Source organism: Chiroxiphia lanceolata, chromosome 19 (assembly GCF_009829145.1).
Source record: "Chiroxiphia lanceolata isolate bChiLan1 chromosome 19, bChiLan1.pri, whole genome shotgun sequence".
Classification (NCBI taxonomy): Eukaryota; Metazoa; Chordata; class Aves; order Passeriformes; family Pipridae; genus Chiroxiphia; species Chiroxiphia lanceolata.
In genome coordinates this window covers 10464511-10525975 of record NC_045655.1, presented here as the reverse complement: position 1 = coordinate 10525975, position 61465 = coordinate 10464511, and the positions used below count along the sequence as shown (strand labels likewise).

The following is a 61465-nucleotide window of genomic DNA, read 5'->3' as shown; positions in this document are numbered from 1 at the left end:
GAGGAGAAGCCAGGCAAATAACAGCACAGCTCCTAAGCTGAAAATCCTTCTTTTTAACTCAAATCAAATGTCCCTTCCGAAATAAGAGCTTTGATCCCTGGACTAAGATCTTCTAGAGCACGGCTGGAAGCAAGAGCAGTTTCATCCTGGCTGCAGTGTGTGGGATCCATGTCTTTGTTCCCTGGCTCACCTGTGGCAGGTCAGTCAGGCTGGCCAGGGCGGAAATATGCAGAAATCAAAATGATTTTTAATAGCTTGTCCTCCCTACAGTGAACGTGGCCTAAGATACAGAAAAATAAGGATGAAGGGTCTGGCTGGGAGCCTTGCAGGAACAAAAACAGCCTTGTAAGCACAGCCTGAAGTTTGCCAAGCCCTGATGGACAGTGCAGGGGTGTTAGGTTCCAAGGCAGGTGTCCACTGCAGAACATGCTCCTGCTGCCCCCGGAGAGCTGAGTTCCCAAGTGCCAACAGCTGAAATCCAGCAGGGAGCCCTGTCATGTGCTGCAAAACTAAGAGCCAAGGTGACTGCTGAGTGCAAAGGGGGCAGAGCACACAAAGCTTCAGAAACTGGCATAAACACCTCGATTTGCACCCAGGACTGCGACAGCAGCCTCTGCAACAGCCAGAACTGGGTGCTGGGGATGCCTGTGGGACTGTGAATCAGCAGGCAGGTCTGCCTGGAGCTGCTGAGGGATAGACTGATCCAAGTGGATCGGCCACTCTCCTCTGAGGAGCCTCTTACAACGGCCAGAACGGGCTGTAAATATGATTCCTTACTTTCCACAGCAATGCCAAGCTCTTCTCCTCACTTGTTTCCTAAGTTTACAACACTGACATGAGCTGTATTTAAACCCTCAGTGGAGGTGCTTTGCTCTCTCAGGGTGTAGAGGTTTTAAGAACACGCTCCTCATGCACTGACCCGTCCCAGCAACTGCCTCTCCTGGCACTGACAGTGTTTGCGAGTTCCCCACGCTCCGAATGAGGAAGTGCCACATTGTTGCAGCAATAAACACAATGACCAAGTGCAGCCGGTTCAGAAGTGCCCGGTTTGTGTGTTCAGGATGCACAAGCTTTACGCGAGAGGGAGGGGGAAGAAGAGACAAGTGTTTCTGTGCATTGAGCAATCGGGCACGTTGGGCAATCGTGCTGCTTGTGAGCTGTTCTTGGGTGGCTCTGTTCGTTTTGAAGTGGAAGGAAATTCCTCTAGCAGTCTTATGAATGATGAGTCTGGGGAAAAAAAAAATCTATAAGAGGCAATGAGTGCAATTATCTTGTTCATTCAGTAAAGCAAAGATTCACCGGATTGGAGAGACAGGCACAAATCCTGCACTGCTCATGTCCCTGGATCGGAGAGAAATATCCCTTGTTACTCTGTTTGTGTGCTTCCTATGAACAGCTAAAACAGCAACAATTTGACTCACCCTGAAGGAGAATGCGCCCATCTATATGGAAATGAAATAAGGCAGAGCTGCAATCCACTCTTGGGAAGAGATGCTCTTCTGAGAGCTCACACTGTGAGCTGGGCACTGAGTCCAGCAGTTCTCTGTACAATATCCATAAGATATTTATGGATTGCAGCCTGACTTTGTAGATTCTTACTCAGCCTTTACTCATGCAAACTGAGTGATAAAGACTACAGAGCTACTGGACCCAGAGATCTCAGATCCACTGGTATGAGTAAGGGTTATTCACAACCATTCACTGAGGAGGGGTAGAGCACAAACAGAACCACCGTTTCACAGCTCTCCAAAGTCGGAGCAGCTCTGCCCAAAAAGCTCTTCTTACAATGAAATATCGATTCTAATCTATTATACAGGCAGTGAAAACCAGAACAGAACCATCTGCATGGACTTCAGCAAGAGAAGTCCTCCCAGACCCCCAAACGGGGAAGTTGAAGTTACCAGAAAAGTTTCTAAAAAACCCTTTCCTGTTGCAACAAGGCAGGACAAAGAGGGTGAGAGGCAGCTGAAAACTTAACCCTCAAGGCTGAGCAAGGGTTTGTTTTCCTTCCCTCCATGACTGGTTTTCTAATTTGACTTAGCCCTGCCTCAGAAATCTCTCAGTGCCTTCTGACTGAAATATTAGGAGGGCAACGTGAAACGGCCGTGGGCTGAGGAGTTTTCAAGACAAGACCCTTTATGTGCAGAAGAAACAGCACCAAGGGATGGGAAGGGCTCTGGGGAGGCAGAACATCCTTATTTCATACCAGGAGGGGTAAGAAAAGGAACCAGTGGCAGAGAAGGATGCTTTCCATAGGCAGATCCCAGGCTGTGCCAGTGAAAGCAGAGGCTTTTCACCCCCTTTTTCTGATGTGGTTCTCACCACCTCAGCTTGCAGAGAGCTGCAGATGCCCCAAGGAAGCAAATGGAGAGCTGTGTTGCAGGCACAGCCCCTGCCAGCTGGGAGCAGAGGCTTTAGCCCCCGTCTCACTCCACGGGAGATGTTATTAAATTGCTTTTTCTGTCTTGGCGCTGAAATGACCTAATTATCAGATTGCATTTAGTCTTCATCTCTCCAAGTGGCCAAATCTGCTTTGGTTCTCAAGGATTTTATTGCCAGCTGAAAATAGCTTGATTGTATTGTGCCTGCAAAGAAAACATGGTCTGGTGGAATCAAAGCAGTCCATTTCCACAAGATGAGAAGAAATGCCATAAATAACACGTTGGGCTTTTTTTTTTTTTTTTTTTCTGGTCTCACCATTTCCATGCATGTAAACTGGCATAAGTTTGCCTTTCTTCTCTCACCATTAGGTCAACTGGAAAAAATTCATCAGGAAAAGGTGGTTTCCCCATTCACAGCAAACCCCTGGGGTTTAGACATTAACTGGGTCTTTATAGGTCTGATGCTGGGATCTCCAAGGAAAAATGAACCACGCTGGTAAGAGAAGGAAGGGGTAAATCCAATGAAAATTCCACAGAGAGACGGTTACATGTTTGATAAGGCTTGAGAGAGCAAATAAATACATTTTGTACTTTGCAAGCAAATGGGATATACAGATGTGCAGCCAGCGAGACAGTTATATTGGAGAAAAATGTGTTTGTTCATAGGAGGGATGAAATATGGAAGAGGAAATTGAATTGCTTTATATATCTGAGACGAGTGGAACTCACACCCCATTCACATTATTTTTCTTAACCATACGTTTTGTGTCCAAAATCTCTGTTTAAGATTTCAGGGCTGTCTCATTTGGTCTCATTTTAAGGACAAATCACCAGCCAGTGCCTGTATTTTGAAAAAAGAATAAAAAAATTAAATAAGTGTGTGCTTTCAGTCTTTGCTGCTGCAGGTGGGGGATGTGGGGAGCAAGGTGAGGACATCTTGAAATGCTGAACTGCAAACAGCAATCTATCACTAGCAGGAACTGCATCTAACTACCAATCCAACAGCAACCCAAAGAGTTCTGCCAAAGAAAACCTATTTCCAACACCGTGTTCCACGTGGCTCCATTCTCAACAAATTAAGGTGCTTAATTCAAAGGATCTTTCATTTCCAGCTAAACTTTCAGACCCAATAAAATATGACAGACACCTGTTGGTAAAAGTGAGTTCTCTCAACACCTGCAGGGTCTAAGGCCTTAAAATGGTTAGGAAATCTTAATCTGATATTTAATGTACACCTTGCACATTCCATGTTTTCTCGAAGCCTGGCTGTATCCAGACAGTTCTAGTACCATTTAGTGACAGTTTTCAGAGTTGATGATTGAGAATAATCTTCCAGAAATGCAATAAATGTCAGGGACATCTGGCATTGTTTGTGATATGCCAATATTGTATATTTTGCCTTGCCCAGCCAGTAATCAGCTGTGGCAGTTTGGCCTCGGAGGCAGAGGTGGGGAATGTATATTTGGATTAATGGTATTCATGTAAGTGATAAAAGTGACCAAGCAATTACATATTCATAAAGTTAATACTTTCCTATTAATCTCAAAGTTATCTAATGATCTCCTATAGCTCCCATTCTTTGGTTGTCTCAGGGGAAAGGGAGTTAATGGTTAATAAAACTTGCCAGAGTGGTGAGAACATGCTTATGGAGCTGGCATGGGGAAGCTGACAATTCCTGGAAGGAAAAGGGTTAAGAGCCAGCAGCTTACACACACGAAACTGTGTGACTGCACTTTCATTCTCTTCCTCACAGCTTCAGTTCCTGGTGCTACTGGGCTGCCAGGTTTCCTAAAATCAGGATAGGCTCCTGCTCAGCTGAACAGAACAGGGTAAGGATATCTTTGTGTTTCTCTGGCTTGAAAACTTTGGGTTCTGGATGTTGTAGGTGAGCAAGGGGCTCCCAAGGGAGAGGGTGTTCACCAGTGTTTCAGTGGTTACCTACTGTGGGCTGGCACAGGCACAGGAGCAGAATTAAAAGATATCAGAGTGGTTTGGGTAGGAAGGGACCTCAAAGTCCATCTAGTTCCACCCCCTGCCATGGGCAGGGACACCTCCCACCAGCCCAGGTTGCTCCAAGCTCCATCCAACCTGGCCTGGGACACTTCCAGGGATGGGGCAGCCACAGCTTCTCTGGGTAACCTGTGCCAGGGCCCTCACAGGGAAGAATTCCTTCCTAAGATCCAATCTAAACCTACTCTGTCAGTGTGAAATCATTTCCCCTTGTCCTATCTCTCCAGGCCCTTGGAAATAGTCCCTCTCCATGTTTCTTGCAGGCTCCTTTCAGGTACTGGAAAGCTGCAATTAGGTCACCCTGAAGCTTCCCTTTTCCAGGATGTACAATCCCAATTCTCTCAGGAGAAATGGATAAGAGAATTGGGATTGTTCAGCCAAGTCAAGTCACCTCCTTGCTCCAAAGCCCATTTCCAAATCTCCATCTGCAGAGCCCACCGTGCTCAGAGACAGGGGTTGGGTCCCCCCCCTGGGGCAGGAATGAGAGCTCAGCCTCCTTCCATGGGATGGGCAGAGTTTGGTGAGTTGATCCTTACAAAGGGTTGTTCAAGCTGTGAGGGTGGGAAGAGATGAAAGGGGGGAAAAACCTCTCTGCCCCTTCAGGATCCTACCTCCAACATTCCTGGCACAGCAACCTCTGCTTAGCAAAACTAGGTGGTGACCTGCCTGCAGGAGGAGGAGGAGGAGGGGTGATGAGAACAGGCTTGTGTTTGGCTGTAAGAGGAGGGAGAAAGCAGGGATCTGTGTGTGCCACCATGGGCAGAAACATGGAAAGTTTCCAGTGGAAAAGGGAGTGGCAAGAAAGAAAAAATAAAAAGTCAGTTGCAACAGAAAGAGCCAGAAAGGTTTTGTCTTTTCTAAGCAAAATTATGGCAAATTAGGTGTCTTTTCTGCATCTCTCCTACTGACCTGTTTGCATTCACAGCTTAATTCTCCAAAGGGATTCAAGCTGGGCAGCTTCACTTTGCCAGGTGATGTTTGGTGGTTCCTGAGGGAGAGGATGATGTGAAATATGTGGGTACAGGATGAAACCTGCTTCCAGTAGCAAACACTGCACCCAGAAGGGACTCAGAGACCCTCTGTTAAAGTCCTGATTTTCCTGCACTACAGTGTGCATCTTGCATTTCTGCTGCTGAGCATTTGTTATCGCTGTAATTTATTCCCCATCAGTGTACCCACTCCAGTGAAAACTGCATTTATAAACTTGAAAGCATCTGATTTGTGTTAACATCACACAAATGACTGCTCTGCTCCTTTTCTCACACTTTTTATTTTGCTCTATTAGCTGAGATCAAATGTCCTCGGTGTTTTCTATCAGTTTGCACCAGAACCTCAGAATTTGCCTGGAGTCTGTGGCCCCAGCGTAAATGACAATATCAGAGTTTATTTTCTCTCCTGGAAAGCAAATAAACTGTGCTAAAAACAGAGAGTTAGATCATTGGCCATTGTGGAAGGAAAACCACAGCAGAAAACAAGCTGAAGTTTCCTGAGGAGCCAGTGCTGGGCCTATTTACATCCAGTGGGAACTTCCAGCCTGATGGCAGTGCAGGAGACCCCCTCCCTGAGAGGGGACTGGGGGGTGGGTGGATGTTTTTTGCTGGATTTTTCAAACCTTGGTGAACAACTGAATTCCTGTGCCAGGTCTGCAGGTGCACCAGGGAGAGTCCTGGAGCTGCTGGAGCTGGTGCTGAGCACTCCCACCTTTTTGGGAGAGCCTTGAGGGCTTTCAGAGCCACCCCAGCATCCCTCCTGCCCTGTGCCTGCCCTTCCCTGGTCAGGAAGCCAAGGAGCAGGGACAGCCTGGCCAGGACACAGGGAGCAGGTCTCTGGCAGCACAGCCCTGCTGGGAACTCCTGCAGGGCCGGGAAGGAGGGACACAAATTAAATTAGTTGGCACCTTCCTAAACGTCCCTCCAAACTAAAATTTAGCAGGGGAGTAAAACCAGACCGAGCTCAAAATTGCAGGTTAAACTTCCTGATATTGTTTTTGACTGATTACTTGGACCAGCCCTCCAAGGCCCACCCTCTAAATCACCCCTGTCACTTGAAAAATCCGTCATCAGAGGGGAAATAATCCTCAGCAAGTAAATGCCACAGCTTCCTCTCTTTGGCTATCCCGATCTTGTGCTGCTTATCTACTTTTCTGATGCCATTTTGTGTCTCCAGGCTGAATTCTGCCTTTCATGTACACGCAGGGGAAGGATTCCTCACCCACCCTTGGGCATCCTGCATGGAAATTTGGGCCCAACTGTACGTCCTGTGCTCTGGTACAGCCTCAGCCAGATGCCAAAAGGGAAGGGATGGCTCAGAAGGAGGGTCTCCCCTGTTTTGTGCTAGGAAATGTTGCACCTCAGCGTGAGCCACGAGTTTCCCTGTAATCTCCCTAATACTTCAGAAGTTGGCTTTGATCCCCTGATATTATTTGAGCTAATGCCCAAACCCTATTAAGCAACCTTGTGATAGGGCCTGGAGGGGAAAAGACTGTGCTGCTTCCCATCAAGTATTAAAAAATCAACGTGGAAAGTCCCTAAATGTCAAAGTTGCTGCTCCCTCGGTGGCTGTGAGACCTGGTGACATCGTGGTGCTGTGGTGGCACCGCTGTAGAAGGATGTCCCTGGGTGTCAGTGGTTGCCCAGGGCTCCCCTGGGAGGAACAGGGTGTCTGGGTCCCTTCCCTGCCTGCAGACTGGGCTGGCACGAGGCAGCACATCCAGCAGATGGGCAGAAACACTCCGTGGGTCCCTGGCTCACAAAGAAGAGACAGGTTGACTCCAAGAAGACCCCACATTCCTCCTCAGAGGCCTCAGAGCAGAAAACCTTCATTCAGAACCGCACTGTGTTTCCTTTTAATCTGAGCACACTCTTAACCTGGGAGCCAAACACCTCCTGGGGCCACTGGTGACAGGAGAGAGGACACCCAGCACCCACATTGGGACCGTCTTGATTTGACAAAGGGCAGAGATCACATGGAGAGACAATCAGTGGCAAAGGGTAAAGGGGCAGAGAGCCAGCAGGACAGACAAAGGGAGGCAGAGAATGAGCAGGGGCTTGTCGTGTCACTGTGACAGTACTGGAAGGTGCTTGTGCTCTCTGACAGCAAAGGTGGCACAAAAAACCCCTCTGCAGAACAGCCCAGAGCAGAGCACAGTGGGCTGGCTTTGTTCCTCTTTCCTGATGGGGTGACTCCAGAGCTTGGTATCAAGTGCCAGCAGTGCCAATCAGTTCTGGCTCTTCTGTTAAAAAAAAAAACAAAAACAAAAAAAAAACCAAAAAAACACCACACCATAAATCAACCAGTTCAGCTTTCCTTAATCCCCACCTGTGATGCACCTCCAGGTGCCCAGGATGGATGCACAGTGCAGGAGAGCACACTTGAAAGCACAAGTGAACACTGCAGAGAGCTGTTTGCTTTGCATTATTCACACTCTTCAAGCCCTGGCAAATTGCTTTTCCTCTGACCGTACTTCACTGTAATTTTTTCAAGCTGAACTGGCTTGGAGAGAATAAGTGTCTGTTCTGAATCTTCATCTGAAATGTCAATTGACTTTGAATCTTTTTGGAAGGCCCAGAAAGAAATAAAAGACTTCCAAGCATCTTTGTGCTTTTGGTGTCTGGAAGTGGCTTCTCTCACAGGAGAGCAAAGAGAAGAAGCAGATCTAGTTGGGTAATTTAATGTGCATAAGGTAATTTACTACGAGGCAACACTTCAGTGCTCAGTGCTTTTAGTTTCCAGCACATGAGTATCCTTGATCTTGCTCTTCCCTACACTCAGCTGTGTGTCAGATAACTCTGGGAAGAAGAAGCCTCCCTGAGAAGCAAATCTACAAGTCAAAGTCATGACTTGCTTTGCCCAAAAAGGGCCCCAGAAGGCTGGATCAGCGTGTGGATCCTCCCTTTATATGGCGAGGCTGTTCCAGCGCTTTCATCAGCTCAGGTAAAATTAGCACTGTGCTAATTACCCCAGGCCAAATACACAGCTGGGGAAAGTGTACATATTTCAGGGGGATGAAACTCGAGCTGGAATTGGCAGGAACCATCCCCTTTTATCAACATAAGGAGAGGGATGGGAGCTATTTCAGTCCCACATCCACATGTGCAGACGTCGATTCACATGCGACGCTTCCACTCTGCCGTGATTTTCCCCGCTGGAATCTTCCCACCCCAGATCCCGAGGAGTGGAGTGTAAGGTTCTCAAATCCATCCTCCCACATCTTTGGTCTGTATCAGAGGAATTCTGTGGTTCTGGGTCTCCTGTGCTATCAGCCATAGGTTTGCTGGAGGGAGTTGGGAAATGGCTTGTGGTGTGTCAAGGTGTGTGTGACTGTAAAGGGCTATATTTGACTGCTTTACTTGGTACTTCTCCAAAAAGAAGGATAAAATGGGAGGGAAGAGAAAAAAGACCCTCTAACAGAGTGGAAAAAGTGATCACTGAAGAGAGGAGGGTTTAATCAGCATATACAGTGAGTAATTCCAGGAACTGCAATAAACACTTACCAAATTTGGTTTCCCGCTTCACATCCTACCAGGGGTCACTCTGGACACCACCCCATTGAAATTGGTGGGGTCCCCATGAGTAAGGCCCTTGGCCTGTGTGGGCAAGGAAGGTTTTCCCTTGTGTGCACCCACCAGGCTCTTTTTGATTTCCAGTTGGAGATCTGAAAAGAGACCTGCCCGTTGATGCATAATTCCTGTTCTTCACACCCCACTCGGGGCATGGTTGTTACAATGAGGTATTATCAGTCAAAATTCCTGCTGGAGACACCCAGCAGAGACATTTCAGTGCAGGGCAGTGGCACTGGCGAGGCTTTGGGACGGTCTCCTCCTTGCTGTGGGTTTGCACCACGGTCACATGAAGGCCAGCAGCTCGTTTTGGCACCTGGGCCAAGCAGGGATCGAGCTGCATGAACGTCGGGCCAAAAATAGCCCCTCCCCTGTCAGGCAAGTCTGAGAGGCTCGTGATCAAAGATGGGGAAACACGAGGAACAAATGCAATGCCCAGTAGTCAGAGCAGAGCAGCTGCCTGACAGTTGTGGAGCTTCCTCCAGCCGCTGCCTGGAGAAGGGCTGTGGAGGAGGAGGATGATATGGATGGTGCAGCAGATGTTTCATTGGAGCTACTCCCGTGCGTGAGAGAACGCAGGAAGCCGCTCGATGGAAAATGTGCATCCAGAAGTGGACATGGCACTGGAGATGAGATAATTATTAAGGCATTTCTATTTTGGAGCCCTTCTGTGTGTGTAGTTTTACATAATAAACGTCAGCATTGCCTCGCTCCACGCACACATGTTCCCTGGGCCACACAAACAAGCAGCTCTTTGCCTCTTGTCACTGATACCTCCCCAGGTCAGTCCCTTTGGCCACAAATAGCTCATTGCCCTATTTGAAAGGTTCCTGGTGGAGTGGAGCCAGGTTGGCCTGGCTATATATACCTAAGCTGGCAAATAGAGCCACCTCTCAGCTTTTGCTTCTATATATAAAGAGGAACGATATAGAATAAATCAGCTGGATGGGGGACACGTCCAATCAATTTTATAATAAAATAATGTCCTTTCTGGGTTGATTTACTGTATTGAACCTGAGAGGGCAGCTGCAGAATCTGAAACCAGAGGGTGCAGGTTTGCTGAGGGTGGTCAGGCAATGCTGGGAATTCACTGAAAACAGTTTCTCTGGTTATAACACTGTTTTTTTGGGGAGTGCTGTTTCTGAATGGCCGGGGGGTCCATGGATGGGACAGCACGTTGTGCCACTTCGGTGGCGATGGCTGAGCGACGCTGCAGAGCTGAGCCTGAGGGAGTGTTGGAGCAGAGAAAGGGCGGCAGGAGGCTGAGGACGGGGGTTCTTTGGGGTCGATGTCGCCGATGTCGCCGATGTGTCCCCGCGGACGCTCCGGGAGCGCTCCGCGCCCGCCGCAGTTCCCCCCATGGCCGCAAGGTGGCGGCCGAGGGCCCGCGCGGCGCTGCCGGAGCGGGATCGGGATCGGGATCGGGATCGGGATCGGGAGCGGGATTGGGATTGGGATTGGGACCGTCCTGGATGGAGGACACGGAGATGAACGTCCCGGGATGGGTCAGCGCTGGGCACAGAGCGCTAGGCTGGGACAGGCTGTGCCAGGGAGCTCCCAGGAGACCTCAGAGCCCCTTCCAGAGCCTGAAGTGGGATGATAAAAAAGAGGGAGAGTGACTTTTTACACAGTGATAGGAGAAAGGGGAATGGTTTTAAATTAAAACAGGGAGTTTTAGATTAGATATTTGGAAGGGATTCTTCCCTGTGAGGGTGGGGAGGCCCTGGCACAGGTTGCCCAGAGAAACTGTGGCTACCCCATCCCTGCAAGTGTCCAAGGCCAGGTTGGAGCAACCTGGGCTAGTGGAAGGTGTCCCTGCCCATGGCAGGGGGTGGAACTGGGTGATGTTTAAGGTCCCTTCCAGCCTAAACCATTCCATGATTCTATCCCACATCTGGGTGGGAAATTCTTCCATGTTTGTGACAGTTCAAGGTAACTTTATCTTGTTTTGAACGAAGAAAATATTGACTAAGTGTGAATATCACAGTTTCAAGGCCTCCTGGCTTTCTAGGGAGCAACATGAGCCCAAAACAGAGCTACCCAACTTCATACTTGTTTTGCCTGATGTTCATCCAATTCCCCCCAGCCTTTCCTGAGCCACCAGGATTCACCCCATAAAAAGCTTTAAATTTTGGAAGTAGCCCCTGTGTTGTGACTTTAATCCCCATGGAAACATGGATCCACGTTTTTCAGCCCAGATAAAAACTGCAACTTCTCCTTGTTTCGTTCTGGTTCCATTTCTGTCCCACTTCCTCTTGTTTGCCTGGAAGTGACTCCGTTGTCAGATGCTTCTTCCTTCCCTACTTTGGGCCTCCTCTCCCCACCACAGACACCAACTCTTTTTGTTTGCAGGTTCCCAGCTCAAACCAACAAAGATTTAAGAGCTAAAAAAAAAAGCTTACAAGCAATTTTTATTTCCTACACAAACACTTCTCGCGCCCTGAAAAGTACCCCTCATTTCCTGAAGTGAGTTCAGACCTCCTGCACAGTGTGTAAGAAACAAGGGATAAACAAGGGGATAAATATTATGTCCCACATCTGAAAACCAACTTCACAAAAAATATGCACTAAATGATACATGATAATGGGGAAGGAGATGCCAGAGGCCTTAATGAATGGTGGTAAGCAAGGTTGGAAAAATAAATTATATAATAATCTCCTATTATATTCCCTTTGACATAAATTAATCTTGACCCGGAACAATAGTGCTCCTTTCCAAGGGAAAATAACCCAATGCAGTTTATAATCATCAGTCAGGAGTCCAATGCAAAGTGGTTTGTGTTTGCTCTTTGTTGTTAAGATTTTGCTTCATCTGGTGAATTTTGTGGAAAAGTCGGGAACAGGGAGAGCAACTGCCAGTTCCTGCCTCTGGGTGGCTGGGAAGAAGCTGCTGAACTTCAGCCCAAGGTACTGGCTTTTGGAAGCTCCAAGGAGCACCTTCTGGAAGAGGGGGAGGATCCTGATGTTTCCCCACAGCTCCCAACTCACTGATCAGCTCTGGATGCATCCTCCTGCTTCCTTTTGGGCTGGTGGGCACTTTGATCCAGTTCATCAGGGGTCACTCCAGGGTTAGGTCTGTGTTTCTGCTCTGGGGATGCAGCTGCTTTTACCTTTGCTGGGTTTCTGGGGGGTTTGTTTGCTTTGGTATTGCTCAGCCCTGAAAAGGGGATGAAAAAATTCCCTGGGAAATCCTCACCTAGAAAGAGCAGAGGAATGAGGAAAAACCTCCCTCCTGCTGTCCAAAAGCTGCTGTGCACCAGTGTCCTACAGGAATCTTTCCTGGGTCCTCTCCTAAGCATGGAGGAATTAAGAACTGGCACCTTTTAAAGTGAAAAACCTACTCTGCACCTTATAAATCTTTCCATGACCTCTTAGTGCCTGAGATACCGAAGCTTAAAATTGTGGCTGAAGGGAAGAAGAGTCCACTGTGCTCTCAGGAGCTGTGTGGTGGAGGTACGTTCTTTATTTCAGTGTCTTCATTCACAAAAACTCAATGCCTGCTTTGCTGTACATCAGTATACATGGTCTTTATACTCTGAAAAATGAAATTAAAATATCAACCAGGGAAAGGCAGAAAAAGCCAGACTGGTTGAGATCAGTGGTTCAACCAGTGGCACTGTCTGGTGTCAGATGCTGTAGATAAAAGTAGGAGGAACTGTAGGGAATTTGTTGTGAATTAACATGCCCAGGAGAGAAGTTTCTTCCTGATCCTCATCAGTCAGTGGTTGCCTTGCATGCCAACACACACACTACCAGACCTGCTCCTGTATTTTTATTTATCTGCACCAAGAAACACGGGGTAAAGCCCTAAATCAGGCTCCTGGTACTTTCACTTTACAGCAAAGTCATTCTGAGGAAGGAATTTTTTCATCCCAAGAGGCTCACAGGGAACAGAGCTGGGAGAGGGAAAGGCAGCTGAGCTTCACAGCTTAACAGGGAGAGCTGCTTTCTCACACAGCACCTGGAGTGTGCACCTCTGGGAGGGATTTGGGGGGTTTTGGTTTCACATCTCAGTGGTATCTCGTCTCTCTCAGCACCTTTGCTGTGTGGCCAAGCAGAGCCACGTGTGTAAGTGCTTGTAACAGCAGATTTCAGGTTAGAGAACCCCTGTTTGTGAAAATCAGAGATGGAATGTTCCAGGGTGACCATCCTGCCTCAGTCCTGGCAGTGTTTTCTCCATCAGGCTCCTAAGAGCCACCACAGAGGTGACACACCCCAGAGCTCTGTCACTGCTTCACCTCCTCTGTGACACCATTTCCTAATTAACTTCAATCCTTTTGCCTCCAGTTTAATCCCATATTTTCCTGCCCTACCCAACCATGCACCAGGTTGTCCCTCTCTCAAACTGCAATTTTGTGTTTGAGAACTGTGTGTTTCCCGACTCCCTTTAGGACTGAAACACTTCAAGTCATTTCCCTGCTCCCTTAACAACCTGTTTTCTACATCTCCAGATTCTCTTCGAATTGTTCCACGTCTTTCCCAAAATGTGATGCCCAACATGGAATAAAGTAACCCAGCCAAGACCAGAGGAGTGTGGAAGGATTATTTCCCATGTCTTGTAGGTTATATTCTATTTTATACAATCCGGATGGGTTGTGTTTTTTTTTTTTTCCAACACCACATAAGTACTGAGACCCTCATACATTTTCCTACATTCCTTCCCATTTTTTTTTTAGACTATTTCCCCAATGTCTGCCAGTGCTCAAATCCAGCATTGAAGAAGATGTTTTCTACTGCTGTTGTAGATGGATGCTGCTGGTGAATCAGAACGTGAAATAGGCTAATTAATGATCTTTGGAACAACCAAATCCCTCCAGGTTTCAGTTTTACCTGAAGGGATGATGTGCCAGCAAAAGAGAAATGCAAGACACATTAAAATAATACAGTAATATTACTACATGGAGTAAATTTCAGGAAAAAAGTCTCAGTATGCTATTTTTTCTTCATTAAATCTGAAGAGCTCATAAAAACCCAATTAATTAGTCAGAATGATGTGAATGACTCGTCAGACCTAATTTTAGCAGCCTAAACTTAGCCAGCATTTCCACAACAGTCATCTCATCTCCTTCAGCAACAAATGGAGAGGGATGAACTTTTCCAGGATAAGTGGGAATGCCTGCAGCTCCCTAAAAAGCCAGAGTCAGGTGGGATGAGCTCCCCTGTGAGGACAGAGGAGTTCCAGTAACCACAGGAAGCCTCTACCAGCAGGCAAACACTGGATTTCTTTGCAGCTGAGGTCGGGTGAGATAAACCCCACCAACTCAGCGGTGGTAAAATAATTATTTTACATTAGTATGAAAGTTAAACACAATGCAAAATAACTGTAATCATCAGGTGGAGAAAGCACCATGAGATATTGCCTATTAAATAGTTACAGAGCAGGGAACTTCCACGTCACAGTCAACTTCAGAGCATCAGCTCTCCTTTTTTCCCAAATTGAGCTGACAGAGGAGTGTGTTGAATTTCTCTGTGAAGGATCATTTTTACACAGCAATTGGAGATAAACATATCTCATTTTGACAAAATCACCCTGTTTGCTCTCCAGATTGATTTTTGCCTTTTCCAAGAAGCACAATATACTAAAAAGAAAAGCGAAATGAAATGAAAGACGCTTTGGTATCAAATATTGCACAGCTCACTCTAAACACACGATCTTCTCCTTGAGGCTCAACGTGATTTTGCTGGTTCCAGGCTGGAGGTTTTCTTTTGATTTCTGACCAGTGCACGTGAGGCAGCTTGGCCAACCCTCTGAGCCACCAGAGCCACGTCCCAGAGCCTCCCCACAGCCCCAAGCCAGCTGATATCCCACAAGCCTCAAGATGCTGAGGGATCAGCACTTCTGGGAATGGCTCGTGGAAAAGCTCTCCAGGATCCCACTGTGGATCCCACAGGACTAGGCAGGGTTTCCAAAGCCACCCAGTAACACTGGGGTCAGTTATTCTTCCCAGTTCACTCCCTCCTGTGAAGAACAGCCCCATAGATTCCCCAGCAGAACCCTGGGATGAGGGTTTCCTCTGAACTGCTGGAGAGGAATGGTTTGTTGGGATGGTGGAGTTTCAGAGCCTCCTAGAGAGACTGGGGACTGGCTTTCCAAACAAATTAGGCAGCTTTGAAAAATCTGACCTCGAGGGCACAGTGCATTGTTTTTGCTCCCTGCCAAGATCATTATCTGTCTCTGGGTAAGTCCAACCCTGCAGGGTAGTGAAGTTTACAGTGAGTTTGCTCAAGTGCAGCAGCTCCCTAAAAACCCAACTGGGAGTTGTTTTGTCACTGATACCCCCCAGACCAGTGAGAAGCTCCTCCTTGCAGCTCAGCACTGTGGGCACGCTGTCAGCGAGGTTTGTGACATTAATACTTGTGCACATGAGTTCATTGTTTGCATTCTGAGAGCTACCATGGGAGGATCTGTTGGGAGTGACTTTAATTGCAGTCAGAGCTAGATTTGGGACTCTATGGAGAGCCTGCTCAGGGTCACGGCTGCTTTTTGGTAAGAAACCTCTTCAGAAGGTGTCACAGCTGTCACTGGGTCTTCTGGGTCTTCACAGCTGGTGACCAGGGCAACAGCACTGAATGACTTTTGGGTGGTGCTAAATGTCTTGATCTCCAGTGCTGATGACTCTGCTTCTTTTTCCCGTGTCTTCTCGGCTCGGTTCCACTCCTGCTCCTTCAGATTCAGCTGCATGGCACTGCAGTGAGGGGCATAAACCTCGGTGGTCTCCTCAAACTGCAAGCAATCCACCTTGTAGTATTTCTTCTTCACGTGCAGGACATCGTTAAACCTGTGGCCCCAGAGGATCTCTCCGGGCATGTACGAGCTCCGGGACTGGTGTGAGGTTCCCGTGGAGTCGCCCGTGTAGACGAACGTGACCAAGATCTCAAAGTTGTCCTTGGCCAGGGCCTTCCTGTCCAGGCCGTACAAGGGGCTCTCACTGTTGATTTCATGGACGACCGTCACCGGGGTGACAAGGATGATCTGGTCATTCAGCAGCTTCAAGTCCCTGTACTCCATGGTCATCCTGCCCTCCTTGTCCTCCTTGTAGCGCAGTAGCTGAGCCCTCACAGACCCCTCCACCATGTGGTTGGGCCGGAAGTCGCCGATGCGCCACATGAGGCAAAACTTGTCGTCCCTCAGGCCGACCACGGCGTAGTAGCTGAAACGGATGGTCTGAGCCCTCTTCCGAGCCGTGGCCATCTTGGCCAGGGCCGCCCCGATGATGAAGGTGTTGATGATGCAGCTCAGCACCGACTGCAGGATCACCATGAGGATGGCGGCCGAGCACTCCTCGGTGACGCAGCGGGACCCGTACCCAATGGTCGTCTGCGTCTCCAGGGAGAACAGGAACGCCCCCGTGAAGCTGTGGACGTTTGCGACACAGGGGGTCGTCCCCTCGTCGCTGAACAGGTCCCCGTGCTGGATGGCTATGAGCCAGAACACCAGCCCGAAGAACAGCCACGAGAGCACGTAGGACAGGGAGAATATCACGAACATGTGGCGCCACTTGATGTCCACCAGCGTGGTGAAGATGTCCACCACGTAGCTCTCCCACTCCCCGAAGATGTGCTTGAAGTAGACATTGCAGCTGCCATCCTTGTGGAGGAACCGTTTCTGCAGCCTTTTCACCCCCTTTTCAGGCCTTTCTTGACAAGTGCCTCGATAACTGACCTTATTTCCCTGGATGCTCACGGGTCTGTAGGAACCGCTCTGGTCCGTCGTCTTCCTCATCTCCACCTTGTGGCATCAACTGACAGGACACACTTGAGGTTATTTGTTTTCTTTGTTCATTGGAAACCTATGAAATAAAAGAGAAAGTCCATTTTTGTCTCAATTTCCTGGGGCAGGACTGTGTAACACCAAATCCAAGCACATTCACTCCGTGGCCATCACGAGCAAATTTTTTAAGAGTACAGACTCTGACATTCATCACACAACAGCTCTCAAAAACAGGCCTGGAAATATGAGGCAGCAAGAAACTCAAGTAGTTAGAAATGTCCTTATCAATCCTAATCGATTTTGAAATCAAAAACCTTTCTGGTGACCCCACTATGAGCATTTCTTCCAATGATCCCATGAAGTAACCTTCAGATCAGGATGGGCCCTCCTGAAAAATCACAGGAATCACAAACCCTCTTAAAGTTGGCCAAATATTTGAGGTAGTTAATTGCCTGTTGTAATTTTGCTTGTTTTCGTCCACTGGCAGAAATGCCTGGGAGAAACTTCTCATTTAGATGTAAGACTTCAGTAACATGGGCAGGCGAGTTCAGTGCTGATGGTTTTCAACCAGAAAATGAATCAAACACACAATCACTCGTCATTATTTTTGTTTCAGTATTGCCCAGAAAAACCTGGTCATGGATGTGAACTTTATTGGGCTGGTGCTACAGAGACATATTTGTTCAATTTGTAGAAAATCATTTACATTTCAAATGAAAAAAGAAACCTCTCTGGGGTCCTGGAAACCCTCTCGAATCGTTCCCTAAGGCAAACAAAAAAACATCCAGCTGCCAAAAATATTTAAATTTTGATTAATGAGTTCGAAGCAAACATGCAGTGTGTTAATAAAAGTTGGGGGTGATACAAATTTCGAAAGTGATGGGAATTAGGAGATTCCTCTGTCAGAGCAGAGAAGAAATGTTGTTGTTGCAGATTGCAACCACATGAACTCGAGCAGTTCTGGGCCATATGTTTAGTGGCTAACAACAAAAAGTTATGTTAGAAATTGAGACCTCATCACCTGGAATTCAGTAAAAAGAGAAAAGATTTAGCTGAAAAAATCATTTACAGGATGCTTGTGAATTATTCATAGGATACAGCACTGAGAAAGGCAAACCCTTTTCCTGCAGATCTCCAGCTCATTCCACCACATCCCAACCTAAACACTGACCAGCCAGAAGTGATGGGGACACAGTAGAACAATTCAAATTTTTTTTTCCAAGTTTCATGCTTCTCACTGATATCTCTGAGGAAAAAAAAAATAATATTTTTGTGGAAAACCTGTCATTATTCTTCCAAAAGTTGCAAGTTTTTGATGGAAAAACGACAAGTATTTTTCCCATTTTCAAGCTGGTTTCAAAGCTTGAAAAGCCAAGCTTCAGACACAGGTTTCCAACGAAGCCAAAACGTTCATGGAAAATGAATTTAAGAAAAACCAACTTTCCTAGTGGCAGTTTTTTTCCCCTCAGGTCTTCGTTCACTGTGCTGAGTATAAATGAGTGCACACACTTCTAGGCAGAGGAGAGTCAGGCCCATGGAGTGTAATATATATTGGATGGACTAGATTAACAGACCAAGAACTCTCCCCTCATCCAAGGAACAATGACAAGCATGCAGAGACACCAGTCCAAAAACACTTAAAAGCCAAACATAGTTTCCATTTCTTTTTTTCTTTTCTTTTTCTCTCTCTCTCTCTTTTTTCCTTTTTTTTCCAGCCCAGAAATGAATGTGACATATGGTGTCGTAGCCTCAGAATGTGGCCTTCATTAAAAAACACAACATTAATGTTTCCAAAAATACTTCTTGGAATACAGTCTTTGGAAACATTCATATGACTTGCTTTACTCATAGCTTTAAACAAACACTGTAGCCTGGTATGTTGAAGACGCTTGACCTAACATTTTATAAGTCATATTTAACAACAAACAACAACTGGAAACTGTTGAGTTGTTTGGGTTGGTGTTTCTTGGTTTGTTGTTTGGGTTTTTTTTATTTAAGGGCCTCATAATGTGAGGTGTGAAAATGAAACAAATTGTAATCAGGAGCCAATGTAATCTTAAATAAAAAACATCCTCGTGGGGAGCAGTGGAGGAGCAGCACTGACCTCTTCTCTCTGGTGACCAGGGACAGGACCTGAGGGAATATTTAGGTTGGATCTCAGGAAAAGGTTCTTCCCCCAGAGGGTGGTTGGGCACTGAACAGGCCCCCCCGGGAATGGTCACAGCCTCGAGGCTGCCAGAGCTCCAGGAGTGCTTGGAAAATCCCATTTTGGTGGGATTGTTGGGGTGTCTGTGCAGGGCCAGGAGTGGGACTGGATGATCCCTGTGGGTCCCTTCCACCTCAAGATATTCTCTGATTGCACTGGTTTTCTTATTGACTGATAAGCTCCTTAAAAACACTCCCAGACATCCTGGGACTCTAAAAGGGACTAAACTTCACGAATCAGAGACTCCTGAGTGGATTCCCCTCCCTGGGGCTGCCATCAGAAAATCACCCTGTTTCAAAAATGGTGTTTAGATTTTGGTGGTGCTGGCAAAAATCATGATTGTGACATATTTGACTGTGTGGCAAAGGCCACTGAATTTATGCTCCTATGTGACACACAGGAGACAACTTTGTGGGGCACCTTTCTTTAGGAACTCTATAAAGAATCTCTCCCAGGAACAGGTTGCAGTGACATATATATATGCTCATGAATGTCTGTGGTGAGTTTTTGGCTGGTATAAAAAGCCATGTAGGAGGCTGGATTTTGCAAAACAATCAAAACTATGTCTGCAAAAAGAAAGGGAACATGATGCAGAGCTGCCTAAACCAAACCCACATAATCCAGCCCTGAGGTTGGATGGAGTCAAAAGGAACCAGTGCAGAACAATGTTGACAGACATACATTGCTCCCAGGATCTGAGTTAGTCTTTCACTGTCATGTTGAAAATTGAATTGCTCAGAGCCATTTGACATTGCACAGTGCCCCAGACAACCTAAAATCCCAAATGTGCTCCAAAGGTTTAAGGAAAAAACCTCCACAGCCTCTCAAAAATATCGAAAAAATAATGCCCAGTGTTTTGGGTAAAGGTAACACTGAAAAGTAAACCAAGTCAGAACCTTTCCAGGCTACCTCCTAAAAGCTCTCAAGTGCAATAATAATCATGCATCATAATTAATGAGTCTTTTGCATTGCCTGGTGTTGCTCAGGACATCGAAGCCCAAACACCCACCCTTCAATGTTTGTAATTATGGAAGTCACTGTTATGGTTTGCCCTTCACACCATTAAACAGGCACGTGATTTCCCTGTTCCAGAGGAGAGGGAGATGTTCCTCTCTCACTCTGCTGACACACACTGACCTCTGCAGAACAGTCTGAAGGCCATTATCATCACCAAATTATTCTCAAGGACCACAGACTTACACCAGACTTAGGAACTTCAACCTTAGACCTTCAACCTTCAACCTTTCCAACAACCTTATTTTTCAAAAGGGAAATATTTCCCTCATCCCTAAGAAAGCCACAATTACATTAAAGGTCTGACTACCTGGTAAAGACTAACAAAGGGTGTGGGGGAGGATTTAAAAGCATTTTCTACTCACTGGAGCTCCTGGATCAGTCTGCAAATGGTTCTCAGACGTTGCCAAGAAGCGTTTTCACCTTCCTGTAATGCTGACACACAAACCCTCCCCTTGGTTTGTCTTGCTTTTACTTTCTGTGAGTTTTTTCTTGTATTTCTGGGCATGTTTGTACACATCATGAGCCTCCCCTTGCATTTCAGTACCGCTGAAATGTGCAGTACATTTCCTAACCATCCTTATAAATGTATCTCCCCCCTCCAAATAGAAGCTTATTGGAGCTAAAAATGGAGCAGGGAAGTCAGGTTGGGCAGCAGGGAGACAGAAACAGAGAAATCTCAAAGATTTCTTCAGGGTAAATGGCAGAGAGGGTTCAGAAGTTCTTTTAAAATATATATGTATCAGACTCAGAGTTCAGAAAGTCATTTATTCTTAATTATCTAAGCCAAGGCCATGATCTTAATGTGTTGGATTCTGAAATATGCTCAGGGAGACACAGAACTGCTCTGGAGACCTGTGTTCATGGGGTCTGCATATTGACCCCCCCCCAAACTTGTATTCTTTAAAAATTCCACCCCAGTTCCAACTGGGAGGAGAAGGGGAAGGAAATCCCTGTATTTCAAAGCTCATAAAGCAGCACAGTGGCAGAAACAGGAGCAAACCCACCACCCGCTTACACCCGGTGAGGAGCTGCACCAAGCAAACAGCAGCAGGAGCAGCCCCTTCTTATCATATTCATGTTTTCCTCTAGTTCCTCTCGAACAGAACAGCTGTACCAGAACAACCTGAACTCCTGGTTGTCAGCTCAGAACGAGTCACTTAAAAGCCTGAAAAATCAAGTTTAGCCTTTCAAAGACTTTCACCAAATGTAACATGTCAGTTTAATCCTGACATTTTGAGTTTAGGGCTCAGAGTTTTGTGAGGATAATCCCTGTTGCACCTTAGCCTAATACCTAACAAGTTGCTGCTACACCCCTTTTATGAGTCTGTTTTCCCATTATGTAAACAATAGGAGTGAATTCTTGTTCGGTGACAACTTCAGTCAACAGCCTGTTTGTAAAACATTAAGCAAAACAATGTGAAGATCTCGGTTCCAGAATAATTCTCTTCTGAGATTAAATCAAAAAGAAAACAACTGGAAACCTCCACTTGAAATTGGGTGCTCCCTCTAACCCCACACACATGGAAGTGGATGTTTCTCTCTCTCTCTCTCTCTAGGGTTGGTTTAGCAATCACCTCAGCTTCCTCCTGCGTTTTGGAAATGGTCTGAAAGGTTTCCAGCTTTAGTCATTGTTGTGTAACCCTGGAAGACTCTCAGCTCAGAGACCAGAAATGTGACAATTCTGAGCTGCTTTGGAATTGACCCAAATACTTGTCCCTTTAAAAAAAAAAACCCACCATCCACAAAATCTAAATAAATCTACTGTAGGACAACATTGAAACTCTTCCTTCTTTCTTCCTTTCCTTCCTTCCTTTCACTTGCAAAGGGACATTTCTTCTAATACTTACAGCCAGTCTTTCTGCTTCTGAGCTGCACCACCCAGAGCAGGGCTGGCACATATCAGGATTCTCCTGTATAACCACCCCAGGGAGGTGTTTGCTCACAGGGTTGCTCCAGGACATATAAAACCTGCTTGTAAATCTCCTACCTTCTTGGCTGGTGAGTCTGATCACCCTTGGCCCACAAGATCTTGTCTTTGTGATGTCAAGGCTTTCACTTGCCTCCTCTGGCAATAGAAGAAAGAGCAGTGATGTTCACAGTGTCAGGAAGTGTCTGATATTATTTGTCTCCAACAGGTCAGGCCTGAGAGCCTGATAAGCAATTTATGTTACAAGTGAGGTTTTTTATAGAATCCCAGAATGGTTTGGATTGGAAGGACCTTAAAAATCATCTCCTTCTACCCCTGCCACGGAGAGAGACACTTTCCTCTGCTCCAAGCCCCATCCAACCTGGCCTTGGACACTTCCAGGGATGGGGCAGCCACAGCTTCTCTGGGCAACCTGTGCCAGGGCCCTCCACCCTCCCAGGGAAGGATTTCTTCCCCATTTATGACCTAACCCTACTCTCAGGGTGAAGCCAACCTATTTAATGTTTGCCATGTCAGCTCAGACCCTCCCAGGTCACCAAAGGGCATCTCTGCAAGGGAAGGGGGGAATCCAAAATCCCCCAAACTGAACCCAGAGCCAGACCTCTGGGGAGCAGTGGTGTAGGAGAGGGGTTCCCATGACAGAGCACGACCCAGAGCACTCTCAGCTGTGCTGACTGTACAGACTGGAGCACAGCCCAGAGGGAGCTTCAGGCACAGACCTTTCCTACGTCACAGGGATGTCTTTGAAGCCACTGGAGTGAAACTTTCAAATGGCTCAACTTTCCCCTCCAAGTAAAAGTGTTGTTGTTCCCATCCCTTCACCCTGGCTGGCTGAGGGCAGGTTGCAGGGGCTGCACTTCACCCTGAGAAGCTGTAACACACAGCTCTGCAGGCATCACCTCACAGGTAACACCTGCCCTCTCCAGCATTTTGTCTATAAAGTCCTGTCAACAGCAGAAGAAAAGGTTGGAAATACAGAAATAAAAGAAAACCTTGGGGTTGGAACTAGGTGGTCTTTAAGGTCCTTTCCAACCCAAAGCATTCTATGAGTATAACAGGCTGATCTCAGAGCTGGAAAAAAAGGAGTGTTTATTTCTTAGACTTCTTCCTCAACGCCTCCATAAAGAGATAAGACCTAAAGTATCAGTATCAAAGGATTTATTGAACATTTTAAAAGGCAGACACAGACAGCACAGAGCAGCAGAGCTTTGCACAGACTTTAAAGTCATGCAATAGTGCTGTGATCTACGCTGGAACAACTCACAGCAACAGATACATCGACATTTAATTCATCTAAGTGAAACCAGATCTCCTTAAAACAAAACCAATAAAAAAGAAATTAAAGAAGTTTTTCCCCTAAAGTTAGAGAAGACAGGCTAAAAGTTGGTCCTTGATGAAGGCTGGTGGCCTGTTCTGGAGACATAGGACAGGTTCAAAGGGAACCAGTCCCCTGCATACCAATCAGAGCACTTCCCAAAACCTATAGAAAGCTGCAAATGTCTGTTTTAATTTATTTGCACTGCAAGCACTGTATGGTTTCAGCAGGAACAAGCCATGGAAACACTGAAATACCATAAGAAATGGAAAGTGCTGGCAACTTGAGGCTCCTGATTTCGGGCCTCGCTGCCATTCTTTGTCCCAGAAAATTTGGCAGGAGGAAAACCTGAAACTGTTCACTCTCAGGAGTCTCTTCCTCTTTTTAACCCTCAGCTCTCAGCAGCTCCTGCACCAGGGTGACCACACAGAGCATGGACTGGGCAATTCCTACCTCAGCCCCTCCTGGGGTGGTGGTGGGTGGGTGCAGGAGCACCTGAGCCACCCCCAGAGGTGACCCTGCCCTGCATCCAGCACAGCCCACACCTGAACAGGGCAGCTGGATCCACACAGGGCCACTGGCATCTCCTCCTGCCTGAAATTCCTGCTTCTCTTCCCATCAGCCCAGAGCCATTTGCATGTTGGTGTTGAGCTGATAGGACCAAAAAAATCTCTATTTCTAGTCAAGCTCCTGTAGAATCAGTCCTTAAAAATTGTACAGCTGATACACATCCCAGACCTGAAAATCAGAGAATCATGGAGTGGTTTGGGTCGGAAGGGACCTTAAAGCTCATCCAGTTCCACCTCCTGCCATGGGCAAGGACACCTCCCACTAGCCCAGGTTGCTCCAAGTTCTGTCCAACTTGGCCTTGGACACTTCCAGGGATGGGGCAGCCACAGCTTCTCTGGGCAACCTGTGCCAGACATGCAGAGATGGAATAGCTGAAAAGATACACTTTATATCCAGGTTTCTTCTTTTGGAAATCAGTAACCAACCTATTCCTGAATGCAACAGGCAGAATCCCCGATCTAAATTAGCTGTGAGGGAATCAGCACTAATTAGCATCTCCTCCCCTCTCCTCCCCTGGCACTCTGATGTCTGCACTGACATCACTGACACAGAGCAAAGGTTCATTCCCAGGACTCTGCAGATGTGTGCAGTGGGATTCCACCCCACCTTTCCCCCTCAGGGACTACATGCAGCCCACAGAGCCACAGCAACGTTCCTCGAGGAACTTTTCCAGCAGATCTCGTTGGCAAAGAACAGGAGAACAGTTTGTTGCAGCTCTTAATAGACATGATGTAATATAATAATGAATTCAGCAGCGGGTAAGTGGCAGGTCATGAACAATGACAGAATCAGATTAGATAATGCTGAGCACTTTGATCTAACAGAGCCAACACCCTCAGCCCCGTTATTTGCTCTTATATCTCTTCCCCAAACACAGCAGATTATTAATGAGGTAGGAATTCGGGGGCAGGCAGGAGCTGAGATTCTAAAAGGGTTCTTCCAGTCTCGGGGACAGTTTCCTTTACGTCACTTTGTGCAACTCTGCTTCCTGAGGCAGGGACTGTACTCCTCTTTTTCCTGTTTTCTGGAGCACCCTGTAAACCAAACACCCAGGGAAGGGCAGTGTGACACAGGAACATGGACTCACTGCCTGTTCAGGCGTGTTCCGTGTTCAGGTATGTTCTGTGCTCAGGTGTGTTCTGTGCTCAGGTGTGTTCAGGTGTGTTCTGTGCCCAGGTATGTTCTGTGTTCAGGTGTGTTCTGTGCTCAGGTGTGTTCTGTGCTCAGGTGTGTTCAGGTATGTTCTGTGCTCAGGTGTGTTCTGTGCCCAGGTATGTTCTGTGCTCAGGTGTGTTCTGTGTTCAGGTGTGTTCAGGTATGTTCTGTGCTCAGGTGTGTTCTGTGCCCAGGTATGTTCTGTGCCCAGGTATGTTCTGTGTTCAAGCATGTTCTCTGTTCAGGTGTGCTCAGGTGTGTTCTGTGTTCAGGTGTGCTCAGGTGTGTTCTGTGTTCAGGTGTGTTCAGGTGTTTTCTGTACTCAGTTGTGTTCTGTGTTCAGGTGTGTTCAGGTGTTTTCTGTGCTCAGGTGTGTTCTGTGTTCAGGTGTGTTCAGGTGTTTTCTGTGCTGAGGTGTGTTCTGTGTTCAGGTGTGTTCAGGTGTGTTCAGGTGTGTTCTGTGCCCAGGTGTGCCTGCGGAATGAGGTGCAGACCCAGGGCAGTACCTGTGGGGTCAGATTTAGCCCTGCAGAGCTCCCTGGTCCTGCCCACCCAGCACAGCCCCCTGAGAGGGGGACAGGTCATGTGCCTGTAACCAAAGGGGCTGCAGAGACCAGAGAAGCTCTAAAATTACCTGTGCAGGGTTTAATCCTGCCCATTCCACAGGCTGCAGCTCCCACAATGGGCAGCCTTGTGCTGGATCGGGTGTCTTGGCTCTTGTATTTCGTGTCAGGAATGGGATAAAACTGAACCCAAGTGAATGTGTGAGCTCTGTTTGACAGATGACAGAAGGAAGCTGTGAGGAGGAAGCCTGAGGATTCTGATTTTTTTCCTTCCCCAACCCTTGTGGAAATGTCCCTAAAATGCAACCTGACTCCAGTTATGAACTTCTGCTACCCAGGGCAGACAGGAACACCTCCAAGTTACTACTGATCTCAACTTTACCTACTGGCCCCAGCAGGAATTCCACTATAAAACTCAGAAACTCTCTCATCCCACATAACAAAATATCCCAAATGCCAATTAAATCACCAAAGGCTTCACATTTTCAAAACTAACATAAGGTCTAACAGAGAAAACATCATTTTACATTACTTCTTAACATCATTTTGCATTACTTCTTTGAGGAAATGGAAGGGAGAAGCAAAAATAAAAGTAAAAAAAAAACCATGTAAATAAAATTAATCACGTCCACTACGATCTAATTTTTAGGAAATCCTCAAAAAAGCTGCTGACTCAGATTTCTAAACTGATTCCCATATTAAAAAGACATTGAGATAAGTATTAGCTACATGTCAAATCAGTGATTTTTTTTCCTCAGAAAGGGCACCAGAAAATGCTGTGACTGACACTCAGATAAATCAGGCAATCAAACCCTGCACTTCAAGAAGTTAATTTATCCATCAGTCCCGGGGTCAAGAATCACAATTTGCTTTTCTGAGCAGCTTTGTGTGACTTTCCTTTCATGGATGCAGCAGAAATCCACCCCTGATGCACCAAAATCTGATTTTCTCTCCGTCCTGCTCAAGCCCATCCTGCAGCTGGAGCTGCCCTGCCAAGGCCCCGAGTCCTGCCCCGCGTCCCGAGTTTCCATCCAAACCCCAGCACGCTCCCACATTTGCTGGGCTGCGCATGTCACCACTTCTTAAAAAAAGCCTGTGAAACGTATTACAGGGTTTCAGAGATCCGAGGGCTGATCCAAACCCCGCTGAACCGAGCACAGGGGCTGTCTCTGGTTCCCTGCCTCGGATCAGAGGCGGCCGTCGGGTTTCTCGGTATCACCGCGGGCGGAATCCGTCGCTGCCCTCCAGAATTGGCCTGGCCTGCTGGAATTGCAGCAACACCTTCTAAGAAACAAGGGCTTTGTGAAACCTCCTTTTCTTTCTCTTTTTTTTTTTTTTTTATTTTTTTTATTTTTTTTTCTGGTCGCAGATTTGGCGGAATGCTGAGTTTCCATCTTGCTGCTCGACTCCGCTGGGTTCTGTCGGAAATCCGGGAGTGGGGTCACTCTGTCAGAGATGATTTCCTTGAGGAGCAGATGGCTGAACCTCTGTGCATCCACCCTCCTCAGCTGTCCCAGCACAGCTCCACGTGGCTCCTCTGGAACCCAGGAGTTGTTTCCTGAGCCCTCACACTCAGCATGGTGCTGACCACTCCTGCTTCCAGCTGTCACTCCCCTTCCCCGTTCAGAGCTCTCATTTACAGGATCTCGGTGTTTTGCAAGTCAGATGATTGAAATAATGGGGAAGTGGAAAATCACATGTATCTGGGAGTTTGGGATGTATACTTAGGGGTATTATTTTTTACCTCAGTGTGTGGGTTGCATAACTTCATGTCTGGGCTCCTGGAGCTGTTCCACAACTTATTCCTGATCACCTGAGGGAGTATCTGGGCACAGTAATTTGATTTTAAGATATATGATGACAGGAAGAATCTCCTTTAAAACCTTGTCTCTTCTCCCCCACCTTTAAAACAGCACTAGACAAGTTAATCTTTCCTCTAAAAACAGAAACATTCAACCTAAATCAAAGTTGAGTTTAATTAATGCCAGTGCCTGTTCTTCAGTGATGGTCCAGATCAAATATTTAATGGGGGGAGCTTTATTCATCATCTATGACTCCATTTACAAACTTCTCCTCTCCACTCCATCCAAAATCAGACAGGTTTAGTGCTTCATTCTTAAGGTCCTTCTCAGTATTTTCACCAATATTTGACACCCTGGTGAGTCATTACCAAGAGCCCATTCTTTTGGAGCAATCTATCACCTCTCTATCAGCATTTCTCACATCTAATCCTGCTATTTTTCTATGTCTTCTCACTTAGAGTTGTCTTTTGGGCATATTCTGAGTTCTCAGAGGTAACTGAAGTTAGTTTTTTTCCTTGCTCTGTTCTTGCTTTCCTGTGCATGTGCCATTAATTGCAGAGACACTGGAAATGGCTTTCACAATCTGCCTCACACAGTTTAAAAAGAGACTTTTCATGATGCTGAAAACCCTTAAACCTTGCCCTTTATTTCATTTGTGTTGACTACTACTACTGTTCTTAATGCAATTTCCTATTTTCTTTATTTTTGTACCCCTGTTTCAATCTCTGTATGTCAAACCTGGCTTGTCAGTAAATCCCAAACTTCTCCCCTGGGGTCCCCATGGAATGAACCCTTCAATCACAGGCAGTTCCTTCAGCTTCTGAAGGGCTTGAGAGGAATCCCAGCTCAGGCACGTGGGATAAGGACATCCTGAGAGCTGAGATACTGGGGTTAAATCTAAGAAAATCAGTCATGCACATATTTTGTTTAACTGGAAGCACTAATAAGAATTAATATAAGCCTGTTGCAAATCTTCCTGAGGCTGGAGCCAGAGAGGAAAAGTACTTGTTGAAGGCTTTGCCATGAACCACTGGAGGAATGCAACAGGCTGGTGTCTCAGTCCCACCATAATGAATTTATCAGCAAACCCCTCAGCTGCCTCAGGGGTAATTAATACATTATTTTTTTCATTCAAAATATCAATCTGTTTCCAAAAATGGCAGCACTTATTTAAAAAAAAAAAAAAACAAAACACACACATATATAAAGATATATAAGCATTTAAAAAAAAAACCAAACACACACACATATATATAAATATATATAAACATATATAAATATATTTAAAAATAAATGTAAATGTTGTCTTTAATTAAAAAATTGAATTTAAGGATTTTTTTCAAATAGGATTTTTGCCTTCCAGTGACCTGCAGAGAGGGTGACTGTGTTTCCCTCATGGTCTGTGACCTGGGCCTCTGTGGTTGCCCTTTGTGTGGAATATTTTAACTCAGCACTACTGAGTGAAGGAGCTGCTTAGGGAGGTTCAGCTCTTTCCAAGATGTTTGTCAAGAACCTGCTCAGTCAGCCGTGTTTTTCCTGTTTCACTTCTCGAAGGCAAACACTGCGAACAAGCAGCAGATCTTATCGAGGCCGTGTTAACAAAAATACATCAAATAAAAATCTGCTACATTACAAATGTCAACACTCCAGAAACGAAGATATCTAGACTGCAGTAGGGTTGATTTTATTGCCAAAGCAATTGCCATGTTTTGAGAAACAGCTTTGCTCTTTTGCCTCGTAGGTGCTACGGACCCATGAAACAAAATCTCATTTATTACACATTAACTTTACAGGGGGTGCTGTCGTCAGAGACAAGAGCATGACTAAAGAGAATGTCACTCTGCTTTGAAATTTACTTCCACTGCCCCCCGATGCACTCCAAATTAGCTTGGTCAACAAAATTAAAATTAAGCTCAAAAGCAATATACACAGGCTGAGTGGGAGATGTTTTATCCTGTATTTTCCCTGGGTCATTTTCAGTTCTGTTTTTACTGATCAAAACCGAGTTAAAGCATCGCTTTTAAAGCCACTGAGCCAGAGTTGTCCAAAAAGTCAAAGGTGATTAATTAAACCTCAAATCACCACCAAAGGCCTGACGAGCCCCGGATCACGAGCTCGGCCCGGTGGCATTCCTCCCTCCTCGGGAACATTCCGTATGGTGCTAAGCCGTGGGCACCCCCTAAGGAACAGATCCTGGGGAGATGAAGCCTGTGAAAAGCACAGAGTGGTGTTTCCCACAGAGAAAAAACCCAAAAAATGGAAAACAAGCCCCACCACTCTGGTGTCTTTAGTTTGGGGGCAACGACAACGCTGCTGGGGCTCAGGGGAGAAAGTGCAGGGCAAGGAGAGCAAAAAGGAGACCTCAAAGGTCCTGGCAGGGAGCCAGCAGTGCTGTAACAATGGGAAAGCACTCAGAGAGAGGGAATGTCCACGGGAAGGAGTGGGGATGGATGTCCAGCCCTCGTGGACGCTGCGGAGGTGAAGTTATGTCCTGGTGCCACCGGCACAAACATCACATGGTGTGCGAGGTCTGACAGCCAGAGAGGGGCCGTGTTTGTGTTTGGGGGCTGTGAGAGGGTTCCAGCAACCCCGTGACGTGGGTTGGGAATTATGATATTACACCACTGGTTTGGTTCTCGGGGTGTTTTTCAAATCAGGGCCCGGGATCTCTTTGTTCTCCCGTGTAAAACTCGGCTCTGAGGTCACTCCCTGCCTCGGCTGTTTATGAACGTCCTCACAGAACTCAGAGCCCATTTCCCACTGAGGAAGACAAGAAGCAGGTCGTGTCATTGTCTGGCTTGATTGTTCTCCATAACTAATTGCCAGGAGAGGAACAGTTACGGGCTCGGAGCTTTATTGTTGTAAAAGCAACAATGAAAGGATGTGCATGGCACCAGCCACGCCATTGAGAAAAATCTGCTTTTCGTATTAAAAGCAAATGAATCAGAGTGACCTGAGTCCGTTTGACAGGAAAATTGGTGAAAGGTTCACAGGGCACCCACCTGTAATGAGTGTTAATGGCCATTTCTGCTGTCGTGTCACCAGAATAGATGACTCTGGGTTTCTATGTGTGACAGAGGTCCCTGGTGACACCCCAAGCCTTCTGTGCTTTTGGCTTTGGGGTGGAGGAGCAGATTTTGGTGCCCTGAACTGCCATTTCCTTAAAGCTGCAGGCAACATACCCTCCTGTCCTGCTCCTATGCATTGTTGCCCCAAGCTCTGGCTGCATTTTCTTAGCTCAGACAGAACTCTGGGATCCTTCAGAATAAAAGGATCATTATTGCAGCAGTTGGAAAAGTGTCAGCAGAAGGGATGAAATATTGTCCCCTGCCCTTGCCATACTGAACAGGGAATCTTTTCTTCCAGTGTTAGTTTAGGACTTAATCCTGCAAGGTCTTGTCTGTCAGCAAATACAATCAGGTTTAAGAGCATGAATAACCATCCTGGAAATCACTGGAAACTATTTTGTTAGTATAAAATTAAGCAAGTGAGGAAGTTCTCCAATGGACTTGGACCAGTGCACTCAGCACCCTGCAGAAACAAGCCTTTAGTTCTTAGAACTACTTATTGTGTCCAGAACAGCCACTCATTAGGGCTTTGTGTAGAGAGGTTGAATTTCACTCACTTGGAAGATATTCCCTCTAACCCCCCGAGACACACAGGCTCTGGTTGATTTGGAAAACAAAATGATTAATGGCATTTTACAAGTTTTTCCACTAAACAGATTTCAGTTGAAAGTCTGTCACAAGCTAAAGAACTCGCAGGAATAGTGTCAATCTGATGTCACAGTGGCAATAAATCCTATTGTACTGGATTACATTTTTACCCATTAAAATGCTCTGACCCATTGTCATCCAAGTGGAACCACATTCCACTGGCTGCTCAAAAGGTTCTGATTTCAATCCCGATTGTTGCCAGGGCAACTGCACCTCCATCCAAAACTCTGCTGCACCAATCACTTAACTCCATTGGAACAGAGATAAAGCAAAGCACTAATTACATACTCCCATTGAAAAAGTCTAAATCGAATCTTTCTGAGACCTGAATAACAGAAGCTGTTTGAGGGTTACTCGGGTTTTTTTGCATAAGGCCCCAATTGCCTCATTTCTTTGCAGAATAAGTAGCTGTGGCAACAAAATACCATGAAAAGATTTAATATTCTTAGTCTATCCAAAGCAGGAGTGTACTAGAAATCTCACCACAGGCCACTCCTGGAAAGAGTTCTCTCTCAGTTGTGGAAAACTAAAAGGATCTTCATTAATAGTCAAACAGCTGGTTAAGGCTTGTGAGTGGAAATAGAAATACTTGAATTTTCCCACTGAGATTTCTGGTGGAAAGTAGCCTGTGTTTTATGGCATCTCCTTTTCTGAAGTGAACATCACCTCCATTGTTGGGATTTGTCTCACTCTGAGCCATCTCTGAGTGGGACAAAGCCAGTCAGAAAATGTGCATTATCTTCATTTCACACTGGTCAGTGAACCCCTGTTTGTTTTTCCCTTGAGGTGCAGGAAAACTTGTCTGAAAAATGGTTGTGCACTGAAATTGCCCCTTTTCACTTTGTTTCCCAGACTTGATTTTTATCAAATGTCAATTCTTAGATCTTCTAAGGGAAGTATAGACCTACTCTCCCCTACCATGACAGCACAGAGAAACCCAAAATTCAATGGCTCCTTAGCTGAATCTTTCCACAGGAAATTAAGGGCTGAAACACTCCCCACTCTTCCAATTCTCCAACCCAATGTGTCACCACAAATAACATTTGAGTAGTTGAGGATTATTCTACCCTGTCTGCACTCTCAAAACAGGAATTCAACTGCTTTAAAAAGAGGAACCAGACAACAAAAATGAACAGTTCCCTGTGAAATGCAGCACAGTGACTTCTTGAGTTACAGTATGTGCAGACAGGATGGACAACTAGTCTGCTTTTACACTGGATGAAAAGATGAAGAATCAGATCATGCTCTTAACCCAATTTAAATAGCAAACAGAAGTCTGAGGTTGTATTTGTTTGCTTTCCTCCTTTGTATTTATCATACGGCTGTTAAATTGCACAACAAGTTCCTGGAAAGGGGTGTTCTGTTACCAAGTTTTTCACCAAAAGCTTGTGGTGAGAATATTGGTGACTAATAAAAGAAAGAGGGTAAATCATCATCCAGTCTAGAGGATCTTAGTCACCAGAGAACACTGAGCACGGTGAATTAGCAGAAACTTTCTGAACGTGAAGTATTTTCCAACTGAACTTTCCCAGAGCTATTCAGAACCTCTTCTGGCAGAAGGGCTTCTCAGATTTTAACCTTTTTTTCTCTGGTAACATGCCCTTTGCAAAAGTTTTTTTCTCCAGAAACAGTTTCCTGGGGAAATGATCAATACACCAGTCCCTGCTCTTGCTGCCTTCAGAGTGACAGATAGAGAGATCTTGGTAAGGACTTGTATTTCTGACATTCCTTCCCTCCTGCTGGAGAAAAGAGAAGAGAAGAGAAGAGAAGAGAAGAGAAGAGAAGAGAAGAGAAGAGAAGAGAAGAGAAGAGAAGAGAAGAGAAGAGAAGAGAAGAGAAGAGAAGAGAAGAGAAGAGAAGAGAAGAGAAGAGAAGAGAAGAGAAGAGAAGAGAAGAGAAGAGAAGAGAAGAGAAGAGAAGAGAAGAGAAGAGAAGAGAAGAGAAGAGAAGAGAAGAGAAGAGAAGAGAAGAGAAAGCAAAAAGATGCAGAAGTGCTGTGAGTTTAGTCAATGAAGTCTTTGCAGATCATGCAAGTTACAGGATTTTCCTCCTTTCCTTCCCTCAGTGACTGATTTCTGTTACTGTAACCAGGAGTAGGAAGGTTTGTCCCCACCAAAACTGAAGCATTCACTTCCTTTTCTCCATCTCCTGGGTTCACTTGGAAAAGCACTTCCCTCTCCACTCTGGCTCTAGCAGGAAAGCTCATAATAATGCTACAAAACCCACTGTCTGTAAAAGAATTTCTTCTGTGTATTAAAAGCTTAGTGTCTCACTCTGTATCACCACTCCCTCAGGGAATGAGTCAGGGGTCACAGGGAACACCAGCACGACGCTCCCAATGATCACAGCCCCAGAGGAAAGGGAAATGATGGAACACCAGGACACTGCCAGCTTTTTTATCTGTACAGACCCCCTCACAGACCACCCCTCTCTAGTCTGGATCCTCTCTGTCCTCTTCCCAGGCTCACAGCTCTGTGCTGGTCCCTGCCACGGGAGGAGAGCTTTGATCCAAAACCACGGCACAGGCACCAGCGCTGGAGGAAGTTGGACAGCAAGGAGGATGCAGGATTGTGTAACCAAACCCCTGGCAAACACATTCCAACCCATTCAGGGAGTAACATGACAGCTGTATTGTCTTTCTCTGCCATCTTTCAGCTTGTCCTGTCTGGCAGGTCGGTGTTAGCAGACAGGTCATCTTTGACAGGCACACCTTGGCTGCAGGAGTGAAAACCCCGAATATACGGCGAGGGAAGGAAATCCTGTCCACCACTCTGCCTCCTACAGGACCTTCTCAGAGCCTCAGCTGACTCACAGAGGTATTACAGAGTTTTCAGAGCAGCTTCAAGTGTTTGCTCAGGGTTTGGAAATACAGAAACAGGGGGATTTCAGAGGTGGATGAACAGGATTCTTCCTCCCTCACCTTTGTTCGTGGATTTTCGTGGCACACCAAGGGTCAGACTCTCTCAGCAGATTCTTTGTGCACATTCACAGAAGTCCTCATGCAGACACTCAGATCTAACAAAACTGTGCCTGTTCTTGTATTTTAGGCCTTCACTCCCAGGCTCTCTCTACCACAATCATTCCAACAAATTGGTTGCTCAGAACAGGCTCCCAAGGCAGGCTCTGGGGCACAGTGATTCTTCTGACTCACCCTCATTTCAGTCAACCTTTCTCACAGTCTGCAACCCTCAATTTCCCTGGGATGAGCTCAAAGTGCTGCTCTGCCCTCCTGACTCAAGAATTTGGGAGGGCAGGTTTGCTGCACCCTGGCTTTGCACCTCCCCTGCTAATGACAAGTTGCTAAAACCCCTCCAGAAACGCACAGAAAGGAGAGGGGGAACCGCCAGGCTGGATCAGCCCCACAGTCTCTGTGCTCTCACGTCCCATCCCCACCAGTGGCTGACACCAAACCCTCCGGGAAAAGGCATGAGAGCTGCAATTGGCAGCTTCGGAAGGAATTCCCTCCTCTGACAAGTTCTTCCCCCGATCTGCAGTAATTAGAGGCTTCAGCCCTGAAATCACACAGGTTAATATCCTCCCCAAACAAGCACCAGAGCTCTGCCTCTTTTTAATATTCAAATGAACACCAACTCTCCTTCTGAATTTCAGACCCAGAAACTGTGTTTCCAAACAACAACTATAAAAAGCCGCAAAACACCCTTCCAGTTAAACGAGGTAAGCAGTTGATTCCCACACAGGTCGTTGAGTTAGTTTAAAGCTCTCTAAGGTAACAGAATTTCTGTTTACACACAACAGACACAGAGAAAAGCGCAATTAAGGAAGTGAGAAACGGCCTTTACCTTAGTGCCTGCTGAGGTTTGAAAGAATCTCTGCTTCACTCCCTCCTTTCTTTTTTCTCTGTCTCTCTCTCTTGCATGGCTGGACTGACAGGTTGGCAGAGCTGAGGAGGACAGGTTGGGTTTGTTTTTTTTTTTAGGCACAACTCCTCCCCCTCTCAAAGAGAAGGAAAAAAAAAAAAAAAGAAAAAAAAAAAAGCCAGACTGTTTGGGAAAAGTTCACAGAAAATCCCATCCTTGCAGCACATCAGAACTGAGGTGAGAAATATGCTACTTTTGAGAGCCCAGCAGTTTTCCAACTGTTTTTCTCCAAAAGGCTCAAGGTCTACTTTGCAATAGGTATGAAGCAACCAAAGGATTTACACTGGGAACTAACCTGACCCTGAATTTTTCCCATTTCCCTGATGACTGATCCAACAGCCCCTTTAAGGCAGCCTTGACAAGAGGAATTTTGCACAAGTGGAAAGGGCTTTTTGCAGGCAGCACAAATATCTTTGTGCTTTGGGTTTTATCCCTGCATCCCACCACCACTGTGTGTAATAAGAGTCACCAGGGGATGTCTGAAGTCCTCATTTTCCCCTCAGAGCCCTCAGGTGTTGCCAACCTGCACTCCCAGCAGAAAGCAGGTGATTTTAGACTCCTGTTCTGCTCCATCCTCTGAGCTGGTTGCACAGAGAGCAGCTCACCTTCTGTCCCTGTCACCTGAGGTGTGAGAGGAACCCCAGAGCTGGGAGAAGTTTTTAGTAGACCACTCTGGCCACAGAAACGAGGTCAGAGGGAAAAGAGGTGGATGCAGCACAGAGCACGTTATCCATGTGTCCTTCCACTTCCACGGGTGTCCTGGCTCACCTGGACATTCCTGAGAACTGCTCTGCTACCAAGGGTTTGAACAGAGCCTTTCAGAGATGCAGAGATCTCACCCTGGGCTTTTCAAAGAGGGTTTTCAGATTAGGGCCATGACAAATGAACTTTCCCTGCTCCTCATTCTGTGCACGGCTTTGCTGCTCCTGCCTGTGCCCTCCTGGCTTTGCTTCTGAGCACTCGTGGCACAAGCATTTGTTAATAAATGTCAAGAAAGAGGAGCCAAGAGGTTGGTGGCTGGTCCTGAAATACCTTCTACCCTCCCACTTCCCTGCAATCTACCAACAGAATTGACAGGCAAGTCTTTCATTCTGTGCTGCTTTTCTTAAGTTGGCAGTTTGGGCACAAATCTGCAATTTCCATGTTCTCTGCAGAGTAGCTGCCTCTCCCTCACCCGCTGTTTCAAGCAAACAGATACAAATATACAGTAGACTAATTGCTGTCATCTGCATAAATTTGCATCCCAGACTCCTTGGATAGAATCCTGTCTCCTCTGGGTCAGACTTGCAGCTGGGCTGTAACAACGAAGGTTCAGAGACTTCGTTTACCTGAGTCCCAGGGCTGGAGTTCCAACCCCCCCTGTAACAGCTCCTCAAAGCCAAAAGTGTTCCAAACTTTTGGAAACAAACACCCAGCCAGTTTAAATTAAAATTATAGTGAGCTAGATCAGAGGTGAATTCAGCAGATATCACACAAAATCAGTATGACATCATATCTAAAAATGTCCAGTTCCACCTCTTGCAAGCTCAGCTTTATCTCCTCTGCCAGGGGAGGGCCACGTCCATCTATCCCAGGACTGATCTCCATTCCCTGTCTCCTGCAGAATGCGTTTGCTTTCTGCCTCCTTTATCAGGCAACTGCTCTCAATCGTGTTCAGCTCCCTACTTAAGATCTCCAGAGAGATAACGTGAATGCTCCAGTGGAACGAGTTACCTGAATCCAGACAAAACTGGCTCAGGCCAGTCCCGAAATCCAGTGATAATGAACTGGAGCTGCACCCTCAGTGCCTGCCCAGGGAGTCTGAAGTGAGAAACTGTTCTTAAGGTTACACACTTCAGGTTTCTGCCTTGATTTCTGCTGCAGATGGGATGGGGATGAGAATGCAGAGCATTAAGCACACACCAGTCTCAGGGTCACCCTATCAGAGGGAGATTCAGTGGCAGAGAGATCCAGCTGCAGTTTGTTTGGCACTGATTTATAGCAATCTTCTCAGTCCTTCCTCCTCAGAATTATGAGCCTGGAGATCCACACTGGCTGAATCTTTAAGATCTTTTAGACTCAAAGGGGTTTATTCCCTTTATTGGCTCATGTTACCTGCCCCAGCACCAAAAGAGAACACCAAAGCCATGCCCAGCAGGATGCTCTTCCTTCACCTGTGGCACATTCTCCCTCGTGGGCTGACTCTCCTGTGGGGTCCTGGAGAGGGGGAGAAGCTGAGGAATGTGGCCATGAGGGAGAATGTGCCAATCTCCAGCTTTAGCTTCCTGCCCAGTCCCAGCCCAAGCCTGGAGCAGGATGGGTTTGTGTGTCAAGGCTGTGTCTGTCCTGGGAGCTAAAGGTGCATCAAACCAAGATCTGGCTCTCAGTTCTCAGCAAACACAGTTGCTACAAGAGCTTAAAACCAGTCAATAAATGCACTTCAATTAAACACTACAGTGAGGTCAGATTTCTTGTTTTTCCTGTTTAACCAGCAAGTTTCAAGGCAGCCCAGTAATGAACCCTCGGAGCAGAGCTCATTACACCATCAGAAAGGTTGCAAAATTGCATACAACTCTGGTTTATTGTGCTCAATTAGGTACACTCCCTAACATCTAAAAAAAAGAAAAAAAAAAGGGAGGAATGTGTCTCATAATGTAGGAATTTAGTCCAAAATGTCTTGATACTAATGACAAGATTCCCACGGCTTTCAATCGACACTGGATCAATAGAGGTAAGATAAAGCTGAGATTTTCATGTCCCTCCAGTGTTTCCTGTGGATTTGCAAGTGGATCTGCATGTCCTGATTCCCTGGCCTGCCTTGAAAACATCCCCCTCAATGCACTCAAACCTCCCTTGTCACCAGCTGGGCAGATCCCACTCCCGCTGGAGCCACCTCTGCACTGCAAAGGGAGAAAGGGAAACAAAACCCCACAGTTCAGCTCCACTGGTTATTTTTTGGGGGTGTGGATCCCCCAAGCCACCCTGATCCACATCCTCACCTCAAACCCAGCAGCCACGTGCACAACCCAGGCTGCCTTTCTCGCTGAGTCCGTTGCTCTGAATTTCCACCCATTCCAAGTCCAAACTGTTTTTTTTTTTTTTATTGCCTGTAAAATGCAGGTGCTGAAGGTTTGACAGGGCGGGGAGAAAGCCCTGCAGAGAAGAGAAGCAAATGGGGCAAGGTGTGGGATCTTCAGCTCTTCCAGGCTGGTGGTGCCACGAAAATCAACGCCAAAATTCCTGTTGGGGGGGCACAGATAAACCACGTGGGTGTCACAGACCCTCTGAGAGGTCCTTCAGGCTCTTGGGAGCAACAGGAGGGCTCCAGTCCTTTTCCATGTGCTGTGAGAATAGTTCAGTCTGGGGACTGAATAATTCACCAAGAAATCAGCTGGCCAGTGTGGAAATCATTTTAACTGAACTGAGCCCTCAGGTATTACATTAACTGGATCTCTAGGGAAGGATGTGGATTATTGCAGCTGAATAGAGCCCTTATTTATCAGATGGAAAAGGTTAATGTCATTTCCTTTCCTCTCCTCCATGGTTTTTTCTTACCACATCCCCATTTATGGACAGCATGAGGTGCAGACAGTGGAGGAACATGTGCTGGATGGTTTAAATGACCAGAGCTGTTACTTTAGGCAGAGGGAGGGGGGGTAAGAAATTAAGATTTCTGCTGGTTTCCCGGGGAGAGTTACAGGGCTAGGAAACATAAAACACTGAAGAAAGGAAATGGGTTGTGGAGCACCTGGTCTTTGATTTGACATCCAAGAGGACCTAACTGAAAGGGAGAATTTTTGCATTCTCATCTACTGTGTGTGCATAATAAGAACCAGGATCAAACTAATCTAATATTCTCATTTCATACTTTATAAAGCAAGAGTGTATTAAGAAAGGTCATTTTTTTTTACTCCTTAATGAAGTTTAAATACAGTTAAATTAAGTTCTACTAATAAAGAGCCTATGCTTTTTTTCTAATTTGCCTCTGGAGTCTCAAGAGCTGTTGACCTGAATATAAATATCAGAGCAGTTCAATCATCTATTATGTGCTCTGTTAATGATGTCAACAAGTTAATTCTAATGCCTGTTAAGGAGAAAATTTCTATGTCAGACAGACTAAGAGCAGTGAAAGCTTGGATTAAGAGAAAAATCTCCTTTTTGTGGTAAAAGACTCAAGAGAGCCCAGTATATCTCCCTGTCTCTAGCACAGTGTATCCTTAGGTAGGGGAGATCCTCCTCCTGTACTAACCAAAATAGACCTAAACCAGTGTCTGTTGGCAGAGTTCAAGAGAAGCACAAGGACTTCTGGCCATCTGGGAATTTAAGGATGCCAGGACCTGGCCCCCTGTGGGTCAGCCAAGAAAGGTGAGGTGGAATTTTTGTCGGGCTTCTGATCACAGCTCTTGGTTCCTCTCAGTGTTACAGGAACTCTGAGCACTCAGCATCAGTGTCAGGGAGATTTCTCCTTGCCTTGCCATAAATCAGGGATGGTTTGGGCTCCTCACCACCCTCTTGTTCCCAGACCCACCAGCAGAACTGAGCTCCATGCCAGACTCCGTAAGAAAAGACCTGGATGCCCCTGTTGGTCTCTGACTGCACAGAACTACAGGATGGAAAGTGCTCTGAGGTCCGGCTGCTTTCCTTCTCCTGAATCCACTTTTGTGTTGGAGCAAAACTCAGGCATGCAGCTTTCCATGGAGACAAATCCAGACTGAAGGGATGATGAGGGTCAGGACTCTTGGGTGATTCTGAGGTCGCCTTTCTGGCCCCAGCTTTCCATCTGTGACCTGAGTCAGTGGCATTGCCTTACCTTGCAAAGGTGTTTTGAGGACAAAATATCAATATTTAGGGGCAGTGCAGCGGGGATGGCTAATTCCAGCTCTGAATTAAATGGGGAGAGAGATGCCCATTGACTTATGTGGGATTTAGAATGAGCCCTTACTCATTTCCATCGGCCCCTGAACAGCCATCTGAGGACAGCAGGGACTAACTATTAATACTTGGGGGGTTAAACAATCAGCATCTAAGTTATAATGGAGTAAATTAATGTATGTAGCCAAGGCAACCACACTGTGACTCCTTGAGCTGGCTTCTTGGAATATTTGCAGAGTATGAAAAGAAAGGGCTGAGTGCATCTGTTCTCTTTTTTTTTTTTTCCCTTGTCCATAAAGGAACACCTTTACTGGACAACCAAGCACCAAGACATTACAGCAAATAGTCTTTCACATAAGGCCAACCTTGGCTTTGTTATAATTGCTATGTAAATATGATCCCTCTCATCAATTAAATGCTGCTCTCCAAGGCTGGAACATTATACATGTTCATTGGGATGGAATCCCTGTCAATTCAGTTTGCTGCCTCAGTATTCATGTGCATTAGCCTTGGAAAAGAGAATGTGATTGCTTGAATAAATTCAGCCCCTACCTCCTGCATCCCTGGATCAGTTGACAGCGTCAGTCTGACTGTAATATGGGCTCAGAAATGTGTTGCCATGGAAATCCTAAATATTCAGTCCTTGGCAGGGGGATTCAAATGGGATCCTTGATAAATAGAAATAGCCCAGCCCTTGCTAACCACAGAGTTGACCCCTTGGCCTTAAAGGTGTCACTGAGAATCAGAAAGTTTGGGTTTTTTCCAAAGTATTTTGAAGAAGAAAAAAATCTGAATTTTCGCTCACATTTGTACTGGATTCCCTAGTGAGTCAGGAAACCTCTCCCAGAACCTCCCATTGCATGAGTACAGTCTCTTCACTAGTGTTGCACTATTTTTGAGCTGTCTGGATCCAGCCAGTCCCACGGGCCAGAGGGTAACTGTTAATGGGCTCTGAGCACTCAGGTATTGCTGCTCCTGCCCTCAGGGTGACCTGTGCTTTCTGTCCCTGCACACCCCCCGGGCCCAGCCAGCACCTGACCCCTTGTTTTATGGTTATTGTCCTGTGTGACTGAACATTGGGAATAATTCAGCCCAGCCCCGTGGCTTTGCTGTTCCCTGGGCAGAGCTGCGAACTTTACAACCCCAAATACAACCCCGAAAGAGGTTTCCCTGCAGGGCAGAATCCAGCAGTTGTTCAACAACACCCAACACCCCCCTGCAGCAGTTCAGCACCGGGAGGAACGTGTGTCCCACCTCATTAAGCTCCGGGCCGTTCAGGCTGGGCACCAAGTCTTTGCCCTGTGTTGGTAAAGCAGCTCAACAGCCCATTGCTGGGGGCACTGGGCACTGCTGGGAGACTTCAGATCTCAGTATTTTCTGCAAGGGAGGAGAGCCTCAGTTCTGTGGAGCACTGTGGGCATTGTCCATAGACACTGAAGTGCTGGACTCCAAAGAAGAGCAGTGGAGATGGGGAAGGGTCTGCAGCACAAGTGCTCTGAGATGTGGCTGAGGAGCTCAGGGGGCTCATCCTGGAGAAAAGGAGGCTCTGGGGGGACCTTCTGACTCTCTACAAGTCCCTGACAGGAGGGTGGAGAGAGGTGGGGATCCACTTCTTCTCCCAAGTAACAAGTGATAGGACAAAAGGAAACAGCCTCGAGTCGTCCAGGGGAGGTTTAGATTGGATATTAGAAGGAATTTCCTCCTCCAAAAGCGTTGCCCAGCCCTGGCACAGGCTGCCCAGGGGAGTCCCCATCCCTGGAGGGATTGAAAAGCAGTGTGGGTGTGGCACTTGGGGACAGGTCGTGGTGGCCTTGGTAATGTTGAGGTCATGCTGGAATCGATGACCTTAAAGGTCTTTTCCAACCTCAGCGACTCTTTGACTCTATAGTAAAACAAGCCTTGGGGCAGGAACACCGCTTTGGACGAGTTTTCTTCCAGAAAATGCTGTGGAAGCGCTTGGGCATCTTCTCCCTTTGTGTAAAACGAGTGGGAAGCACCCGGCGCTGTCCCTTCAGCACCACGGAGATTCCGGCGGCGCTGGAAGGGAAACCACCGACATCCCCCACACCGAGCGGGTGAGCTCAGCCTGTCGCCCGGGGCAGGGAAGAAAGAGTAGAAAAAAGCCTTTCTGGCAGTTTAAGTTTCATATGGCTTCGTGCTGGAAAATAAATTAACCTAAGAGGATTTTCGGAATTGGAGCTGGGAATAAAAGACAAGGTGAAAGTGTCTGAATTTTGAAAATGTGCCCAAGGCCCCAACCAGCAAATCCTTCCTCTGAATGCTCTTACTGAGCCCTTTCATCAGCACTGAAAGAATACAGAGACAAAAGGTGTTTTTCTTTTCTCTGAGGTAACAGAAAAGATTATCTTAAAAGTATTTTCAGTAAAATATTAATTTTTCTTTCTCCTCTCCTCAAAAAAATGCTTCTGTTCATAGGATTATGTCAAAGAAAACTCAGCAGCCTGATCTCCCTGCCCTTCCCTAACACCCATTAATTTTCCTGCTTTCCACCACCCCAGAGTTTTCATCCTTGGACTCAAGGGATGGCACTTACTACATGATTCCCAAACAGCTTTTTTTGCAGAGCTCAGAGATCCTGAGCAGCTCTGACAACACAGCAAGGACGGAATTACCAGCAGAGGGGGAGAGTCAGAGAGACACTGGGATTCCATGGAACATCCTCTGAACTCACTGGAAATCTTCTCACTGACCATGTCAACAAAAAGAAGGGAAAACCTTCCACTAGAGATGCTGGTGAGATATTTTCTCCAATTCATGTTTTCTAGGTCCTGTCCATAATGGGAGTTTTCTTTGCTGTTTATAGTCAAGAGTTTATCACTTTTTTTCTAGGCAATAAAAGAGCTCTCAAGAATCATGATAAGATGGAAAAACCTCCTCCTGGAGTAGAAGGAAGAGGCAGTGAGCAGCTTTAAGCAGAGGCTGCCTTGTGCCAGCCCCTCATGCCCCTGCTAAATCTGCATTGGATCGTGCTCTCTAAGTCCTTAAGCACATTGTAAAAATGGGGCAAATCCTCTTTTGGAATTTACTGACTTAAAAAAAGGAAAAGCAACGTAATTCCATTTATTTTAACATCATTAGATTCTGAAAAAGAAAGCCTGATCATATCATGGGACAGTGCAATTGTTATTTCTGTGATCACCAGGGCATTTTGACACTTGGTGCCACACATTGCTGGGAGCCAACGGAGCCTTTTACTCTGGAGTTTTACAAGAGATGAGAAGTTGGAGTGAGGCATAAAAAGCAGTTACTGATTAGCACTTTTTTTCCCCCAAGAAAGTCTAATCTATTTATTGTCATGACAGTGGCACCGAGCCTGGATGAGGCCACGGAGCTGGAAAATGAGGCTTTTCTGCTCTCTGTTTGTACATCTCTGAAGCACAATAAGATGAAATCCAATGTATCCTATCCTTTATTATCACCAGAGTGGTTTTGGAACTGGCTCTTAGAATTGCACTAGGAAAAAACCCCAAAAACTCAACAAACAAACAAAAAACCCCTGAATACCCCACCCAAAAAATTTTCCAGCTAAAACACAAGCAACCAATGAACCAAAACCCCTCCAGGGCTCCAGGTCCTGTTGGACCTGGATTCTTGCTGCTGCTGTCACAACAACAGAGTCAAAAGTTAACTCAGACACCAGGAGCTTGTCTACTTTTAAGACAGGCAATATAGAATTGAGCCCCTTCTCCTTTCCCACCTTCTCCTCTGGAAGATCCCTCTGGAAAGTTCCTTTTCCACTTTTTTCTTTAACTGTTTCAATTCTGAACCTGAGTTGAGGCAGCTTGACTGGATTAGCCAGCAAAGAGCAATGAACATCTCCCCTGGTTCCTTTTTTTTTTTCTCTTTCACCAACAGAAAGGTTTCACCAGCTCTCAGGAGTGTCCTCTCCTGACAATTCCAGTTCTCACTGCTCCAGTGGCTCCTTGGCTCCCTGACAAGTTCTTCAAAGCCCCCCTTCCCCTTTTGATGCCATGGTCTGTACTTGCACTTTGTAGCACCCAGAACAAGGCAGGCAAATGTGTTTAAAGTCCAATATATCCATTGCAGAATTGCCAGACTGGGGAAAAAAAAAAGTGCTCAGGAAATGGAGAAATCTGTGGACTTTTAGCAGACATTAAAATCCTGATAAAAAAAGATGGCAAATTCCTCCTCTGCTGACCCAGGTCACCTTTGGGCAGGCACCAGGTTCTTTATCCACTTGCCAATTCTCCCATTCTCTTAGAGAACAGGTTTGTGTTTTGATCTGTTTTCTTTGCTTGTTTATCTCTTAATCTTTGAGTAAATTGCAACACCTGCCTTCGGCCATTGTAGCAACAGGTTCAAAGCTTCCCAATCGACTTCCCACCTTTTTCCTTACCAAGATTTCCATCTCTTGAAATCCTGCAGCTCCTCAGTTATTTTTTCTGTATTATGATTTAGATTTTTGTGGTGACTTGGGCCTCTGTTGACATTCCTCCAATACATCCTAATTTATTCCACCAATATTTGAATATCAGAGTCTCCCAAGGCAACACAGAGGCAGAAGTACAGAGAGGAGGATCTTAAAAAATGCATCAGGACTGAGATGTTTCTTGCTTAGGTGGAGATCAGACCTGTCCTAAAGTACTTACTCTTGGAGTAAAATGGATTTCTGAGCAGCTGGAAACAGGAACAATTTGGTTCTTCTTTTACCAAAATTTGTAAAACCCATTTCTATTAAAATGTCACTGTTTCCAAAAATATGTAACATTTAGTTAATTTGTAGTTACAATGAAAAACTACTTTTTGGAAATCTTTAAGGCCTTGTTTTAACCCCCACTCTCGATCTTCACTCAAATTTCCTCTGGTGAACCACTTTGCCTAAAGTCCAATTACATTATTTTCCATGTAAATTTATGTCACAGCAAATGAAAAAAAAAAAGGTTTGAGCAAGTGAACCCTTCTCTCTGTAAATAAAGCCACCACATAGCACACACATATATAACATTATTTTAAAACAAATATTCACACAGTATTGACACAGTAACCAGATCAACTCAGATAAGTGTCCCTGTCCCTTCTGTACTCTGCTGATGGCACCTGCCTCACCAGGGAGTTTTCTTCTAGAATTCACTTTACCCAAGAGCAGGTTAAAAAAAACCAAGGGTGTAGGATGAATGAAAAACAAAATGGTCCAGCTGGTTTGTGTGAGCTCAGAGGAAGGACTGGAGAAGATGACACAGACCTTTGCAGACTTGAGCAGTACAGAAAAACTACTAGGAAGGGAAAAAATAGATGCAAAGACAAGGCTACTGCTGTGGAGAAAAAGGTGGTGGAAAGTAGAGTGTGTGTTGTGGTGAATGAACAAATAAACTCCCTGTGCACACTCTGGCACTGCGGATAAAGACACTCCTTCAGTTTGAGTCCAGTGAGGATGAAATCAGCTGGATGTATCTAGTGATTTAATGTAAAAAGGCACAATCAAAGGTGGATTGCTGTGGGCAGGTTGTTGTGCCCCGACAGAACACAGGAATGAGCCCCTGCTCTCCCCTGCACAGGTATGGAAAGGACACAAAAGGTACTTTACCTCTCTTGTGCCGCCACAGGGAAGTTCTCTCAAGGGTCCTTTGTCTCCCGTGTCCAGCAGCTGTGCAACTGTAAAGAAAAACAGGGGCTGGGTTAATAATCAAGAAAGGAACAAGCTGTAAACTCCAAGGGCTCAAGTTAAACATTTACTCCAGTCTGTTCTTGTGAGCAAACTCCGAGGGGCTGCTCAGCAAACCGCTGGAATCTCGAGGAACAGGGAAATGGGTGGAACGCTCCCCAGCCCCTTCCCTGTCTCCCCTCAGCACAAACCTGGAGTCCCCTGTGCACATCCAGGTTAGGACTGAAAACACGGGAAGCAGGAAATTCTCCCGGGTAATAAAAGCCCTTCATCATTCAAATGGTACTTCAAATATTTACACGCCGCCCCGGATTTGGAATTACCCACAGATAGACAGCTTTAGAATAAACAGGTTCAAATTTATACTTATATTGTTTTATTTATTCAGACTTTTTTTTTTTTCCCCCTACAGAAAGCCTTTTGTTTCTAGATTATCGTGAGGTTAAGGTAAAGACTTCCAGTGCAATCTCCTTTTCCACGGAAGTCACAGGGCAGGCAGAATTACAGATACCTGGAAAAGGGGGAGGGTGAAGTTCAGCCTTCATCCCCCCACAGAAGTGTGGTGACCTTTCAGAAAGTGCATTAGTTCCTCCTTTTCACTCTTCACTTTGTGCTCAGGCTGTTTATTCAGGCACTTGAAGACTAATGTGGGCACTTAGAGGTGAATTAAAGCCATTTGAATTTCTAGGTATGGCTCGGGAGCAGAGCAGACCGCGCTCCCTGCACAGAGGATTTCTGAACCTTAAATATGAAGTGACCTGTAAGAGAAAAGCAAACCAAGAGCAAACAGTGAGGAGTAAACAGAGGAATGAGCTGGTGCAAGGTGGTGTGAGGTTCCTCCAGCTCCCACAGCCTGCTGTCCACGGGAGTCAGTTGTGCTAAATCACATTAATCTTGATTTCCCTGAATCCATCTGACCCTGCCTGGTATTTAGACACGAGAAGGCAGGTTCACCTCCTTTAATGTCATCTCTGCTCTCCAGAACTGCCCTCCAGAGAGGAGAACAACTCCCACAAGTGCACAACACAGGGCAAAATGCCCTTTATCTGTTCACCCTTTGAGGTGAGACCAGGCTCCTCCTGGAGATTTGCACACCCCTCATGCAGTGGAATTCCAGTCACACTCTGGTACTTCTGTAATACAAATTAATAACAATAACTAGACTTGACTGCTTGACAAAAAGCAAATAGTTTGGAAAAAGCTGTCTTAAATCTTTCTATCCCACTTCCCCAGACCAAAAAAAAAAAAAAAAAAAAAAGAAAAAAAGAATCTACAAATGTTATTTCTTTTGGCAGCTGAAACCTAATCCTACCTTGGTTAGCATAACAGAGAGAACAGGAAGCACTGCAAAGGAATTTTTCATTCCCTGGGACGTCTTTGATCCCCCTCCCCTCCCTTTTCCTATCAGGTAATTTTCGAATCTTGATGTTTCCACTTAGTCTACGTATCTTCTTGTTTTGTCTACTTCGGTCAAGTGTTATTTAACTCCCATTTCACGGATGAAAAACTGGTCTGCATTTAGACTCTGCTGTTGTGTAAGCTGGAACCTGAGAACGTCAGAATCCATGAGGGAATAGAGCTAAAATTCACAGCCCTGGCTGGTGGAAAACCAATCATTCCTCTGCTTTAGCACAGGCAAGGGGCATTCGTGCCTTGCACAAGGGCTAAACAAACCCTTGCATCATTTCCTCTTGTGAGAAAAGTGACTTTTTGTCCCTTAACATCTTAGTTCGATTTCCCAACACGTGGAGGGGATTTTTTCACCATTATACACCTTGATCTGTGCCCATCTAAACGGGTCAAAGCTCAAAATAAATCCTTGTTGTCCTGATATTTGGGGTTCTGAAGGGATGTGTTGACCCTTATTCCGGACCCACGTGGAGTTCAGGGCAAGAAAACAGGTAATAATTAAAATATACATGACCCTCCAAGGGCTTCATTACCTTAGTGAAGCCTCATGTTTGTAGCAAAGACAAGGCTGGAGCTCTGCAAAGCAGGAGGTGACAACACCCATGAGGTAGAAGTGAAAACAAGACCATCTTGGAGCAGACAATACAACATCCTGCAGATAACACAACATCCCCTCTGCCTGCAGATGGATCAAACCCACGTTCAAAATCACTAAATACCTCTGTGACAGTGCAAATATTTATATATATTTACACTTTCACTGTTACACTTTTAGGTATCCCACAGATCACCCTGAAACATAATAATTTACAGGGTCATTGAAAAAGAGGGCTGAAAAGGGGTCTAGAAGAGAAACTATTGCAAACTGCAGGAATGTCAGGAGTGGAAAAGGTACCTCTTTACAAACAGTCAGTGATGGAAATTCCGAAGGCAAACCACTCATCATTATACCTATTTTATTAAAAAAATTGATAATTACACTGAGTTGTTTTCTTTGTTTTTTAAGCCAATTATTCTTCTCAAATGTTTTCTTCTCTCAGATACTCCCATGACCATCTTGCAGCTGCTCCAGGTCACAGACACAGCGGGGCAGTGCCAGGTTTGGCTGCAGCAGTGCCAGAGCCTCTGTCCCCTTTCTGCTGGAGGATCTCCCCTGCCCTCTACCTCAGTGCTCAAAAAATACCTGTTCCCTGGGAGAGATTCAGCTCCTGGTTAACAAAACATCTCACAGTCCCACAATTCCATGCATCCCACCCCGTTAGTAAGGAAAATGGGTTCAAAAACCACGTGGAGGTGGCACTTGAGGGCTTGGTGGTGCTGCTGGGTGATGGTTGGACCTGCTGATCTTAGAGGTCTTTTCCAACCTTAATTCTTTTATGATTCTAGGAAAAAGTCTCGTTTTGTGGCTGGGAAATTCTGTACAGAGACAAGAAATGCCTTAAACCAATAGAATTCTACCTCACTTAAAATTTAAAAAAATAAAAAATCGAGCAAAATGTGATCCAAGAGGGAAATTTCAATTAACTTATTCTTTACTCACACACACACAAATCCTGGTTGCAGGACACTGATACTGGGATGCTCCTCAATGGAATAGCAGGAGTTATATCTGTAATTCCATACTACATAAGGCCCCATTACATCATTTTTTTCTTTCTAGACCATAATACACCTCTCAGGCACTTGGTGGGATTGTTGGGGTGTCCTGTGCAGGGCCAGGAGCTGGACTTTGATGATCCTCATGGATCTCTTCCAATTCAGGATATTCCAGGACTTTATGACACCTCCCATTTGCTATTAACTACTCGCATGCTTCAAACTTTCTGTTAGAATGACTAACAGTAATAATTTAGTACATAATAATTTAATACACAATTATAGTCCATTATTTATGTAATAGTCTCTGTAATACCTGATAATTTAATACATAATAATAACTATCAGTAATAATAATAACAATTGCTAACAGTAGTAATGAAGTCCTCAGTAATAATGAAGTCCTCAGTAACAATGAAGAAATATTGCTTGCACTGGCAAATAATGCTTGATAATCAACAGTGTTTCTGTTGTTAATTCCTTTATTCCTTTATTCCAGTCTATGACTGAAAGCCACTGGAACAGATCATGCCTTGCTTACATGATTATTATTGTTGACTTAAGTTAGACTCAAGTCTCTTTTTCCCCCTCTCATTTTATTTCTTTACCCAGGGATGGCCAATATTTCTCCTTCCTTCTCTTGTCTGAGCAAAGTTACAATAAAAGCCAGAAGAACTGACTGGAAGGCAGAGCAGATGTATAATTTCCCTCCTCTTTACGGCTTTAACTTGTGAAAATCCAGGCATGCTTTCATTATCCTGCTGTAATAACCTGCACATGATGGAGGTGGATTCTGGGCCATTATTGCCTTCACTGGGGCTGAAACGAGGACATTGCTCAGGGCTCCATTTACAGAATGTCTGTCCCTCTGTTCTGCTCTCCTGCTCCCAGGATTTATAACTCCCCAGGGCCCGGAGCAAACAGCTGGGGAACGAGGCAGGGACTCCACAGCCCCCTCAGGGCTCCGTGGCACCAGGTTTTGCTTTGCTTTTCCATCTTTCCCTTTTCAAAGGCAGCTCTTGGCAGCGTTGGCAGAGGGATCCAGGCAGGCAGAGCCCAGGGTGAGGCAGCACAAGGGCAGTGCCAGCCCTTGATGGGGTTGGTTTGTCCCCACGCCCACCTTCGGGTCCAGGACCCCCAAATTCCCCCTAAAAACACCCCCAGGACCCCCCAAAACCCCTCAAACCCCCCCCCCGGGCCCCCCAAACATTCCCCAGGACCCCCAAATTCCCACTAAACCCCCCCTCCCCCGGGCCCCCCAAAACCCCACAAAGTCTCCCCAGGACCCCCAAATTCATCCTAAAACACCCTCAGGACCCCCTAAAACCCCTCAAAGTCCCCCCCAGGGCCCCCAAAACCCCTCAAAGCCTCCCCAGGACCTCCCAAAACCCCTCAAAGCCTCCCCAGGACCTCCCAAAACCCCTCAAAACCTCCCCAGGATGCCCCAAATTCTCCCCAGGACCCCCAAATTTCCCGGTACCGGGAGAGTTTCTGTGGCCTGAACCTTGGGGGGTGTGGGACGGGCTGTGCCTGGCAGGGACCCACCTTTTTCCATGTGCCAAAGGGGCCTGTGGAGGCTGGAGCTGCTCTGCACATTGTGGGGGGATCTGTGGCTCCTCAACTCCTGCAGCAGCCAAGGACACCTTGGGTTCCTTCCCATTATCCAGGAGAAGAAATTACAAAACTACAGACCTCAAGTGCTCAGGGTGTAACAAAAGAAGGAGGAGCTCACCTTGCTGCAAACAGAGGGAATCATGTGGAGATGCTTTCTTTACTTTTTTTTTAATTTTTGTTTAATATCAAAGAGTTTGTTCGCCGTCACCTTCAAAAGGTTTTCTCCCATTCTCAACAGATCTCTCACTGGGCTTTTAAGGATGTGAGAGAAAGGCAGAGGAGATCAGAAAGAAGATGTAGCAGCTTATTGCTGTTTTTAAGTGAAGTGAAAATATGACCCCTCACTTCCTTGGCTTCGCAGCATTTCCAGGGTGAAAAGGCAGACCCTTCTGATGCACAGCACCACTGGCTTGCAGCTCCTGGTGTTTCCTGGGAGCTTGCACATACCCTCCCGTGTTTCTGGGATTTAAAAGGGCACAACCTGAAAGAATTTGAGAAGGTTGTTGGAAGTAAAAAAAAAACAACAAACAAACAAACAACAAAGCAAAACAAAAAAAACCACACACACAAAAAAACCCCCCAAAACGAAACAAACAAAACAAAACAAAAAAGTTGGCTTGACTGTACGGATAATAAGACTTAATGATATTTTATTTCCAATTTCATCTTTGTGCTTTCTTATGGAAACAGTCTATTTTAGGGTGATAGTTCTCCATTAAAAAAAAAAAAACAAACAACTAACAAACAATTAATGGAATGGAAGTGGAATGACAAACTGTGCTGCACTGTCAGATCCTTTTCTGCAGCTATTCCAGTAGCCTCTCTGAGCTGCAGGCATGTGTGTTTTCTTCCCTGTGTGCCTTCCTGGCTTTCCAAGTGCCAGGATGGGAATTGTGATTTCGAAAAGCAGCACAATAAAATTTTATTAGAGGGAGCAGGCTGGTCCTGTCCTGGTGTGGGCCAATGGCAGGGCTGGGGGGAGGAAGCCAAGCACAATAAGGGCTGAAGCCCTGGAATGTGACACTGGTATTTGTCTCAAATTGATTCTTCACCTTGGAGGAAACGTTTCACTCCGCAGGAAGCTTTTTCTTCTCGTCCACTGACAACTGTGAAATAATGGAATTGTTCATCAAACAGTTGTTTAAAAGGCAAAAATAGCTCGAAACCCCCACAAGAGCCTCTTGGCAGCCCCAGGAACGTCCTCCTTGTTGATCCATCAGCTCCCCTGCCAAGCCAGGACCACTCTCTACATTTCTGATCCTTTTGGTGAAGCCCACTTCAAATATTCTGAGAGGTGTGGCCTCTGTTATTTCTCTTTGCAGACTCTTGAGGCCTGAGAAACAGCAGCTGCAGAAGGTTTTCCCTGCTAAATACTCAATACTCTCATGTCTTTACAGTCATTGAAATGTTTCCTTTTTCTTTCACCTGCCTTCTTTGAACTTGTTTTTCTAATTATTTGGCATATCCAGTGGATGGAAAATGTTATATATATCAGTAAATTCCTCTCCTGTGCAGAGCAATGTTCAACCAAAAAAGCAGGGCCTGAAGCCCGGGGTCAGCCCCAGGTTTCACATGACTTGACCAACTGTGCTGCTCCCCTGCATATAAAAATGCAAATTGTATTTACCTGCTTTGAAAAGGTAACATTTAGTAGCCAAATTCATTTCTGCAGGCATTCATAAATGCTGTTTGCACAACACACCACGATAGTTCAGATTTTCAGGTGTGACTGGAACGAGAGCTTGTAAATTGGCTGTTATCTGCAGGTTTGATTTTTATTAAACGAGTAAACAGCACAGCCCAGTAACTTTCCTCTGGTAGGAGGTGGCTGGAGGACAGCACAGCACTGAGGCCACCTCTTCACAAGCTTTTTTTTTTTATTCACAGTCCCCTTTTGGTGTTTTTCTCTGTAGGGAATTTCTCCGTGCAAGGAATTGAGGAACTTTTCCAGGAAATCTCAGTAGGTGAGAGCACAGAGCCACGTTGGTCAGGGATACCTGGCACAGTATTTCTACAGCCTGGATTTCTATCTATTTTGATATCCACATGTTTTACATAAACAATATATTAGCACTTTTTCAGACCTTTAAGTGGAGGATACAAACCCCCAGATGTGCCATGGACTGGGTATGTGAGAATTTCTTGAAGCTGTTTTCTAAATAGAACATCACTTCAGTCACTGCATTTCTAATAAAGGTAATTAAAACCAACAAAAACATTGTCTGTCAGAGCACATTTATAACATAATTTACAGTAACTGCTGCCTTAGTAGAAGGCACGACTGACAAACCAGAAAAGTCCTCATTTTGATTTTTCTTTGGAACTTAATGTTTGTCTTGACAACCATAATCAAAGTGCTTTTCTTATCGGAACAAAACACACCTATGGGGTTGTAAAAGTCAGGGGGAAAAAAAAATGACATGTGGGTGGGGAAAACGGTTTTCTTGGGAACTGGAGGAGATTATTCACCTGTACTGTGGGAATAAATGTGACCCGAGCTTCCTCATGGGGAGTGAAAGAGCTCCTGGACATCTCGAGTGCAGATTTGGGAGAGGCACGAGAGAGCTCAAGGCTCCTGCCCAGGGATGTCATTTTTGATTAAAGACTGGGTTAGGCCAAAACCACAGATCTCAAAACCTCTTAAACTTTCCCAAAATAAAGCTCCTGATGTGAATTTAACATCTGTCTCTGTAACGAGCTGAGCTGAAGCTTGACCTCCAGCACCAGTGAACTTTGGGAGCGTTCCCTTTCCTGTTTGAAGCTGGGCTTCCTCCCTCTGGATGAGCTATCCCAGGAAATCACTGGGTGCACTGATAAATCCACCCATAACACTTCTAGGTGTTCTATATCCAGGCTATTTGGTGCCAAAATGATCCATTCAGCCACCTCCAGATGATATCTATTTAGTGAACAGACACGTGCGAGGCCTCGTGCACCTCCAAGAATTAATGGCAGTGGAAACTATTTGAAGAATTGCAGGTGAGGCATTTCACTGTGCCCAGGGGTGTTTCTGGCCTGGTTTTAATAATGAAGACGGTGTTTTCACAAGGTCACCAACAGCACTCAAACCTGCCCCAAGAAACGCGGCTCACAAAGAGCTGGGAGGGAGGAGAGAAGCAGCGGAAGCAAATCCTTGTGTCCCTCACACCGCGGGTAAAGCAGCCTGGCTCTCCAGGTGCAAACATCCAAGGGATGCTTGAGGATCACAGGGATGCTGCACCCCCCAGGGGATACAAAACCTTTCTGTCAGGATGATGAGGTGGGAAGGATCTCCAGCAAAACGTTCCTCTCTGTTCTGCAGAATGTCTCTGTGGCGTTAGAGATGCTGGCGGGCAGAAAGCCCGGGCTGCTCAGCATCCTTCCCGCGCCTCCAGCAGCACGCAGAGATCAATGCCCTGCAGGCCAGGAAAACGTTTGTTTTAGCAACCACCTCTAAGGGAATAAATAAAATAGGACCAAACAAGCCGGTGTGTTCCTCTGTTGACAAGTCAATTAACAAGTACAAAGATTTAAATCTACCATATGTCACAGGCATCACTGAATAGAAAAACAATGCACAGCGTAGCCTCGTTGAGCCCTGCAGCAGGAATCCTTTGTGCCGCTAATTAGCTGAATAAATACCCTGAGGTGGGTGAAATGACTCACTCGTTATCCAGGAATCGGGGAATCAGCTTTACCACCTCCATTATTTACTAGTCTGTGGTTAAACTCTTGTTAAACTGAGGGAGGGGCTCTGCATCCTGCGGGAGCAGGGGGGAATGGGGATGGAGAGCTGGTGGCTCCAGAGGCACCTGGTGCTTAATGATCGTGTTGTACCTGCATTAATGATACACAGCAAATAATCCACAGGTCAGACACACACTACAATTTCCATCCCATAATTGCACAGTAAGGCACAGCAGGCTGTGCATTTCCAGGGTGTTATTACACTCCACTGAAATCTGAAGTCACTTGGCCTTTGGCCTCCTAGAACCACCCAAAAGCTCTCAATAATCTCCAGAGCTCTGCTCCCTGTTGTGTCTTTCTCAGACAAATGGAAAACACATTTTCACTTCAAACTAATCCCCATTAAGCAGCACTGAAACCACGCAAACCCTTGAGCTGATTCTAATAAAAAAAAAAAAAAAAAAAAAAGGAACATATTGAGAAGCAAATGAGCCTTGTAACTCAGGCACTGCAATATCATCCTGTGAAACCACTGCTGGTGTGATTAGCTGCTCTGAAGGCATTCCTGGGCCTGAGTGACAACAACCACAGGGATCATCTGAGCTCCCTACAAGCAGTTGAAGCCTTTAGGTGTGTTGGTGTGTGGGCTTTTCAGCCCTGGGGAATGACACAGATTGTGCTTTTTGGTGAGAGAGAGGCAACTCTGAACACACAAATGATCCAGCGAAGGGAAGGGAGCTCTGCCTTGCTCCCCCAGGTGCTGCAAAGGGTTCCCAGCACAGGAAGGACACGGAGCTGTTGGATTGACTCCAGAGAAGGCCACCAAGATGATCAGAGGGATGGAGCAGCTCTGCTGTGAGGAAAGGCTGAGGAAATTGGGATTGTTCAGCCTGGAGAAGGTTTTGGAATGACCTGAAGGAGCTGACATGAAACATGGAGAGTGACTGTTTACAAGGGCCTGGAGTGATGGGACAAGGGGGAATGGCTTCCCACTGCCAGAGGGCATTGTTAGGTGGGATATTAGGAAGAAACTCTTCCCTGGGAGGGTGTTGAGGCCCTGGCACAGGTTGCCCAGAGGAGCTGTGGCTGCCCCTGGATCCCTGGAAGTGTCCAAGGCCAGGTTGGATGGGGCTTGGAGCAACCTGGGCTAGTGGAAGGTGTCCCTGCCCATGGCAGGGGGGTAGAACAAGATGATTTTTGAGGTTCCTTCCAGCCCAAACCATTCTGGGATTCCACGATTTAGCAAAACCTGTGCTGTGATTGACTTAGAACATTGCGAGTAAGAACCTCACTTTTGGGTTACACAAGAGAACTATTTATTCCAGATCATGTATTGTGCCCTTTTAGCTCAGTAACATTTTTTCCCTGGGCCACCTTCAATATTACACCGATGCTGCCCCAACACATGACAGCTCATGGGCTGTCAGGGCTGTCATCCAGCTCCAGCAACACCCACCGGCTCACAGAGGTGAAGAATTCCTGTGCAACACCTTCCCAGCGTGTCATTGTTCTTCAGGGAAACACATTCCTTCCCGATCCCTGCAGGGATCCCTTTGCCCAGGGAACATTTGGGGATTAGTGTCTCCAGCTGTGGAGTTTGGGAGGTTGTGCAAAGCTCTTCTCTCTCGCCAGGCATTGTTTTGCACATCACTGGTGAGGGCTGGGTTCTGTTCTGGACTGGTCTTTTTTTGGGGCTGTTTTTGCGAGTTAAGGGCTTTGCATGGAAAATTGCTTTGTGAGCTCTCTGTTTTGCTCCCATTCGAGCTAATGTGTTGTTTATTTTTAATTCTCCATTCTGTACTCCAGGCCCAGTGCACTGGTTACATCCAGTGATCATTTAAGATGTGCAAATGTCTTAACAGCCTATTCTAAAGCCCATTGAGGCTTTCTCTTTTCTTCAATAGACTTTGATTGGGCTATAAGTAAATAACCAGGAAATTGTAATTATTTTAATCTTTGCTCTATGTTTCTCCTTTCCTGCACTGACTATTTGACTGCTTTTGTTACCTCACACCTATATTTAAAGATAAAAAATTCTTCAGCTTCAGTTTCATGCCTTTAACTTTTCTGCCTTCAGCTTTTACAGATTTTGATTTATTAGTTCTGATCACTTTCAATGGGTTAGGATCAGATTTGTTGTGTAAATGAAAATACTGACAGTGTTAATTTTTGTCCCCACAACCTTGCAGAAAACCTGATAAGAATGTAGAGGATAAATCTGTCAAGGGATTGTGTTTTATTTATTTTATTTATCCCCCTGGCTCAGGAGATGGACAATGTGTTCCCACTCTTATCCCAGCCTCCTACCTCGGGTTAGGGCAGGACAAGGGTGTGCTGGAGGAGGGTCTGTGCTCTCCTTACTGAGGGGGTAAAAGAGCAGAATCCATGTCCTTAGACCCTTGGAAGATGTTCTGGAAGATGTTCTGGCCTCTTTCCAGGTGTGTTCTCTGCTGTGGCACACTCAGGGCTTCACCTGCCTGTGAACAACCACCTCCACTCCTCTCCCAGCTGCTCCTCTGCTGTGGGACTGGGCAGGGATTCCCAGAATGATGCTGGATGTGCCCTGAGCTGCTCAGAGAGCAATAATTGGAGGAAAAGGATGAAAAACCACCAAGTTCAGTCTGTCCCCCCTGCCCTGCTCACCCAGCACTGACCATTCCCCACATTCAGTATTTTCTGCCCCCCTGCACAATGTACTTTTCCACCCATTCAAACACTGGGTTCCATTGTCCCATATAATTTGTCAATTCAGTGCCAGATATTTTACAGTGTCTTCATTCATCCTGTAAAAAGGAAAATGGATTGCAGTGTGTCATGTTACCTTCAGACTCTACTTGGCCTTCCCTGGGGGCAAAGAAGAGCACTTTTATTCTTCTAGGCAATCTTTTCTGGAAAAAAAAAAAAAAAGAAGTTTCCATCTCAAAAAAGTCTGTGAGAGTCAGTCTTTTCTTGCAGTGGATAAATTCAAATCATACTCAGTGTTATACCCTGCAGCTACACTGAGGCCAGTTACTTGGGATTTAATGGCTTTTATTATGGTCTTAGTCCGCTTGAACAGAAATGGTTAGCAAATAGTAGTTAAAATTCAAACAGCCATTAAAGTCTGGTCCTGACAAGATGCAACTACTCTGTTACTAATGGACTTTTCCCCACAAGGACACATTTGTTAAAGGAAAATGTTCAAAATGTTTGGCCAGCTGACAGTGGGGGGGGGGGGAAAATAAAAGAGAGAGCAAATTCTAAAGTTCTGAGGAAGCTGTGGTGGCAGCATCCAGTGTGCACTCATCAGCAAGATCCACTCCTCAGGACAGGGAACATTTTTCTCGGGAAACTTTCCCACGAGTTGTCTTTATTTGAATGGATTTTCACTCAAACATCCCCCTGAGCTGGTGGAGAACTCAGAAGGAAAGCTGCTTGAAGCCCCAGAAATAATGGTTCTGGCACAACTGAGATTCTGTGTTATCTGTGTTGTGAGGAGAAATTGAGGCAAAAAGACTCAGGGGCCTAAAAGTCTGAGTCCTGCAAGATAATGTTAGAGCTGCACGTGATGTGGCAAACTCCACATCCACAATTTGGGGTAATTTGGGAGGTTTGGCATCAATTGAAAAGGAGACAGAAGCACCTGTACAGGCTGCAGTCTGTAGGTAAAGATAATTAGGTGTCAGTTCTTCATTTAGGAACACTCAAGCTTTAAGTTTTTATCTGATGGGTATTTTCCACTGTTGGTTCTTGTTTTCCCCCTGGATTTACTCCCCGTTGCTCTGAGGGTGTAAAGGTCTGGTACAAAAACCTACCTGGATGGATCAGCATCCCACGGATGAGCAAAAGGGTTTATCTCATTTTCATTAATTGCCAATACAAAGACATATCCTAGAGGTGATGATATTCAGAATTTTCCATCTGACCCACCCAGCCATTCAGACCTTCCCAGCTGTTCCAGAGCTTTGTTGGGTTAAGTGCAGAAAGGGCTGGAGGCATTTGGAGGGAGGGATGTGTTATGTCCTACATGGTACCACTTTGTGCAGACCAGATGCAAGTGCAAATAATAGAAACAACTTCTTTTAAAATTGCAGTTACAAAAGAGGGGAAAAAAGGAGCCACCTAAGAGTAATTAAATTTAATTTTGTTTCTCATTAGATGCAGGTGTCAGAAACCACTCCAGAACTACTCTTCACATGGTGTTTGCAAACTCTCTCCACCAAACAGGTTCTTGGAGTGGCAAGTAGAAAACTAATAAACCTCCTGCCCCTCCTCTGCCTCTGAAGTAAATGTAAATGTACTCCCAACGCCTGTGATTTGTTGATATCTTTTAATGAAGTTTTTTTGCTCTCGAACTTCCAGTTCAGCTCCCCAGACATCCAAGTTTGGATTTTTTCCCTTCCATACCCTTTCTGTTCCAGCCTCTCAGCACCTGCCTGTAGAGAACATGAATTTCCTGCTGCTTCAGCACGGTGGGACTCGGTGCAAAACACTTTAGTCTCTCTCATATCTGCTGGAGCTCTCAGTGTGTCAATGGTGCCTGCAAACGCTGATCTCAGTGGGTTAATTAAGAGATTCTTCCCCAAATTACCCGAAGTGTTTGAGCAGAAGTCAAGGTCTCTCGTCCTTTCCCTCCAATATTCAAGGTGCCTCAAAGCTGAACCTGTCCTTCCCAAATGTGTCAGCTGCTTTGCAGGTGAAATACCGGTCCCTGTATTTTGGCCAAGCTGAATGGGATTTAAAACTCCTCAGGCAATTAGTGTCAATATTAATGAGGGCAGGTCTCCCTGCCCTCCAGAGCATGGCAGCCACTTGGCTGTTTCTTCATTTGACTTTATTTCTTAATGTCTCACTCCACATTAATTAATCCAAAGACACTGTGCACACACTTAACTATTTAAAAATATATTTGTGAAGAAAAATCTGGTCCCATGTGCCAAGGGCACCTTTTTCTCCCCTATCCCAGGCTGTGCTTGCCCATATTACATTCCTGTAAGCAATGAATGATAATGAAAACATCTGCTGGGGCCTTCTGCTGAAGGATTACAGACCAAAGTCAGCCCTGAAAGACCACACTCATCGTGTTCCTCCCCCCCCAAGATCCCTTTTAACTTCCCCATGACGGGATGGGGCGTTCAGAAGAGGGAGAAACCTTCCTTCTCACCTATAAAAGCTGCAGCTGTTTTCCTGTTTTTATAGAAAGCAGCAGGCAGATTTACTATGAAAGAGTAAATACTCCACGGCAAAGTGCTGTTCACCTTGAGGGATGATGTCAGAGCCATAAATAACACCACGGGAATACGGAGATGTCCTTAAAGGCCCATTAAGAATGATGTGAAAAGGAAGTGAAAAATAGGCAAGCGAGTGTGCTCTGCACAGCAGGCACAGGCTAAACATCACTTTAGGGAGGTACTTGAGAAATACCAGGAAAAAAAATACAAAGGAAGGAAAGGAAATAACAGGGTTTCTTCTTTGGAAGTCGCTCGTGCATCCTTGCACTTGCCAAAGCAGCATTTCAAAGGTATCAAGAGTTAGTTAAAGAACTACTGGTGCATCCCCTTTGCAGGGCCAATTTCATGCTTGATGCTCTGTTCCACTGAATAAAAAGAATATATAAAAATAGATTCTGATATTTGCAGAATATCAAAGAAATTATTATATTTAAAAAGAAAGAGTCTTTCAGGTAGAAAGAGTAATTTCCATTAATACCACAGTAATAACTTCCTGTCTGGCAATATTTCCTCTGATACATTCTAGGGTTGGATTCATCTTTTTCCTCCATTCATGACCACATCTTCCTCTTTTCCCTTTTTTTCTGTGTGTTATATTCTGAACATGCAGCAAAAAAATCTTGCTCTTGCCATTTATGCTTTGACACTGTGTGTTATTAAATTTCCATCTCGCTGCCATTGCTCAGCCCCTTGGGACTGTTTGATTCTTCCTCTTTGGTATTTCCCTCCTCCAGCACCTCCCTTTCAACCCCAGCTTTTTAGCAAGCTCAGTATCACTGAGGATAATTTTAAAATCAGATTAATTCGAGGACTGATCCCAGGGAGCCTCACAGTTGTGCTCCTGTCTCATGTGTTACCTTTGAACGAAACACCCTCTCCTTCCACCTCTTACACGAGCCTTGATCTTTAGTTTAATGAATGTATTTGTGGCAGTTCAGGTAAATCTGCAGCCACTGTCTGGAGAAGATCAGTGAACAGTTAACGGCAAACAGGTTTGGAGTTAACAGGAACAAGTGACCTTGGGAAAACCTTCTCTGACTCTTATCCCTTCTGCTGGACAACTCTCAGAGAAGGCAGTGCCTGGCAGTGGGACACAAAGTACACCTTGTACTGCATGTGCTCCTTTTTAACTGCTCCAGGCACAGATTCTGCAGCACAGAAGGTGCTGAGAGAACAAGACCTCTTTTTCCTCCCTCTGTCCCACCACCCAAAGTGGCTGGAGCTGCTCTTCCTTCCCCCTTCAGAGCCAGCCTTGCCTCCTCTCTGGGATCTGCAGCTCTGGCAAGGTTTGGTTGCTCAGAGAAGCACGAAAGAGAAAGCAGCAGGGAAGAGGGTAAAAAGCTGAATTCTCTTCCTAAAAACCAGCAACGTAGTCAGAGGAGGTGAGTCCTCTGAACGTGGCTTCCAAACGGCATCATCAGCTCATTTTTGTGGTTGCAGCTTGAAGACTCTTGCCATGGCACTCTGAGAGGAACAGCTGTCCACCAAATGCTCCAAATGCCTCAAATTAGCTACCCAAGAGCACCCATCAGAAGGGAAGGGCTCTGCTGGCACTCGGGGACATCAGGCTTTTATGACTTGTCATTCTTTGCTCCGTCCTCGTTCGACCCTGCGCTGTTTCCCAGGCAGGGCAGATCTTCTGAATTAGAGCAGGATTCCTTATTGGGAAAATATGGAGCCTCTAGTAATTGTACAAGCTTGTGTAACCTCTGCTTCAGCTGGATCCCACTCCTTTAACACCAACAGGGACAGTTTTCCTCTAAGGCAATGGAAAGAGAAGTGTCAGGGCAGAGAGAAGAAACACCTTCAGTACTGAGCTGGCATTTTTTGTCATGTAGTTGCCACAAACTTTGTGACGAGGACAATGAAAGGAAAACTCCATCCCAAAGTTTTCTGCAACCACAGCTCTGATGGTTTCGGTGGAGAAACTGGCTCCAGGTTTCCCATGACAACTGAGGTTCTGGTTAATGCAAAGCATGGTCAGAACTGCATCTTTCCTTCCTTATCACAGTCCCATGGTAGTTTTTCGGAGCCAAAAAGATACTCAGGTAATCACAACACACACAGTAATCAGGGTTGTGAGCCAAAAGCACCAACTCACTGCTGATTTCCAGAAGTGTGTTACCATGGAAATGTGTCCTTCCCATGCCAGGCAGTATCTTACTCACAGGAATAAACCAAAAGGGACACTTGTCTGTGCTCAATTTTTGGCATCAGGAGCGTGGGCAGGACAGTGTAAAGGCCCTGGGGGACCATGGATGGTCACTTTGGATGGAGTCAGTTCTTATGCTTTAATTTGGTTTAGTACCTACTGGCCTTTCGGGGCTCGTTTGGGGTCCCTTGTTTTCTGCTAAGCAAAAATGGAAAAATGTCCTCTTCCTGTGGGACAGGGAGCCAAAATCCCTACTGGTAAAAATAGTGGTTTGTTTATTTAAATCTCATATTTTTCAAAACAACACAATGATCTTATACTCGTAATTAACACTTGTTCATTATAGAAAGTGCTCCCAGAAAAGCTGGCAACTTGTTCAGTTAATCTTTAAGGCATGTTCCTTTCCAGCAGACATCCCACCAGTCTGGAAGTCTTTGCTCTTCTCTCACCTCCTGGTGGACCCCAATGGAATTCCAGGCTCAGCAGGGAGAACAATTCCTGTTTCCCAAGGC

General features: G+C 45.8%; 1 protein-coding gene and 1 long non-coding RNA gene across 4 annotated transcripts; one reads left to right on the top strand and one right to left on the bottom strand.

The window, feature by feature from the left end:
* The first annotated feature begins 9883 nt into the window (after nt 1-9883).
* LOC116796287 lies at nt 9884-13871 on the top strand. Its single transcript, XR_004360306.1, has 4 exons — nt 9884-10004; nt 11751-11857; nt 13402-13508; nt 13627-13871. It is a non-coding gene; the product is annotated as an uncharacterized LOC116796287 (long non-coding RNA).
* Nucleotides 11344-45301, bottom strand: KCNJ16 (potassium inwardly rectifying channel subfamily J member 16). Of its 3 annotated transcripts, none has more exons than XM_032706794.1 (4): nt 45228-45301; nt 34733-34833; nt 13097-16740; nt 11344-11968 (listed from the first exon to the last, which is right to left on the bottom strand). In XM_032706794.1, the coding sequence occupies exon 3, from the start codon at nt 16671-16673 to the stop codon at nt 15387-15389; it is 1287 nt and encodes a 428-aa protein (XP_032562685.1). In that variant the 5' UTR covers nt 16674-16740; nt 34733-34833; nt 45228-45301; the 3' UTR covers nt 11344-11968; nt 13097-15386. The 3 variants fall into 3 exon arrangements, with proteins under 3 accessions (XP_032562685.1, XP_032562686.1, XP_032562684.1); XM_032706795.1 differs by lacking the exon at nt 45228-45301 and adding an exon at nt 35985-36163; XM_032706793.1 differs by lacking the exon at nt 34733-34833 and having other exon boundaries at nt 45228-45295.
* Between the last annotated feature and the right edge of the window lie 16164 nt (nt 45302-61465).

Coding starts and splice junctions, on each gene's coding strand:
- KCNJ16 (XM_032706794.1), bottom strand. CDS start 16,673: ATGAGGAAGACGACGGACCAGAGCGGTTCCTACAGACCCGTGAGCATC.